Raw genomic sequence first — 66,247 nt, forward strand, 5'->3', positions numbered from 1 at the left:
TAATACATACAGTACCTAGGTCTCAGGGCCAACATAGCTAATACATACTGTACCTACTAGGTCACAGGGCAACATAGCTAATACATACTGTACCTAGTTACAAGGGCACACTAGCTATATACATTCAGTACCTAGGGTCACATGGCACTCCAGCTAATACATACAGTACCTAGGGTCACAGGGCACAAAGCTATACATACATGTACCTAGGGTCACAGGGCACACAGCTAATACATACAGTTTCTAGTTACCGGGCACACTAGCTAATACTACAGTACATAGGTCACAGGGTCACACAGCTACTACTATACAGTGACTAGGTTACTGGGCAAACAGGCATAATACATACAGTACATAGGTCACAGGGCAACACTAGCTAATACCTACAGTACCTAGGTCACAGGGGCACACTGTCTAATACATACAGTACCTAGGTCACAGGGGCACACCAGCTATATTACATACAGTACCTAGGTCACAGGGCACACAGCTAATACATACAGTACCTAGGTCACAGGGCACACAGCTAATACATACAGTACCTAGGTCACAGGGCACACAGCTAATACATACAGTACCTAGGTCACAGGGCACACAGCTAATACATACAGTACCTAGGTTACAGGGCACACAGCTAATACATACAGTACCTAGGTCACAGGGCACAATGTCTAATACATACAGTACCTAGGTCACAGGGCACACAGCTAATACATACAGTACCTAGGTCACAGGGCACACAGCTAATACATACAGTACCTAGGTCACAGGGCACATAGCTAATACATACAGTACCTAGGTCACAGGGCACATAGCTAATACATACAGTACCTAGGTCACAGGGCACAAGTCTAATACATACAGTACCTAGGTCACAGGGCACACAGCTAATACATACAGTACCTAGGTCACAGGGCACACAGCTAATACATACAGTACCTAGGTTACAGGGCACACAGCTAATACATACAGTACCTAGGTCACAGGGCACATAGCTAATACATACAGTACCTAGGTCACAGGGCACACAGCTAATACATACAGTACCTAGGTCACAGGGCACACAGTTAATACATACAGTACCTAGGTCACTGGGCAAATGTCTAATACATACAGTTACCTAGGTCACAGGGCACACAGTTAATACATACAGTACCTAGGTCACAGGGCACACAGCTAATACATACAGTACCTAGGTCACAGGGCACACAGCTAATACATACAGTACCTAGGTCACAGGGCACACAGCTAATACATACAGTACCTAGGTCACTGGGCAAATGTCTAATACATACAGTACCTAGGTCACAGGACACACAGCTAATACATACAGTACACAGGTTACAGGGCACCAGTGATGTGCGGTGACTTCAGAGGCTGGTGAGGCAGTGTCTAGGAATCGGATACGCCTTCATTCTTTAGATATCCTTTGTTGAAGAAATAGCAATTGCACATGGGCGAGCCAATATCTATATGCAGCCACCATTCAGTATCTACTGAGCATATTTAGATATGATTTTCAACAAAGGATATCTGGTTTTCTTCATTCTTTTGATATCCTTTGTTGAAAAGCATATCTAAATATGCTCAGTAGATACTGAGCATATTTAGATATGAATTTCAACAAAGGATATCTGATTTCCTTCATTCTTTTGATATCCTTTGTTGAAAAGCATATCTAAATATGCTCAGTAGCTATGAGCATATTTAGATATGATTTTCAACAAAGGATATCAAAAGAATGAAGGAAATCAGATATCCTTTGTTGAAAAGCATATATAAATATGCTTAGAAGCTACTGAGCATATTTAGATATGAATTTCAACAAAGGATATCAAAAGAATGAAGAAAACCAGATATCCTTTGTTGAAATTCATAACAATTAGATATACAAAGGGCATACGTTGGCACCACTACAAATATTACTATTTTGAATAAATGTAATTACCTTGTATCTAAGCCTCTGCAGACTGCCCCCTTATTTCAGTTCTTTTGACAGGCTTGCATGTTAGCCAATTAGAACTGTCTCCATGGTAAATTCACGTGCATGAGCTCAATGTTATCTATATGAAAAACGTGAACTAATGCCCTCTAGTGGTGAAAAACAATCAAAATGCATTTAGATTAGAGGCGGCCTTCAAGGTCTAAGAAATTAGCATATGAACCTACTAGGTTTAGCTTTCAACTAAGAATACCAAGAGAACAAAGCAAAATTGGTGATAAAAGTAAATTGGAAAGTTGTTTAAAATTACATGCCCTATTTGAAACATGCAAGTTTTTTTTGGACTTGACTGTCCCTTTAAATAGACAGATCCTGTGTTTTCTTCTATGTCCAATTTCTCTGCATTCATCATCACCACAGTTGCAAGTCAGTACTCATGAAAAAAAAATCCTGATTCAGATAGAGAATACAATTTTAAATAACTTTCCAATTGACTTATTTTAATGATCTAATTTGCTTCACTCTCTTTTCACCCTTTTTTAAAGGAGAAGCAATGCACTACTGGGAACTAGCTGAACACATTGGGTGAGCAAATAACATGAGGCAGATATGTGCAGCCACCAATCGGCAGCTCCTGAGCAAACAAAAGATACCAAGAGAACAAAACATATTAGATAATAGAAGTAAATTGGAAAGTTGTTTAAAATCAATTGCTCTATCTGAATCATGAACGAAAATATTTGGGTTTCATGTCCCTTTAACCCTGTTATTAAATGTGTTATCTTCACCTTTATTAATTCCATTAAACACAATGTAAACTACTGGAGATTTCCAAACAAAATTTAATATATATATATATAATATATATATATATATATATATATATATATATATATATATATATATATATATATATATATAATGCCACAACATACTTTTAATACACATATTTAAAGGAACAGTCTAGTCAAAAATAAAGGTTCATAATTCAGAAAATAAATATGATTTTGACTGTCCCTTTAAAAAGAAGTTTTTTTTAGACTTCAACAGAAGATATATAAGGGGATATATAGGGGGCGACTTATCAAGCTGAGGCGGACAGGGGTGCAATACGCACCCCTGTCCACCGCAGCTCGCCTCTGGCGGGCTGAATTCTCCTGAATTCAGCACTGATCACGAGCGTTATTTTGCGCTTGCGTGCAATCCTGCCCCTGCCTGCGCACAGCGGGCAGGAGCTGTTAATCTCCCCGGTCAGACTATACCGGGGAGATTGAAATTCGCCACTTTAGAGGTGGTGAAAGGTTAGGAAAACAGCGGTCTGATTACCACTGCTTGTTAAATACTGCGTGCAGGTTCTCTTCTGTAGTAGTGCACATTGATAAATAGTATAAGTAAATAAAAAAACACATCCAAGTATGCAGAGTCTGCGCAATAAGTGTGTCACTTCAGGGACATTCCTGAGTCAGGCCTCACTGTAATGCTCTACTGGTGAATGAGAGGTTTGGTGTCTAATGAAGCAGAACTGTTCAGACTTTTTCAGAAAACATTTAATAAACATACATCTTAGTCATCCTACTAAATTTTGACAGCTGAAGTATGGTTTATAAGGAATGCTTAGCCCAATGCCTGACAGATGGCTGTGTGATGCATCAATACACAATGTAGAATAAATTATTTTAAGCATGTATTATATAACTGACTCAAATGAGAGATATATTTTAGGATTTTATAATACCATTTTAAAAGGTAAAAATCTAGAATAAAAAAAAAATTCTCAATTACAGTTAATGGGCATAATTACATATTGTGCACCCCTAGGCACAGATTATTTAGGGGCCTCATACCACTTCAGGTGAATTATGCCACTAACATCCCCACTTATTTGTTTTTAAGTATATTTTTAACAGAAGGCCAAAAAGGCTCTAATGCAGCACAGAAATTGTCCAATTGGCTACAACTCAAATATCAGATAACAGATTACATAAATACATTACTACTAGACAGGCTAGACAGGTGGTCCTATCTGTCCAGATGCCCATATACAGTTGCCTACTGCGCCTAAGTAGTAGTACTCTATTCTGGATAATAGTAGTGTATTTTAAATTTCAGTACTATAAAAAATAGATTACATTCTGCTAGTAGTACAATTACTCATTAATTAGTTGAACAGTAAATGAACACCATCATGTCTTCAGGCAGTAATAAGCATAGGAAAAAAAATCTATGCCTGCATTTACAGCAGGTAACGGACAAATATTTGTAATATGTAATGAGGAGTTGGGCAAGTAAAGTCATGTCTTCTTTAGAGCAACTAGCCAAATTATTCCCACAAATCCAAAATTATTATTTTGTTGTTTTTCTGTCTACAAATAAAAAGATAAAATAAATATGATTCTGATGCAGACTATGAGGTAACAAAAGATCAGCTTTTAAATCACTGTCATACTTAAAATGGCGATTTCGCTATTAACTTGTTCCAACTTGCTGGTTACATTGAGGAAATTCATCCAAATTACAAGTTTGAGGTGTTTTGTTGCAGAAAGGCCACAAAAATTGTAATAAAAAGGATAGGAGACAATAACTGTTCGTTTTACAGTAACAAGTTCGTTTTACAGTTAACATTGCACCAGCTGCTATTATTACTAACCTATAAGGCACTGAGACTCCTGACAACAGAGACTGGGAGAACTGCAGCAGCACGTCCGGTCCGTCGTCTTCAATCTCTGCTCTGACGCCGGACTCGCGACTCGTGACACAACCTGACCACCAATGCGGCTGCGCAACAATTTCCCGCCCGGCAACTCAGCCTAGAGAGACTCAGACATACTGATGCCTGATTGGCTGAGCGGCCGGGCAGGCAGGACTCAGGGCTCCCGAGGCTAGCCTCCGGTGGGAGCAGTTATGGGCTGCATTAGAGACTGCTGCATTAGTATTATTCCCCACTGGGTGGCAGTCTCTAAAGCAGCCCATAACATAACAGACTAATACATTCATATTGCGCAATGGAAGGACAGCTGGCCTCTTACCTTCTTGTGCAATATGAATGGATTAGTCTGTTATGTTATGTTATTATGAATGCAATGTAGTAAAGTTAGGAAACAATAAAAATTGCAATAATAAGCATAATTTGGTGGAGGGGTGGGGGGGTAGAGGGGGTCACCTTTCATATGTTTAAAAAAAAAAAAAAAAAAAAAAAAAATTTTTTTTTTTTTTTTTTAATTAAAAATTAGATGTAATTCCCACATTGGCCAGGGGAGGCACTGCCTCACCTGCCTCTAATGAATGCACGTCCCTGCAGGGCACACAGCTAATACATACAGTACCTAGGTCACAGGGCACACAGCTAATACATACAGTACCTAGGTTACAGGGCACACAGCTAATACATACAGTACCTAGGTCACAGGGCAAATGTCTAATACATACAGTACCTAGGTCACAGGGCACACAGCTAATACATACAGTACCTAGGTCACAGGGCAAATGTCTAATACATACAGTACCTAGGTCACAGGGCACACAGTTAATTTATACAGTACCTAGGTTACAGGGCACACGGCTAATGCATACAGTACCTAGGTCACAGGGCAAATGTCTAATACATACAGTACCTAGGTCACAGGGCACACAGTTAATTTATACAGTACCTAGGTTACAGGGCACACAGCTAATACATACAGTACCTTGGTCACAGGGCACACAGCTAATACATACAGTACCTAGGTTACAGGGCACACAGCTAATACATACAGTACCTAGGTCACAGGGCACACAGTTAATTTATACAGTACCTAGGTTACAGGGCAAATGTCTAATACATACAGTACCTAGGTCACAGGGCAAATGTCTAATACATACAGTACCTAGGTCACAGGGCACACAGCTAATGCATACAGTACCTAGGTCACAGGGCAAATGTCTAATACATACAGTACCTAGGTCACAGGGCACACAGCTAATACATACAGTACCTAGGTCACAGGGCAAATGTCTAATACATACAGTACCTAGGTCACAGGGCACACAGTTAATTTATACAGTACCTAGGTTACAGGGCACACGGCTAATACATACAGTACCTAGGTCACAGGGCACACAGTTAATACATACAGTACCTAGGTCACAGGGCACACGGCTAATACATACAGTACCTAGGTCACAGGGCACACAGTTAATACATACACACATGGCTAATAAATACAGTACCTAAGCCTCCTGGCAAAGCCTTTACAAGGTTCTTGAGCTGAGCAATTTCCAGTGCCTCCCAGAGTCTGTCATCTGTACATTTGCATTCTGGATCCAAATTGAAACTAAACAGAAACATTGAGAATATTTTATTAGTATCTATGGGTGGTTCAATGTCTCTAAAGAAAACACTCTATGGATCTTTTGTATATACGTTAATGATTTTAAACCACTAAGTATGCAAACCCTTTTGTCAGTAGATAGGTATCACAGTTCCCAGATGTCCTGCATACTGCAGGATGGTTTGTAGTTGAGGGAACTGCATTGCCTCTGTCTCAGATCTCTCTGCCTTACAAATGTCCAGATTTCTGGTGAAAACAGATTCCACCTAGCTCTGAACTGTGTGATAATGCACAACATTTCCAATTATATCATGTCTTACCCTGCCTCTTAACTTTACCCCTTCCCATCATGACTCCTCCAATGGAAAACCTTTGACACCCCGACTTAGTCTAAGCCTCCTAGTTTCAGAAGGGATCCAAAAATGTTGATAGATAGATAATCCCCCCTCTAGCAAAACTCTGATTTCTGACTTTTCAATCCCTGTCGACAGCATCACTATTTCCCTATCACCTCAAGTCTGCTTCTTCAGAGTTACACTTGACTCCAATCTGTCTTTCATTCCCAACATCCAATTGCTCTCTTTATCCTGCCGCAACCACCCATGCAATATTTTAAAAGTTCATCCATTTTTAAGAACAAAGCAACTAATCCACTCCCTTGTAATTTGCTGACTTGACTACTGCAATAACCTACTCACTGGCCTCCCCCTTTCATTCCATCCCAAATGCCTCTGCCAGGCTAATCTACCTCTCCCGCTGCTCTGTATCTGCTGCAGCTCTGCAAGTGCCTTCACTGCCTCCCCATTCAGAGCAGAAGTAAATTAAAAATTCTCACCCTGGCCTATAAAGCCCTTACTAATGCCGCTCCCCCCTACCTATCCTCACTAATCAACAAATATACTCCAGCCCGCCCACTAAGATCCAATAATGACCAGCTCCTTGCACCTTTAATTATCACCTCTTCCCATGCTAGACTGCAGGACTTAGGGCAGCACCTACCCTGTGGAACGCTCTCCCTTGCACGGACAGACTTTCCCCTAATATTTCTTCTTTTAAACGCTCCCTAAGGGGAATGAAAGGTAGCAGAGTCTCCTGTAATGGAGTTAAGGGATGAGCTGACAGGCTAGTGGAAAATCCCAGTGTAGTGTAGTAGCAACAATGTTGCAAAGTGAGGGGAGGTCTTAGGCTCACCTAATATAAACGAAGTTCTGGAACAATCTGGCCTCTTCCACCTGGGATTTTGCAAGGAGAAAGTTTTGCCATTCTTCAAGCGAAAATGTCTAGATCTAAGAGAAGTGCTGCGGTGCCCATTCGCTTCAGGGAGTCCCCTGGGAGATCCTTGAGGAGTGCACCTGTAATTGAAGAGGAGGACGAGGATGTGGTGCCACCAACTCCGGAGAAAACAAGGCCAGTATCATCTGCTTTAACTCCTAATGTTGTGGTCACTAACCCCCCAGCCCCTGAACTTGCACCCGCCGGGCCCGGTACTGTGATGGTTGCGGGACAGGCGGGTGCAGTGAGCGCTGGCCCATCCGGCCTAGACACGGCTTTGGAGGCAGGCCTGGGGGCCCTTACGGCCTCCGGAATGTCTCCGGAGGCGGCGGCGGCCATAGTGGGCATGTTTAAGGCCCTCACGGCCGCCGTTCTGCCTCCGGTGGCAAGCCGGGTGGTACCGGGGCCTACCGCACCTCATTATCCCCCTCAAGTGGGCCAGGGGCCTAGCGACCCTCATCAGGCAGGGCCCAGTATGGTAAATCATCCGGCCGGGTCCCTAGGGCCCGGCCCGGATGCCTCATTGGTGGCTCAGTCGGTTACTGGAGCGGGGCCTGCGGGTCCTCGCCCACTCACCGGACCGCCGCTATCATTGGTGGCTCAGTCGGAGCCTGCAACTACCAGTGCAGGCTCCGGTTGCGGCCTTGCGTCCGCCGCGTCCATTTCCGGCCGGTCAGGTGACACGCGTGACGTCACTTCCGGCGCCGCGGTAGTCACACGGCCGGAACCTGGATCAGAGGGACACATCCAGCGAGCGCGCAAGAGGCCTAGCCGGGTACTCTCCACAGGTGAGGGGGGAGTATCCGGGCGGGCCTGCTCCGCTGCGCGACACTCTGCAATAGCTAGCAATGCAAACAGAGCAAGTCCCTTACAGAGGGGCCGCGGCGCGCAGAGAGGGAGGCTCAGGGGGTCCAGTATTAGCAAGCAGGCTTATGGGAGAGCTAGAAGCGCATTGCTGGAGCGCCAGTGGTATAACAGGGGGGGTGCCAGCAGCAACTATGTACCTCAAACAAGGGTGAATGCGCCCACTGATGGGGCACAGGGCGAGTCGCTAGGCACAATAACTGCAGGGAAAGGGGTCCCAGACAGGGCCGGGGGCAGTACTTCTACCCCGATTGGGGGCGGCAGTCAAGGGGGACACACGGCTGGCCTGGATACTCCCCTCTCGTTTGTTTCTCCCCCACAGGACATGGTGCCTACACCGCAGAGGACAGAGGGCCCGGATACAACGGGAGTAGGACTATCTGTACAGCCGGCAGGCGGATCAGTGGCAGCTGCACCAGGAACATCTACCCCTTCAACATCGGCAGTTGGTGAGAGAAATGTATTTAATTTGTCACGCATCACTGACACCGACTATAGCACTGATTCAGACTCAGATGGTGGGAAGAAATTAGGGCTTAACAGTAAGGGGCAGCGTCGCATGTTCAAAATGTTAAGGCTATTGGTGGCTGAGCGTAATCAGGCTAGAGGTTTAGGTAACATGGAGCAGGCTGCGCCGTTAGCGGGGCAAAGCACGGCGACAATATCCAAGGGCAGTGGCCAGGGAAGCGAGAGCGCTGCGCAGCTGCAGGACATGTCAGTCAGTACCAGGAGGGTGGCATTGCAGGGAGACTCTTATCCCTGCAAGATCCACTGCCTCCATGCACATCTCAAACCCAAGACGGTACAAAAAATCCGCGATCATAAATACGTCAATATGTTCGAGCTGTCCCTTGAGGCGCAGCGAGATAAAGAGCGTAGTGAGGATGGGACTGGGCCAAAGAAGATCCAGCGCCCAGATACATTTGAGGAGTGGAGGAAGTGCTTTAGGGTATTCTCCTCCTGCTACATCGAACAGAGGCCGGAGGCCGCGGTCGATGTAATTAAGTACGCGGAAATCATTGAATGTATCTATAATAGATATGGGGAAGGCATGTGGCGTGCTTATGATAGCGAATTTAGGCGGAAGATGGTCGATAACCCGGTCTTGAACTTTGGGGTAAAAGACTTGGACCTGTGGTCCCTGCTCATACCGGAAAAGGGGGGGGCAGGAGCTCCCTTGCTGCGGTCAGGGCCCCAGAGGCCAACGGGCCCCATCAAGCGGAGAGGCAGGGAGTGCTGGAAATACAATGAGAAGCAGTGTGACAAAGGAGCTTCCTGTTCCTTTCGGCACGCTTGCATGTACTGCAGCGGTCAACACCCAGGTGTTGAATGCCCGAAGCGGAGGGACGGAGGAGCTTTCCGTGGGGCAAAATCGGGGGGGGCTGGACAAAAGAGCTCCAACACCCCTGAAGCTGGACGCCATTAGACCTTGGCTGGCGGCCTACCCAGACAGGGTGTCGGCTGCCAACCTACTAGCGGGGATTGGCGAAGGTTTCAAGATACCAACATTGGGGTTGGTAATGGGGTCCTCGTCGCACAAGAATCTGAAGTCGGCTTACGAAATGCCGGGTGAAGTTAGGGCGAAACTGAGCAAAGAAATTGCTCTGGGAAGATTTGCTGGTCCATTTGACCAACCTCCCATCCCTGACCTAGTTATTTCCCCTTTAGGGGTGGTTCCCAAAAAGGAACCAGGGAAGTTCCGCCTGATTCAGCATTTGTCCTATCCGAAAGGGGGTTCTGTCAATGACGCAATAGACCCACTGATAAGCTCGGTGTCTTACCAATCGTTTGACCAGGCGTTGGAATTAGTGTTGGCGGCGGGTCCGGGCGCGCTGCTAGCCAAAATGGACATCGAATCTGCCTTTCGGTTACTCCCCATACACCCAGCGTCTTTCAGACTGATGGGGTGTAAATTCGAGGGGAATTATTTTGTAGACAAATGTTTGCCCATGGGTTGCTCGCTATCGTGTGCTTATTTTGAAGAGTTTAGCTCATTCTTGCACTGGGCCATCATCACGGAGGCCGGCGGGGGAATAGTCACTCATTATCTGGACGACTTCCTGCTGGTTGGCACCGCGGACACTCGCGAATGCGATCGATTGATCGCAGTGATGCGTAGGCTAATGTCGAAATTTGGAGTGCCACTGGCTGAGGAAAAAACACAGGGCCCCTGTACAAGACTCACGTACTTGGGGATCGAAATTGACACTGCTGCAAGGCTATGTCGTCTCCCAGCCGATAAGGTGGAAGCAATGCTCGCGGCGGTGCGCAAAGCCAGGGCAGCGAAGAGCATGCCCCTGAGGGAGCTTCAGTCCGTGCTAGGCTTACTCAATTTTGCGTGCAAAATTATACCCATGGGTCGCGTGTTTAACAGGAGGATGGAGGCTTTACTTTCCAATCCGCACGGCACACGTAAAGTGTCGGTTTCGGAAGACATGCGGGAAGATCTGAAGGTATGGGAACTCTTCCTGCAAGGCTTCAATGGAACACTGCTGTGGCGCGCTCCTAGGGTTTCCAGTCAGACAGTGCACCTGCTGACGGATGCAGCTGGAGCAGCAGGTTATGGCGCCTATTTGGATGGGCAATGGAGCGCCGAGCCATGGCCCTTGGCATGGGTCCGAGCCGGACTGACAAGGAACTTGACACTTCTGGAACTCTTTCCCATAGTTGTGGCTATGGAGCTCTGGGGGTCGGCGTTAAAGGATCGCTACATAGTGTTTTGGACGGACAACGCTAGCGTTGTTTTCGCCATAAATAGGTTGTCCGCGTCGTCACCGGTAGTTGTTAGGTACTTGCGACAGCTAGTGCTGAGGTGCTTGCAATACAATATTCAGTTTTCCGCGAGGCACGTTCCCGGGGTCAACAACACCCTGGCGGACGCACTCTCGAGGTTTCAATGGGAACAGTTTCGCAGACTGGCCCCTAACGCAGCAGCAGTTGGCTTACCTTGTCCCCACTCTATTTGGCAGTTGGCGGGGCAGGGAGGTCCATAGGGCACCTAGTGAGGGCATCCCTGGCGCAGAACACGTGGAGAGCTTATTCACAGCACTGGGGCGAGTGGGTAAGTTACTGTTACGCACAGGGCGCAGCGCCGGAAAGGGTCTCGAGGGATCTGTTCTTGGAGTGGCTGGCAGAGAAACATGGGCAAGGGACTTCGAAGGGCGCTATATCCAATAGAATAGCTGCAATCTCCTTCTTTTGCAATATGCTAGAGTGGCCCAATATCACGAAAGGTTTCCTGGTGAAGCAAGTGATTAAGGGCTGGGGAAGGCTCGAGGGTAGAGCGAAAGATGCGCGCGAACCTGTCACATTTTGTAGGCTAGCCAGGCTGGTGGACGCAATCGAGGGCATTTGCGTCGAACCCGGCGAAAGAGAACTGTTTCAGTGCGTATTCTCCTTGGCGTTCTTTGCGGCCCTCAGGCCGGGCGAGCTGGTCGCAACCTCAAAGGATGCAATTAACACGGGTATGCAGTTGGCTCATGTCAAACTGGCGGGCGATAATTTGTTATTGTTTATCCCGCACTCGAAGACTGACCAGGAGGGGAAAGGGGTGTGGATCACTCTGACTCCCTCGGCATCAGGCGCCTGCCCGGTTGTGAGTACAAGGGCCTACATGGCGCAGCGACCGCGGGGCCCCGCCCAGTTCTTAGTGCATTCCGACGGATCGAATCTCTCCCGGTACCAGTTCGCAGCGGTGCTCAGAAAGGTAGCGCTTGCAGCAGGTTTGGGGAAGTGTAGAATCACCCCCCATTCCTTCCAAATAGGGGCTGCCACCAGCGCGGCCGCGCTAGGTTGGAAAGGAGATCGCATACAGAAGTTGGGCCGATGGAGGTCCCAATGTTACAAGTCTTACGTGCGCCCTCCAGCTGAGGCCTAGGGGGTATTCGGTGTAGGAGGAAGGAAACTGGCGTTTTACATTTGTTTGGTTGTGTTGTTTAATTTTAGGCTAAGGTGATTGACTATGTAATCCGTTTTTCAGGTGTGGCTACAGGTCCTTCTCGTATCTGGATAATAGGGCACTCCTACGTGCACTGGGCGGCACTGAAGGCCCATTCTCTTCCTGAGGGGCAGCAGTTGGGGATTCCGACGTCTCAGGCATCAATACGGTGGTTGGGCCGTAGAGGCTTACAGTGGGATGGTTTGCCTGCCCTCCTCCAGAATGCCAGACATAGATGGGGACAGCCCCACATCATCCTCCTTCACATGGGGGGAAATGATATAGGGAGTGCACCTGCTCTGGATCTCATCAATGCGATGAGGTCGGATGTCAAGTGGATCTGTACCACGTTTCCGGGGGTTAGGCTGGCCTGGTCCAACATAATCCCCCGGCTGCGTTGGAGATATTTCCCCACACCGAGGATAGCATATAGGGTTAGAAAAAAAGTTAACAGGGAGCTGGGTAGAGCAGTAATAGAGGTAGGGGGTTTTGTGGTCCGCCATGAACTGATCTCAGCGGACAAAAAAGGGCTGTATCGCCCGGACGGGGTGCACCTGTCCGACGAAGGGCTGGCGATCTTCCTGGTGGACCTCAAAACGGCTCTGGTTAGTAATATTTAGCGGGTGGCGGCAAGAGCCCGGTTTATGTGGGAGTGTCTGTCTCTTGTGGCGGGAGGTCGTAGCCATCAATAATTGAGGGCGGAGTCTGTAGAGGTGACAGTCGGGCTAATGGGCGGGGGTGATGTCCTCAGGTCGTGACCTGGGGGGCCCCGCCCCGCGGGTCTGCTGGCTGAAGATCCTTTAGGACGTCCGCGCCTACTAGACGGAATGGGGTGGGGCCACATTTGTGCCCACCCTTGGCATTTGCTATTCCACAACATCTGGCTGCGACCTCTTGTCATATGGAGCTAATAGTTTACTAGGCCTCGAATGCCGCCACAAGTTAAATATTTGAATGACTTCCGTTGAAGTCAAGTTAATAAATGTGACCATCGTTATGGTCTTTAAATCCCAGCTACCTGTGTCGTGTCTTTATTTATAAGTTAAGTAGTTATGTTAAGTTGTTTTGTAAGGGGTTGGAACTACCAGATACAGCATCAGCCCTTAGGGGAATGAAAGGTAGCAGAGTCTCCTGTAATGGAGTTAAGGGATGAGCTGACAGGCTAGTGGAAAATCCCAGTGTAGTGTAGTAGCAACAATGTTGCAAAGTGAGGGGAGGTCTTAGGCTCACCTAATATAAACGAAGTTCTGGAACAATCTGGCCTCTTCCACCTGGGATTTTGCAAGGAGAAAGTTTCCCTACCTCCCAACCCTATTGTTAAATGGTTAATTAAGTAATTGCTATTGCAACAGTTTTTAGGCGTCATTCAGGCAGATGGCTTCCCGGACGGGTTGCTGGTCCTTTAGATGCGAAAGGCAGGGATGGGGTTAGTTGACCTAGTCTTGGTAAGACCTTAGCCGTAATTTATTTGCTTCCTGGATGAGCTTTGCTGCAGGGCTTGGCCATACCAGTGCCTTAGAGGCTGAAGCGCATTATAACATCCACGTATCTCCTAATGGCGGGAGGTCGTAGCCATCAATAATTGAGGGCGGAGTCTGTAGAGGTGACAGTCGGGCTAATGGGCGGGGGTGATGTCCTCAGGTCGTGACCTGGGGGGCCCCGCCCCGCGGGTCTGCTGGCTGAAGATCCTTTAGGACGTCCGCGCCTACTAGACGGAATGGGGTGGGGCCACATTTGTGCCCACCCTTGGCATTTGCTATTCCACAACATCTGGCTGCGACCTCTTGTCATATGGAGCTAATAGTTTACTAGGCCTCGAATGCCGCCACAAGTTAAATATTTGAATGACTTCCGTTGAAGTCAAGTTAATAAATGTGACCATCGTTATGGTCTTTAAATCCCAGCTACCTGTGTCGTGTCTTTATTTATAAGTTAAGTAGTTATGTTAAGTTGTTTTGTAAGGGGTTGGAACTACCAGATACAGCATCAGCCCTTAATACATTTTTGTTCAGGGAAGCTTATCACCCAACTCAGTAAATAATCAATTCCACTTACCTAACAATTGCCCTCATCTAACTCTGCATTAACATTATTCTCTCCCTTGCTGTCCTCACCACCTGTTTATCACCCTAGATAGATAGATAAAAGGTAGATAGATGACAGATAGATAGATGATAGATAGATGATAGATAGATAGATAGATAGATGATAGATAGATAATTGATAGATAGATAGATAGATAGATAGACAATGATAGATAGATAGATAGATAGATAGATAGATAGATAGATAGATAGATAGATAGATAGATAGATAGATAGATAGATGATAGATAGATGATAATGATAGATAGATAGATAGATGATAGATAGATAGATAGATAGATAGATAGATAGATAGATATGGGAGACCAGACTATAGAGGCAGAAGCTTATTTGTTACAATTACCTGAACTAATGAATGTTTCTTTAAACATGCTGGCAAAACATCATAATATATATTGTGTAAAACTAAATGTAAAATAAGAGTAAACTTGGTCTAAACATCAATGTTTGCCTTAACAGCAATAAACTTGTGAATCAAAATGATTTATCTGTGTTGAATGCACATAGCCCATCCATAGGGCTCCATTTATTAACCTGTGAGAGGACTAGAGAGGACAATGTTCCCAGCTAGGGAGCCCAAATTTGAGTAAGTGGAGTGCGCTGCCCGCATACAGCATTCCACAAGCAAACTCTTGTAAAGCCCCGCCCCATGTTATTATGACACAAATCACACAAAAGCAGGGCTTGCCAATCACAAATCAGTCCGAGATGATTTAACTCTGCAAGATAATTATAATCACAAAATAAAATCACCGAATAGATCCACTGAACAGCACGGGATCCTGTAGAATTATTGACAGTCTGGAACGCAGCGTCTGCAGCGGAAGTTTGGAAATGTCTATTCCATCAATAACAATTTTCCCTATAAAACAAAGTTAGTACAAATGACACTGATACAGTTTTAACATACATATACATAATATAAAAATATATATACAATTTATATATATATATATATATATATATATATACACACATACATACAAACATATACTGTATATGTGAATATATAAACACAGACACAAATATATATATAATGACATACACATACATATATACACACATATATATATATATATTTATATTTATTTATATGTATAAACACTTACAATTACAAACACACACATATATATATAAAGTGGAAGAAGATTGCACTCAAAGCTAACAATTCAAACCAATGCCCTGGGTGCAGCAAAAACAGCAAATAGACATAGAAAAAAAGCGCACTCCAGACTTTTTGGTCTGAGGACGGACGTTAGGCATCCAAAAACGTTCACTATTAAAAGTGCCTGAATAAGGATCCCTTGGAGTGCGCTTTTTTTCTATGTCTATATATATATATATATACCACATTTTCTAGAATTGTTTGACCCTTGAAAAAGGTGTCAGACGCATACTGAAACGTTTGGGACATAGTATTTTACATTTTTGTAATAAAGTTGACCTTTTATTCATTGAAAAAAACGGTAATTGCTGCTTTTATTCTGACTCTGCTTTGATATATATATTTCTCTTAAAGGTATGCACTCCTCATCCAAGAAAATGGCCACGGTGCTAACAGAGCAAATTTAAATACAGCATATATGTAGAGAGCTCTCAATGGACTTCATCCGTATGCAAACAGCTTTTATTCACAAGTTAAAAAGCCATAACGGCATTTGTTCAGCTCGCTCTGGATTTGAGTGAGTGGTGGGGATATAAATTACAGGGACTATTGGTTTCAAGTGTGACCGCTTTCGTGTCATTAATAACTGCAAGTACGCTCATAACAACTAGGAATTATCCTACATAGGATTTAGTCAGAGGTAAACTTCAGGAAGACTGAGCTTATTTGGCTGCATGTTATTGCCTACGCTACAATTATTCAATAGTACAGATTTACTCCTTATTTATTCAGTGGACGCACTGTATAACTGGACTCTTGAGCTCCCCTGTTTGTACGTTGGGTAATGAATGAATCGCATATGCTTAGGATTATTTTTGGATGACGAATAGTGTTATCCTTATTTACTTTTATGCACATTGTTTCATTTCATTTTTTGACAATTAAATTATTTTGTTGAATCTTACCTGACATCTGTGTTTGTGTGTGTGTGTTTGTGTGTGTGTTTGTGTGTGTGTTTGTGTGTGTGTTTGCTTTGAGACACTCGCAGCTACTACTTTATTATTATTATTTTAGGCTATATGTGGGAGTGCTGGATAGGGTACATTATTTTTCTCTTTACATCATTAATATATATATATATATATACCACATTTTCTAGAATTGTTTGACGCTTGAAAAAGGTGTCAGACGCATACTGAAACGTTTGGGACATGGAATTTTACATTTTTGTAATAAAGTTGACCTTTTTATTCATTTAAAAAAAAACGGTGATTGCTGCTTTTATTCTGACTCTGCTTTGATAAATATATTTCTTATGCATCCAAGAAAATGGCCACAGTGCTAACAGAGCAAATTTAAATCCAGCAGATATGTAGAGAGCTCTCAATTGACTTCATCCGTATGCAAACAGCTTTTACTCACAAGTTAAAAAGCCATAACGTTTCGAGTACCGGTCCGGTCCCTTTGTCAAATGATACACACGAGACAAAACATGTATAACATCCCCCACCCCACCCCACCTTATATACCCTAATAGTGCCACCAAATAACCAATAATACTTAGCCCAAAGAAAACTTCCTGCTAGCATTGTGTGCACTGCCACAAACACAAGTAACGTGATGACGTCATCACGGCGCTACGCACCCGATACATCAACACACGCAAGGAGGGGGCGGTGTTACCAGTGACAGCTGTCAGGAGCATGTAGTGACCAATAAGGCACAGCTAACATTAGCATCATATGTCAACATCATACGCAGGAGAATGCAAATATACATAATGGGGCTAAATAATATATGAGAAGACACCACTTGTCTATATTACATATATATTAAGGACATTGGCAAAACTTCATGCCTTTTAGATATGACACATACATACAAAGAACAGAGTGATGATCAGTATGCATATAGGTGGGTTACAGCTCCACATTTTCCAAAGGGACATATATTGTGTCATAACAAGATCCAGATGGTACCCTGTTGGGGATGCATATATTGATTATTTACTGAGTTGGGTGATAAGCTTCCCTGAACAAAAATGTCTTTAGGGAGAGTTTAAAAGAAGAAATATTAGGGGAAAGTCTGACCTGCGAGGGAGAGCGTTCCACAGGGTAGGTGCCGCACTAAGTCCTGCAGTCTGATGCTTCTATCATATCTAAAAGGCATGAAGTATTGCCAATGTCCTTAATATAATATATATGTATGTATTTTAAGATCGCTGCCTCTTAACTCCTGTTTCCGGTGAGCCTGAAGGCTCGCGCGGACTCTCGTGCGGAAACAGGGCGATTAGGCACAATACGGCTGATAATAAAGCGGTCCCTTTGTCTAATACATTTTTGGGAAGTTTTACACTGTTAAACTGCACTGAGTCCTTATCATTACACATATAGTTTGATGCCCCGTCAGGCTCGCCGGAAACAACAGTTATGATGCAGAGGTCTAAAGACTACTGCTCCATAACTGGTCCGCTGCCTCTGAGGCTGCAGTCTGCAATCTGCCCGATCCTATACAAATGGGCTGATTGACACACCCTGCTAGTGGCCGATTGGCCGCAAATCTGCAGGGGGCAGCAAAGCACAAGCAGTTCTGGTGAACTGCTTGTGCAATGTTAAATGCCGACAGCGTATCATGTCGGACAGACATTGATAAATCGGCCCCATAGTATTTAGGATTTGCTTTTTAGCGCTTCCCTTTATTTCCACTTTGTTCATGCCACATGCACACTACTGAGCATACCTCAGTATGCTCTTGTGGAAAGGAATTTAACAAAAGAGACAAAGATAATTTGATAACAGATGTAAATAAGATATATATATTTTTATATTGTGCATTAATGCCTTTCGCCACTAAACAAATGCCAAAGATGGCTGTCGCAAGCCACATTCAGCATTTTTTTTTGCCGGATTTCTTCTTGTGAAAGTGCAACACACTTAGAGCTGTGCAAATCCAGATCTGCATGTGTTGCACTTTCACAAGAGTAAATTTGACTGCGAAAATTGCCAAATGCAGCTTGTGCCAGCCATCTTGGCATTTGTTTAGTGCTGAAAAGTCACAAATGCGCCTTCCTACTCAGCACCTTCCATAGCTGTTAAGTTACCTGCTAAAGTAAATAAATTAAATGATTTCCTCTGAAATAAAAATGAAGAAATATATAGGTGGAGATACAAAAATATTTTTTATTGGTAGTTTTTTTTATAAATATATATTGTATTTTAAAATATTCATCATGTTGGCTGCAGGGTTATTTTAGTGATTTCTTGTGGCTTCTGCACTCATCAAAATGTATGTTTATTATAAAATAAAACAAGCCGTAAAAGAGAAGAGTTAAGTCATAAAATCTGCTGTATAATCCAACCACAAGTACTTAATCAGCCCTAACATTATTTGCTGGCAGTCAGCGTAATTATTATGACATTCCTCACAAAGTAAAACTGTTTCCTGCAAAGGAATTTTCCAGAAATAGAACGAAAGAGACTTGTGTTTCTAGCATAACATTTTTGTATTTATCGTTTTATAATATAAAAAGTAAATGTAAAAACGTTACGAGTGGAGCTCTAATTATCGCTCACGTTCGCAAGCTAAATGCGCTCAACTTTGGCTTTTTGCGTGCGGCAGATACAGTGCATATTACAAGTTTAAAGTAAAAAGTTTTCTATTGCATGCTAACCCAACACGCACAAAAATCCCGTTAACATATTATCCCATAGACTTTAATGAAGAGTGAAAAGTGGGAAAAAAACTAACACTCTACTCACGTGCAAACCCAATTGCGTTTTCTCAAGTGTGCTAATCCAACATGAAATATGAATATTTCACATTCCAATGTTCTTCACATAGCAGAATATGTTCTATTTATTCACAAATACAGTATATATTTCTAAATATAGCTGATTTTTTTGTTAAAATATTAAACTATACCTATATATTTATATATATACTGTGTATATATATATAATGACTCTCAATGTGAATCCGCCCTCCAAAAGTCAACCACCTGCCAGTTCTGTGTAAATATACAACCTTCTCAAATGACAGACAGGATTTCTTCAAAAAAGGTCAAATTTATTGACGTTTCGGGGAGTAAACCTCCCCTTCTTCAGACCATACAGTGTACACTAATACACCACCTTAAATAAGCAAACCATAACAAAGAAAACTTCTTATTTCCTATTCAAAAAAGGCGCCAACATTACATCACATACGGTTCCTCTATTCTCACCCGGAAGTGCACAGACCAATTACTTCCTGTCTGTGTTTACATACCAGTTAATACTAGATATTTTACTCATTGTTCTAAACTTACAAAACATCTTATCGTGCCCATATTGTGCTGAATCATTGTGTCTCAAGTATTCAAATAACTTCACCTTATTTACACAATACTCCAGTTAACACCAAGTTATCTAATTAACTGCTAATGCCATTCGACCGGATCCGGAAGTTAATCAATGTCTTCCGGTATGTGTTTACAACTCTCTGTGTGTATAACAAAAACAATCATTAAGCATCATATTGTCCTCAACTAATATATTACAATCTATAACAATCTTAAATACAAAATACTTTTAGTGCTCGGTAGTGCCCCCATAACCATCATGTGTTGCTAGCGTATATCCGGTTCAGGTAGTTACGTCACTTCCGGTTCCGGGTACATCGAGCCACATGTTTCTAATAACGGTCTTACTCACTATTGTTGGTGCACATTTTCTATTTTGAACAGGTAATCTATTTTAAACCACTCTGAGAATGAAATTTTGTGATAACCAAACAACCACAGTGAATCACAATGACAAACATTGTAAAGGATTAATGACAGATAAATAACAAATAGACAGGAAAGACTTATGGCAGTTCGTGCCTGATATACAGACAGTCTAACTTTCGCATTATCTTTATCTTATACATATCCATTTCTACAATACATGCCTGTTACCTAATTCAGCATTTACTGTGTTATACCGTCTTGCATAGTTGTACATCTTACTCCTGCACACATTAACTTGCTTTATTAGCAACTTCTCAATTCCATCTTGTCAGATACCATGCTGCTTATTAGTTGTGATAGTGAGAAAGCTTGTGGTTATCCCCAGTGACCTAGGTGTAATGACTAAACCAAATTGCAGGTCTCGGGCAGAGAGACAGGGTGATGTTATGAACCCACACCGATCCACTCCATCACCTGTATACTCCAATAACCACAAAAGTGCAGACCCCCACCCACCAGTAGGAGGATGCATTCTGTGGTCCCCTTCCACAACCTACTGGTGTCAATCACCACTGGTACACACAAAAGGACCACAATCTTCCCACCACTCAATAGCATCTTAAATTACATATATTATATAAGGGCACCACAGTTAGGTGGAGAGTTCAGTCCCTTTGGGTGTAAAGTCCCCAGTCTAAACATCCGCTGTGCTTCTCGTCTCAGTAACAGTTTGTTTCTGTCGCCTCCTCTTGTCTGTCTGGGAATATGATCAATCAAGATCAATTTGATTGCAGCTACAGAGTGTTTCACTGTCAACCAGTGGTGTGCCACCGGTTGATCCAATTCGCCATTCTTCAATGCTGCTCTGATGGCCATTCGATGGTTGGCCATCCTTTCTCGTATGGTACCCTGGGTCTTACCCACATAGTGAAGGCCACATGCACAGATGATTAGACATACCATAAACATTGTGGTGCATGTGAGTGGATGATTGATCGTATACACCTTGTTACCATGTGGATGATTTAATTTTTTGGTTGCTATGATGGAATTACATGTAGTGTGATTCGGGCATCGGTAACACCCTTTTCTTGTACTGATTCGATCCTTGTCTGTATAGCTCTGTGTTGGATCCAAGATGACTAGAAGATCCCTTAGGCTGGTGTTGCATCTGTAGCCAACCACAGGACGAGCATTCTGTACAAATTAGAGTTTTGGGTCTGAAAGCAGAATATGCCGGTGGTTTTTTAACATCTGTCCAACCTTCAAGGTGTTGGGAGCAAAAGTTGTTGTAAAAATTATCTTAGTGTCAGGGTCTTGTTGCCTCCTACTCTTCTGTAGTTGTAGAATTTTCAAAGATTTAAACGATCACATGACGTTTCGGTGCCCACCAGCACCTTTATCACATGGTTCAAGCAGTTCCTTCAGGCAGAGGACAAAGTCTGACATCCACAGAAAAAAAAAAACTTGTCATGGGATAGTTTTAATCTTTTGAAAATTCTACAATAAAAGCTAAGTTTTATTTTTTAACCCAGTGAGTGCTGTCTTACTAAGTGACTGTTTTGTATATCTTTGATATAGCACCCTGGTGGATGCACACTCAAATATTTGAGGAGTGGAGTGCAGGTCTTTATTTACCAAGTATATATATATATATATATATATATATATATATATATATATATATATATACATACATACATTTGATTCTATATAGGTACTTATATATATATATATATAAGTTTTGGAAAATCATAAATAACTTACAAACTCCCCCAATCCACTCCCAACCCTCCACTGTCAAAGTGAACAACCAAATCCTGAAACTTCTCTTAGAAGTGGCAAATGCCTTTAACAATTATTTTGTCGGTGGTTCCACCACCCTGATTGTCAATCAAATAAATGACACACATCCTGAAACTTCAAATGTCGATCAGGCCCCACTAAATTTGCAAAGTTCAATTTTAGACCTGTTCCTATCAATGTCATTAAGAAACACCTTAATAATCTAAACATGAAAAACCAGTCTAGACCTGATCAAATCCCACCAATGCTGTTGAAGCTTAGTGCGTTGGCAATTGTTAAACCTGTCACAACCCTAATTAATGAATTCTTGGTGTCTGGATACATACCCAAACTTTAGAAGACTGCAAGAGTAGTGCCTATCCATAAAAGTGGCGACATTAATTTGGTTTCTAACTATCGCCCAATATCACGGCTCCCAGTATTGTCAAAAATCTTAGAAAAATGCATCCATATGCAACTATGTGAGTATTTAACTATCTGACCCCTGATCAATCAGGTTTTTGCCTGAATCACTCCACTACAACTACCCTTCTAAAAGTTTGTAATAACATTCAAACTGGCATGGAACAAGGAGACCTAACTGGAGCTATTTCCTTGATTTTGCAAAAGCCTTTGACACAGTTGACCACAACTTCTATTGCACAAACTAAAAAACTCAGGTATTGGTGATCGTCCACTAACAATCGTTTCGATCATATGTATCGGATCGATCACAATATGTCTCCATTTCTGACAGTGACTCCCTCCCTCTCCCAGTCACGTGTGGTGTTCCCCAAGGTTCCATTCTCGGCCCCCTGCTATTAACATTATTAATAAATGATCTACCTAATGTCTGCAAATCCTCAACTGTACAAAATTCCTATCTACCGCAACTTGAGGCTGTGCTCCAAGACCAGTTCACAGAGGTAGAAAAGTAGATCACAAAAAACAAACTCTTCCTAAATACTGACAAAACTGTCACAATGATCTTTGGAACTGTTCCTAAATTACACAAATTACAAAATATCTATGCATTAAAACAAAATCATATAGCACACTGACCACAGTCCACTCTTTCAAATACTTGGGTATTTTGTTAGACCGCAATCTAGCTTTTTCCCTCCACACAGAAAAACTTGCATCTAAACGTTATCCAAAACTAGGTGCCCTGTACAGAAACAAATTGTGCCTCAGCCCTACAGTAAAGGAAAAGATTGTACAGCAAATGCTGATGCCAATCATGGATTATGGGGATGTAGTATATACACCTGCACCGGAAACTCACCTTAATAAACGTAATACATTGTATAACTCATTCTGCCGCTTTGTGCTACAATGTAACTACAAGACCCACCATTGTGACATGCTAAAAGAACTAAACTGGCTGACGCTGGAATCCAGACGCACCCTCCATCTTTCCAGCCTTGTGTTTAAGAGCCTTTCTGGGAAGCTCCCACCCTACCTGAGCAGAATGCTCTCCCTGGCTGTTCCCACCTCCTATAACCTCCAATCCAGTACCTTCACTTTATTTAGCTTGCCTCAATACAAAAAGAAAGCAGCTCGATCCTCCTTTTTCTACAGAGCACTGAAAATATGGAATGACCTCCCGCACACTTACAAATCTCCCCCTAGCCTAAAATTATTTAAGAGATCCCTCTCTACATATCTCAAAACAGAATGCACCTGTCATGGTTGAATTATATATTTCCTACCTGTTCTATGTTAAATTGTGTAATATTGTTTATTAATATTGTTTTTGTATTTTATTGTACCCTATTTTATCAATGCAATGTTTTGTTCATCCAGGACCTACTTGAAAACGAGAGACATCTCAATGTATCCTTCCTGGTAAAATATTTTATAAATAAATAAATAGGTATAGATATACATATATATATATATGAATATGTATTTCAAAATACTAAAAACATATTCCCCTAAGTGAAGAACATTGGAATGTGAAATATTTACAGTAAATGCACAGTATAACACTTTATTAAATATGAATATTGCATAAATATGATTTTACATATTTTCAGCTACTTAACTGAAAAGGGTTAAAATGCACTTATATATGTTTATGTATTTATGTGTTTATATGTGTTTTTCTGTATAGTTAATGTACATATTACATATGTTCTTCAATTACAGGATAATGTCCTATTTATTCTAAATTACATATTTCTCTATATATATGTGCATATACCTATACCTGCATATCTATTCCTATATATATATGTATTTTACATGAACAGTATAGAAATATATATTTAATAATAAAAAGTACATTATTTTCTATGTTAAGAACATAGGAATGGAAAATATGCATTTTGTGCATCACATTTCTCAATTTAGATCTTAATGCGGTCGGACTAACACACATGAAAACATACGCCTAGATTTAGAGTTTGGCGTTAGCCGTCAAAAGGGTTCCTAACGCTGCTTTTTACCGCCCGCTGGTATTTAGAGTCAGCCAGGAAAGGGTCTAACGCTCACTTTCAAGCCGCGACTTTTCCATACCGCAGATCCCCTTACGCCAATTGGGTATCCTATCTTTTCAATGGGAGCTTCCTAACGCTGATATTTAGAGTCCTGGCTGAAGTGAGCGGTAGAGCCTCTACCGACAAGACTCCATCCGCAGGAAAAAGTCAGTAGTTAAGAGCTTTCTGGGCAAGCGCCGGTTTATAAAGCTCTTAACTACTGTGCTCTAAAGTACACTTACACCCATAAACTACCTATGTACCCCTAAACCGAGGTCCCCCCACATCGCCGCAACTCTAATAATTTTTTTTAACCCCTAATCTGCCGACCGCACACCGCCGCCACCTACATTATACCTATAAACCCCTAATCTGCTGCCCCTAACATTGCCGACACCTACATAATATTTAATAACCCCTAATCTGCCCCCCCAACTTTGCCGCTACCTACCTACACTTATTAACCCCTAATCTGCCGACCGGAGCTCGCTGCTACTCTAATAAATGTATTAACCACTAAACCGCCTCACTCCCGCCTCAAAAACCCTATAATAAATAGTATTAACCCCTAATCTGCCCTCCCTAACATCGCCGACACCTAACTTCAAGTATTAACCCCTAATCTGCCGACCGGAGCTCGCCGCTACTCTAATAAATGTACTGACCCCTAAACCACCTCACTCCCGCCTCAAAAACCCTATAATAGAAACATAGAAACATAGATATTGACGGCAGATAAGAGCCATAGGCCCAGCAAGTCTGCCCCACCTTACCTAACAGTATAAACTTATCTAGTTCGTAGGATAGCCCTATGCTTGTCCCATGCATTTTTAAAGTCCCCCACAGTGTTTGTTGCTACTACCTCTTGAGGAAGTTTATTCCATAAATCAATCACTCTTTCTGTAAAGAAGTGCTTCCTCAAATTACTCCTGAATCTACTACCCTTTAGCTTGAGCTCATGACCCCTTGTTCTTGAATTTTCCATTTTATGTAAAATACCCACAGCCTCAGTTTTACTAAACCCTTTAATGTACTTGAAAGTTGCTATCATATCACCTCTTTCCCTTCTCTCCTCTAAGCTATACATATTTAGGTCATTGAGCCTATCCTGGTAAGTTTTATTTTTTAGACCATGTACCATTTTGGTAGCCCTCCTTTGCACAGATTCAAGTTTGTTAATATCCTTCTGAAGATATGGCCTCCAGAACTGCACACAATACTCAAGATGAGGCCTAACTAATGATCTATAAAGTGGCATAAGAACCTTACTATTTCTGCTGCAAATACCTCTACCAATACATCCAAGCATTCTGCTAGCCTTACTCTCTGCCTTACTACATTGTTTACTAAGTTTTAAATCATCTGAAATAATAATTCCCAAGTCCTGTTCCTCGTCTTTAACAGTCAGTAAAGTGTCATTGAGTCTGTAATTAACATTTGGATTTTTCTTCCCTAAATGCATTATTTTACACTTTGCTGTGTTAAACTTTAGATCCCAGTCGTTTGTCCAATCCTCCAATTATTGTATATCACTTCTCATTTTGTCTACCCCCCCTGGAACATCCACTCTGTTGCAAATTTTTGTATCATCTACAAAGAGACATACTTTCCCCTGAAGCCCTTTGCTGATATCGCAGATAAATATGTTAAACAAAACAGGCCCCAGAACTGACCCCTGAGGAACACCACTAGTAACAGCCCCCTCTGCTGAATGAACTCCATTTACTAAGACACTTTGTTTTCTGTCTTTAAGCCAGCATTCCACCCAGTTCACAATTTTTGAATCTAGACCAAGGAGATATAGTTTGTGAATAAGTTTATTGTGTGGGACGGTGTCAAATGCTTTGCTGAAATCTAGATATGCTACATCAACTGCTCCTCCCTTGTCTAATACTTTTGTTACATAATCAAAGAAGTCAATTAGATTAGTCTGACATGATCTCCCTGAAGTAAAACCATGCTGATTTTGGTCCTCTAAATTGTTTGTCTTTATGTAAGTCATAATTCTTTCCTTTAAGAGGCTTTCCATTAATTTCCCTACTACTGAAGTTAAACTAACTGGCCTGTAGTTGCCAGATTCTTCTCTACTGCCCTTTTTATGAAGAGGTATTACATTTGCTATTCTCCAATCATCTGGGACAGCTCCTGTTAATAGTGACTGATTAAACAGATCAGTTAATGGGACAGTTAGCACTGATCGAAGTTCTTTTAAAACCCTTGGATGAATATTATCAGGACCCACTGCCTTTGTAACATTTATTTTTGATAATGCTAACAAAACCTCATCCTCTGTAAAAAGATTACTGTTAAGCTTGTTTCTATTTTGCGTAGCATCCCTTAATGTAGACATTGTATCTTCACAATCTTTAGTGAAAACAGAACAGAAGTAATCATTGAGACAGTCTGCAATCTTCTTATCTCCTTCTATTATTCTACCATCAACTGATTTCAATTTTACTATTCCTACCTTATTTTTTCTTCTTTCACTGATATATCTAAAGAATGTTTTGTCCCCATGTTTTACTGACTGTGCTATCTTCTCTTCTGCATGAGCTTTAACCTTCCTAATTAACTGCTTAGTCTTTTTTTGTTGGAGTCTCCATATTTTCATATCATCATCTGCTTGTGTGTGTCTGTAATTTTTATAAGCTATCTTTTTTGTCTTTACAGCATGTGCTACTTCTTTGGAAAACCAAATTGGTTTCCGCTTTCTTTTACTTTCACAGACATGTCTAATACAGTGTGCGGTTGCATCTAAAATGACACCTTTCACAAATTCCCACTGTTCTTGAACCCCTGTAATAAGATTTTTCCCCTTTAAATAGTTTTTTAGGTATTCTCCCATTAATGAAAAATCTGCCGTCCTAAAGTCTAAAACTTTTGTTTTAGTCTGGGTGGACAGTTCCTGAACATGAATACTAAACCAAACAGATTGATGATCGCTGGATCCTAAGTTCTCACCTACAGACACATCTGAAACTGTATTACTGTTTGTAAGTATTAGATCTAATATAGCTTCCTTACGATTTGGTTCCTTGACTAATTGTTCAAGTGATTCCCCTAGCAGAGATTCAAGAATATACCTGCTTCTAGCCGATCTAGCAGAAGGAATCTTCCAGTCTATATCTGGCAAATTAAAGTCCCCCAGTACTATAACCTTACCCTTCATGGTCATTTTGGTTATTTCATCTAATAACAGATTGTCCTGTTTTTAAACCTGCAATGGAGGCCTATATACAACCCCTATTCTAAAAACATTTTTATCTCCAATTTCCAAAGTCACCCAAATACTTTCCACCTCATCATTTCAAATACTTTCCACCTCATCATTTGTTCCTACAATTTCAGTAACCTTTATATTTTCATTTACATACAGAGCAACTCCTCCACCTTTCTTTCCTACTCTGTTCTTTTTAAATAACCTGTATCCAGGTATGACTATGTCACAGTCATGCAAATCATTGTACCATGTTTCTGTTATAGCTACTAAATCCAAGTTGTCCCTAGTCATTATTGAAATGAGTTCAGGTAATTTATTTCCTAAGCTGCGAGCATTTGTGCTCATGGCACAAAGAATTTTTCTACTAGAATTTCTAGAATTGTTACTTGGACTAACAGTTTTGGCATGCTGTGGGGGGGCAGGTGGATATATTAATGCTACCCCCTTTTATTAGTTTAAATGATTTCTAATAAAGTATTTGAACTCCTCTCCCAGATACTCTGTTCCTTTAGCATCCAAATGCAAGCCATCTCTCCTAAATAACCTAGTATCTTTCCAAACAGAGCTATAATGGCCAATAAAACCAAATCCTCGTTCCCTGCACCACTTATCTAACCAAGAATTAAATAAATAGTATTAACCCCTATTCTGCCCTCCCTAACATCGCCAACACCAAGTATTAACCCCTAATCTGCCGACCGGACCTCGCCGCTGCTCTAATAAATGTATTAACCCCTAAAGCTAAGTCTAACCCTAACACCCCCCTAAGTTAAATATAATTTTATTCTAACGAAATAAATGAACTCTTATTAAATAAAGTCTTCCTATTTAAAACTAAATACTTACCTGTAAAATAAACCATAATATAGCTACAATATAACAAATAATTATATTGTAGCTATTTTAGAATTTATATTTATTTTACAGGCAACTTTGTATTTATTTTAACTAGGTACAGTAGCTATTAAATAGTTATTTACTATTCAATAGCTACCTAGTTAAAATAATTACAAAATTACCTGTAAAATAAATCCTAACCTAAGTTACAATTAAACCTAACACTACACTATCAATACATAAATTAAATCAATTAACTACAAGTACCTACAATTAAATAAACTAAACTAAATTACAAAAACAAACAAACACTAAATGGATGAAGATAGAATGATGCCTCTTGGATGAAGATGTCTACCAGTCCGGATGTCCTCTTCTGCCCGGATAGGATGAAGACTTCTGCCGCTCCGGATGTCTTCTTTTGGTCCATCGGTGCCCCGTTGGTTGAAGACGACTCAAGGTAGGGAGATCTTCAGGGGGGTAGTGTTAGGTTTATTTAAGGGGGATTTGGGTTAGAGTAGGGGTATGTGGGTGGTGGGTTGTAATGTTGGGGGGTGGTATTGTGTTAGCTGATTTCTTTGGGGCATGCCCCACAAAAAGCCCTTTTAAGGGCTGGTAAGGTAATAACTTTTTTAATTTAGATTAGGGTAGGGAATTTTTTTTATTTTGGGGGGCTTTGTTATTTTATTAGGGGGCTTAGAGTAGGTATAATTAGCTTAAAATTCTTGTAATCTTTTTTTATTTTTTGTAATTTAGTGTTTGTTTTTTTTGTAATTTAGTTTAGTTAAGGAGACCACATTGCCTATGATTCCTAATAAGTAATGACTAATTCCAAGAATAGGAAAAGACTGCAATGCCCTCCCAGAAGGCGGCCTCAATTGCTAAGGAGAATGGACGCAGTCTAGAGATCTCGACCCAAAGGAAAAGTCCAAAAAAGAAAAATCCAGAAGGATATTCTAATAGCCCTTGAAGGGCAAAACCACTCATTACGGCGCCAAATCCTCAACCCACACGGTGGGGAAGGAAAAACTCAAGTCCCGATATATATCGAAACCAACAGAGCGTGATGCACTTGAAACTCTACCGAGTCCCAGACGACCAGCTCAAAAGGATGATGAGGACTGAACCAGTCCCCCATGCCCCACGGACCCTCAGATCCTCTCTGAATACATAGCTGACACTCATAAAAAAACAAGATTAAAAAAACACAAATAATAATGCACTCACACAATGCCCAAGCCGGACTGGCCAGGCAGACAGGCGCCACGTGTTTGAAGTAGGCTGCAAGACAGCAGGAGCCGAACCTTTAGCCCTTAATTTCAAGGCCGTAATTTTCACCCCCAGGGAGGGAGAAATAAACAATAGATAAACATAGGACTAAACGCATCCCCAGAACAACTTCCATAGAAGTAACCAGTGCGATTAAGAAATCATGATTATCGATTCCAGAAGAAAATTCCCGAAGGAATATAAAACAAAAACATGAGCTCTTTAAAATCAAATAAAAGTCATCCTCACCAGATTAAAATAAAAGAAAAAGGCAACTCATATGTTTTCGCCCAAGCAGAACAGACACACCCGCAGGTCCAGCCCAAGGGAACCCTGCTCTTCCAAGCTTCGAAGTAGAAGACTGAGAACTCCTATATTCATTAAGGGTAGGATCCTCCAACTGTGCCGTAGTAGAACACGAAGGCATGCTAATCTATATCAAAAAGCACAACACACCTTGGCCGGAGCCTCAGGACCAGTCGCTCTCCCAGAGAGCTGAATGTCTGGGGACCCTCGGTTGATGGGACACGAACATAAAACAGCCTACGGAACATAACTGACTGTCATGTGTCATCAGGGCCGATTCGTATTCTGCACAATAAGTAGAATCTGAATCAGAGACTACTTCAATCTCAACATCAGAATCCTCCATAACTGGGAATGAATACAAAAAAATGGACCAATAAGAAAAAATCTAAACGGCACCTTATACCCACAATGGCTGGGGCACTCACCTCCTCCTATGCACCAGAAACCAGCGGACGAGAATCTTTCCGTCGCCACATGGTCAGGAATGCAGAACAGGAGAGTCAAAAACGTAACCACGCCCGGTCACAAGGCAAGCTATACAGTACAGAAAAAGCGCACCCGACCGCAAAGGCCACATCACTTTCAAGGCCATTATGTTCCACAAGCCATGAGCCTAAGTAAGTTTTTGAGTCCAAGATACAAAAGGAGCCTCACTGAGACCCTAAGTATAGTTAATCCCGCAAGGTGGTAGCCTCTCGGGAAAACACTTGTAATACAATACAATCATGAGGAAAGTAAAATGAGACAATCTTACCGGAATCTATGCCCTGGAATAGGAACACGGCCCTTCAAGTGTGACAGATAGTAGCATCGCCTCTGCCATGGACTTGAGAGAAGAAAGCAGGCAGCGAAACTCGTCAACGCAGATTGCTTATGGAGCAGTTAAAAATGAGTCTGGATGGTTTCGCAGAAAGACTCTTCCTGCATCTCCGGACTCTAACTTTCATCCAAGCTCTCACTGAGAGGCTAACAGGACTACTTAAAACTCCAGTCCCATGCCGAAGAGTACTACCCTCCATAAGAGACTAATCGAAAACTTCTGACACTTCTCTGCCAACCTCCTGGGATGAAAGGCAAAGAATGATTGGGGGATGAGGGGAGTGGGAGGAGTATTTAAGCCTTTGGCTGGGGTGTATTTGCCTCCTCCTGGTGGCCAGGTTCTGACTTCCCAAAAGTAATGAATGCGGCTGTGGACTCTTTCCATTTATGAAGCTGTGTTCAGCTGTGGATAACCACTTGCAAATCTGATCAGCTGGTTCCGTTCCCACCCACAAGCTTTATACTTCATTGCGCTGTTAGTTGAGCAACCGCATGGCTAATTTGCATATGTGGGAGTGATCTGCACCAGAGTAGTGTCCAATGATCTTGCAATGTTTTCAGGCGTCATCATACACGCCCACTTGTCTCTGCTGTGAGTGAAACTTCCCCAAACAAAGGGATATTGGCCTGTGACTTATGAACTGCTTCTGGCACACCTTTTGGGACATTTGAAAAAAGATGCCAGTTAGGCATCGAAACGTCATGTTTTTCCCAAGATTTTAACTTTTTGCATTATTAAAAGCTAAATTTTACTTACAAATGACCAGTGAGTGCTGCCTTTTGTGCATAGTATTTATATATATATATATATATATATATATATATATATATATATATATATGATACACAACAAGTTACAACTTATAAGTGATCAGAAAGAATCAGAAGAACAATTCATATATGTTATCACAAATGTGTGTCAAATCTGGATGCTGGAGTATGAGTCCCAGAATTTTAAGTTGCAGACTATGGGGCCAATTTATCATCGTTCTGTCCGAAATGATCTGCATCAGCCTTTTGCTCACTCATAACTTTTCATTTTTAACTTGTACACGTGCTAACTCTGCCACAATAAATTTTTGCTTTGAGCTCAGTTAGCGCACAAGTGAAAAAGTTATTTAGCGCGCCACTTGTAATGAATTAAACAGCATTCAATGAATTATAGAGCATTAGTTCTATAGGAACATATATTTATGTCAGAATGAATATCAAGGGGAATATTTGTTCTCCCATTTGAATTACAAATTACACACAAATGAGTGTTTATAGTTTTTGCTTCAGTTTTTGTAGTAGGTAAGAAATATTAGCAGCAGAATAAGTAAAACTAATTGCACTCACTGTATTTTCTCAGTCAAATGACCGCTAAATACAGCAGAATGAAATAACTGACAAATACACCATAAAAGACAATGTAATAGCACTTGCTTTTAATTTGAAATGAGTAGAATTATATTTTAGTGAATTTCAAAGTTAATCCAAGTTTCCCTCCCCTTTATCATGTGACAGCCATCAGCCAATCACAAAATGCATATACTGTGCATTTTTGCACATGCTCAGTAGGAGCTGGAGCCTCAGAAAGTGTGCATGTAACAATAATGTGCACAATATGGTAATGAAAGAGTATTGATGAGTTTTTTTAGTTGCTGCTTTATCTGAATCATGAAACTTTAATTTTGACTTAAAGGGACATGCCACCCACATTTTTTCTTTCATGACTTAGAAAGAGAATGCAATTTTAAACATCTTTCTAATTTACTTATATTATCTAATTTGTTTTATTCTCTTGATATTCTTTGATGAAAAGCATATCTAGATATGCTCACTAGCTGCTGATTGGTTGCTGCACATAGAAGCCTTGTGTGATTGGCTCACCATGTGCATTGCTTTTTCTTCAACTAAGGATATTTAAAAAATGAAGCAAAATAAATAATGGAAGTAAATTGTAATGTTGTTTAAATTTCTATTCTCTATCTGAATCATGAAAGAAAGATTTTGGGTTTAGTGACCCTTTAAGTGACCCTAAATATACATAAGTATTGATCCCAGCTATAGCCAGAGGCAATTTGGTAAACACAAAGTGATACGTTCGTATAAACCTACCATCAAATATATCCACCATTCGAAAAAACGCAAGAGATAGCGAAGATTTTCCGCTCCCTGTTCTTCCACAGATGCCAACCTGAAAAAATAAGATTATAAATTATTTAAAAAAAGTATCTGCAGTTTTTGTAGCAATTATCAGAAACAATTCATAATGCCTTATATTCCCTCAGAAAGGATTTCTGTGCATTAGGATTTAGTAAAAAAAAAACAATCAATAATATGTTATACAAACACAAATTGGTGCCAATAAGAAAAAAATAAAAATTACTTGTGATGTTAGAACAATAAAAGATTCCAGTCCAAAGAAATGATATATAGAACTGATACAGGCTGTGAATATTCAGGCAGCTCTCCTCAAGTGTCCGGCCTTCCACCATGAGAATCCTAAGAAATAAATCAGAGACGGCGCCTCATATTGTAATACAGCAAATCCTACACTTCAAATAAGGCAAAAAAAAATGTATATTTCATGATCCCGCGGCGGCTCCGCCCGGGCCCTCGTCCGAGGCTTCCGCGCCCACCGCAGCGGCCCTCTTTCCTCCGCTTAGTAATATGCTTAAATTCGGCGGGTCGCCTCGTCTGATCTGAGGTCAGAGGACCTCAATCAATATGAGGTAAGTAGTCACCATTCAAAGTTAATCTCCATACAGAGCTGCAAACTCCAGGTCCGCCAGAGATCAGTCAGTTAAACCAGAAGATGAATTAATTGTGCTGTAGACTGAGGCCGTAAATCAAATCCCCACAGTATAACTTGGTGTCTCGAAGTACTGGTGGCTGAGGTCCCTGGAAGTGTTTGGGGATAGGGGAGTTATGACCCCATAATCTTTGCATAATATTTCCACGGAAGAAAGGCGCAGACACACACTTTTCTGTATGTATTTATGAGTTTATATGTCTGTAAATACTTCAATACACATATAAATACATCTGTATCTCTATGCTCTGAGAACACAATAACCGGATGAGCGCTAACTTGAATTGTGCTCAAACGATTGCGTTTACTTTCAACTTGTAATACCAGTAGAATTTAACCTGCACGCAAACGATTGCGGAAACCTGTTATCGCTTGCACACAAGCATTTGCGCTCCACTTGTAGTCTGGCCCAATGTAAGGTAGTGGGTACAAATTTCAGTATGTTATATCAAAGCCTACGCAAACAGACAAATAAAATAAATGAAGACAGCCACATTTTTTACTGTAAATACACGAAAAAAACAGTAACTAAAATGTTTGGAAACAATGTAACTGGGGACTTATAGAAAAAAGTCAGAGACATATGAGACAACCTTGGACAATAAGTATTAAAGGACCACTAAACACAGTACAATAGCATAAGCAATACATGCATAATAAAGAGACAATGCAAACATACTCAGTTTGAATTTTCGTACAAATTTCAGTTTTATTTTCCATCCCACTATATCATGTGACAGCCATAAGACAATCACAAAATGCATATAAGTATATTATGTGAATCTTGCACATGCTCAGTAGGAGCTGGTGCCTCAGTAAGTGTGCATATAATGATTGCGGATATTTAGATAATGGATGTGAATCTGAAAGTTGTGCAAAATTGTGTTTAGCTTTGACTTTAGTGGTTCTTTAAATCCTGATTGTGTAATAATAGCAAATAATGTAGCCCAGCATAATACTAAATAATATCTGACCCTTCAGTAATAAGACATTTACAAAATGGCAGCTAGACTCAACAACAAAGGAGCAGTTGAGGAATTAAATGGGATCTTTCTAACTCCGGTATTTACAGGGAGTGCAGAATTATTAGGCAAGTTGTATTTTTGAGGATTAATTTTATTATTGAACAACAACCATGTTCTCAATGAACCCAAAAAACTCATTAATATCAAAGCTGAATATTTTTGGAAGTAGTTTTTAGTTTGTTTTTAGTTTTAGCTATTTTAGGGGGATATCTGTGTGTGCAGGTGACTATTACTGTGCATAATTATTAGGCAACTTAACAAATAACAAATATATACCCATTTCAATTATTTATTTTTACCAGTGAAACCAATATAACATCTCAACATTCACAAATATACATTTCTGACATTCAAAAACAAAACAAAAACAAATCAGTGACCAATATAGCCACCTTTCTTTGCAAGGACACTAAAAAGCCTGCCATCCATGGATTCTGTCAGTGTTTTGATCTGTTCACCATCAACATTGCGTGCAGCAGCAACCACAGCCTCCTAGACACTGTTCAGAGAGGTGTACTGTTTTCCCTCCTTGTAAATCTCACATTTGATGATGGACCACAGGTTCTCAATGGGGTTCAGATCAGGTGAACAAGGAGGCCATGTCATTAGATTTTCTTCTTTTATACCCTTTCTTGCCAGCCACGCTGTGGAGTACTTGGACGCGTGTGATGGAGCATTGTCCTGCATGAAAATCATGTTTTTCTTGAAGGATGCAGACTTCTTCCTGTACCACTGCTTGAAGAAGGTGTCTTCCAGAAACTGGCAGTAGGACTGGGAGTTGAGCTTGACTCCATCCTCAACCCGAAAAGGCCCCACAAGCTCATCTTTGATGATACTAGCCCAAACCAGTACTCCACCTCCACCTTGCTGGCGTCTGAGTCGGACTGGAGCTCTCTGCCCTTTACCAATCCAGCCACGGGCCCATCCATCTGGCCCATCAAGACTCACTCTCATTTCATCAGTCCATAAAACCTTAGAAAAATCAGTCTTGAGATATTTCTTGGCCCAGTCTTGACGTTTCAGCTTGTGTGTCTTGTTCAGTGGTGGTCGTCTTTCAGCCTTTCTTACCTTGGCCATGTCTCTGAGTATTGCACACCTTGTGCTTTTGGGCACTCCAGTGATGTTGCAGCTCTGAAATATGGCCAAACTGGTGGCAAGTGGCATCTTGGCAGCTGCACGCTTGATTTTTCTCAGTTCATGGGCAGTTATTTTGCTCCTTGGTTTTTCCACACGCTTCTTGCGACCCTGTTGACTATTTTGAATGAAACGCTTGATTGTTCGATGATCACGCTTCAGAAGCTTTGCAATTTTAAGAGTGCTGCATCCCTCTGCAAGATATCTCACTATTTTTTAGTTTTCTGAGCCTGTCAAGTCCTTCTTTTGACCCATTTTGCCAAAGGAAAGGAAGTTGCCTAATAATTATGCACACCTGATATAGGGTGTTGATGTCATTAGACCACACCCCTTCTCATTACAGAGATGCACATCACCTAATATGCTTAATTGGTAGTAGGCTTTCGAGCCTATACAGCTTGGAGTAAGACAACATGCATAAAGAGGATGATGTGGTCAAAATACTCATTTGCCTAATAATTCTGCACTCCCTGTAGAGTCGTGGCTGAAGTGAGCGTTAGAAATCTAACGACAAAACTCCAGCCGCAGAAAAAAGTCAGTAGTTAAGAGCTTTCTGGGCTAACGTCGGTTTATAAAGCTCTTAACTACTGTGCTCTAAAGTACACTAACACCCATAAACTACCTATGTACCCCTAAACCGAGGTCCCCCCACATCGCCGCCACTCTATTAACATTTTTTAACCCCTAATCTTCCGTTCCGTACACTGCCGCCAACTACGTTATCCCTATGTACCCCTAATCTGCTGTCCCTAACACAGCCGACCCCTATATTATATTTATTAACCCCTAATCTGGCCTCCACAACGTCGCCGCCAGCTACCTACACTTATTAACCCCTAATCTGCCGTCCGCACGCCGCCGCCAGCTACATTATAGCTATGTACCCCTAATCTGCTGCCCCTAACACCGCCGACCCCTATATTATATTTATTAACCCCTAATCTGCCCCCCACAACGTCGCCTCCACCTGCCTACACTTATTAACCCCTAATCTGCCGAGCGGACCGCAACGCTATTATAATAGTTATTAACCCCTAATCCGCCTCACTCCCGCCTCAATAACCCTATAATAAATAGTATTAACTCCTAATCTGCCCTCCCTAACATCGCCGACACCTAACTTCAAGTATTAACCCCTAATCTGCCGATCGGAGCTCACCGCTACTCTAATAAATTTTTTAACCCCTAAAGCTAATTTTAACCCTAACCCTAACACCCCCCTAAATTAAATATAATTTTATTCTAACTAAATAAATTAACTCTTATTAAATAAATTATTCCTATTTAAATCGAAATACTTACCTGTAAAATAAACCCTAATATAGCTACAATATAAAAAATAATTATATTATAGCTATTTTAGGATTAATATTTATTTTACAGGCAACTTTGTATTTATTTTAACCAGGTACAATAGCTATTAAATAGTTAAGAACTATTTAATAGCTAAAATAGTTAAAATAATTACAAAATTACCTGTAAAATAAATCCTAACCTAAGTTACAATTAAACCTAACACTACACTATCAATAAATTAATTAAATACAATATCTACAATTATCTACAATTAAACCTAACACTACACTATCAATAAATTAATTAAATACAATACCTACAATTATCTACAATTAAACCTAACACTACACTATCAATACATTAATTAAATACAATATCTACAAATAAATACAATGAAATAAACTAACTAAAGTACAAAAAATAAAAAAGAACTAAGTTACAAAAAATAAAAAAATATTTACAAACATTAGAAAAATATTACAACAATTTTAAACTAATTACACCTACTCTAAGCCCCCTAATAAAATAACAAAGCCCCCCAAAATAAAAAAAATGCCCTACCCTATTCTAAATTAAAAAAGTTCAAAGCTCTTTTACCTTACCAGCCCTGAGCAGGGCCCTTTGCGGGGCATGCCCCAAAGAATTCAGCTCTTTTGCCTGTAAAAAAAACACATACAATACCCCCCCAACATTACAACCCACCACCCACATACTCCTAATCTAACCCAAACCCCCCTTAAATAAACCTAACACTAAGCCCCTGAAGATCTTCCTACCTTATCTTCACCATACCAGGTTCACCGATCGGTCCTCGGAAGTGTTGATCCAAGCCCAAGCGGGGGGCTGAAGAGTGACGTCCATCCTCGGGCTGAAGTCTGGATCCAAGCGGCGACTGAAGAAATCCATCATCGGGCTGAAGTCGGAAGTCCATCATCGGGATGAAGTCTTCTATCAAGCGGCATCTTCAGTCTTCTTTCTTCTGGAGCGGAGCGGAGCCATCTTCTTCCAAGCCGACACGGAACATCCTCTTCAACCGACGCCTACTCGCCGAATGACGGCTCCTTTAAATGACGTCATCCAAGATGGCGTCCCTTGAATTCCAATTGGCTGATAGGATTCTATCAGCCAATCGGAATTAAGGTAGGAGTATTCTGATTGGCTGATGGAATCAGCCAATCAGAATCAAGTTCAATCCGATTGGCTGATCCAATCAGCCAATCAGATTGAGCTTGCATTCTATTGGCTGATCGGAACAGCCAATAGAATGCAAGCTCAATCTGATTGGCTGATTGGATCAGCCAATCGGATTGAACTTGATTCTGATTGGCTGATTCCATCAGCCAATCAGAATACTCCTACCTTAATTCCGATTGGCTGATAGAATCCTATCAGCCAATCGGAATTCGAGGGACGCCATCTTGGATGACGTCATTTAAAGGAACCGTCATTCGGCGAGTAGGCGTCGGTTGAAGAGGATGTTCCGTGTCGGCTTGGAAGAAGATGGCTCCGCTCCGCTCCAGAAGAAAGAAGATTGAAGATGCCGCTTGATAGAAGACTTCATCCCGATGATGGACTTCCGACTTCAGCCAGATGATGGATTTCTTCAGCCACCCCTTGGATCCAGACTTCAGCCCGAGGATGGACGTCACTCTTCAGCCCCCCGCTTGGGCTTGGATCAACACTTCCGAGGAGCGATTGGTGAACCTGGTATGGTGAAGATAAGGTAGGAAGATCTTCAGGGGCTTAGTGTTAGGTTTATTTAAGGGGGGTTTGGGTTAGATTAGGGGTATGTGGGTGGTGGGTTGTAATGTTGGGGGGGGTATTGTATGTGTTTTTTTTACAGGCAAAAGAGCTGAATTCTTTGGGGCATGCCCCGCAAAGGGCCCTGTTCAGGGCTGGTAAGGTAAAACAGCTTTGAACTTTTTTAATTTAGAATAGGGTAGGGCATTTTTTTTATTTTGGGGGGCTTTGTTATTTTATTAGGGGGCTTAGAGTAGGTGTAATTAGTTTAAAATTGTAATATTTTTGTAATGTTTGTAAATATTTTTTTATTTTTTGTAACTTAGTTCTTTTTTATTTTTTGTACTTTAGTTAGTTTATTTCATTGTATTTATTTGTAGATATTGTATTTAATTAATTAATGTATTGATAGTGTAGTGTTAGGTTTAATTGTAGATAATTGTAGGTATTGTATTTAATTAATTTATTGATAGTGTAGTGTTAGGTTTATTTGTAACTTAGGTTAAGATTTATTTTACAGGTAATTTTTTAATTATTTTAACTATTTTAGCTATTAAATAGTTCTTAACTATTTAATAGCTATTGTACCTGGTTAAAATAAATACAAAGTTACCTGTAAAATAAATATAAATCCTAAAATAGCTATAATATAATTATAATTTATATTGTAGCTATATTAGGATTTATTTTACAGGTAAGTATTTAACTTTAAATAGGAATAATTTATTTAATAAGAGTTAATTTATTTCGTTAGAATTAAATTATATTTAACTTAGGGGGGTGTTAGTGTTAGACTTAGCTTTAGGGGTTAATACATTTATTAGAATAGCGGTGAGCTCCAGTCGGTAGATTAGGGGTTAATGTTTGAAGTTAGGTGTCGGCGATGTTAGGGAGGGCAGATTAGGGGTTAATACTATTTATTATAGGGTTATTGAGGCGGGAGTGAGGCGGATTAGGGGTTAATAACTTTATTATAAAAGCGGTGCGGTCCGCTCGGCAGATTAGGGGTTAATAAGTGTAGGTAGGTGGAGGCGACGTTGTGGGGGGCAGATTAGGGGTTAATAAATATAATATAGGGGTCGGCAGTGTTAGGGGCAGCAGATTAGGGGTACATAGGGATAATGTAAGTAGCGGCGGTTTACGGAGCAGCAGATTAGGGGTCAGCGATAGCGGGGGCGGCAGAATAGGGCTTAATAAGTGTAAGGTTAGGGGTGTTTAGACTCGGGGTACATGTTAGAGTGTTAGGCTTTTTTGCAGGTGTTAGGTTTTTTTCAGCTCAAACAGCCCCATTGTTTTCTATGGGGGAATCGTGCACGAGCACGTTTTTTAAGCTGGCCGCGTCCGTAAACACCGCTGGTATCGAGAGTTGAAGTTGCGTTAAATATGCTATACGCTCCTTTTTTGGAGCCTAACGCAGCCATTCTGTGAACTCTAAATACCAGCGGTATTTAAAAGGTGCGGCCAGAAAAAAGCCAGCATAGCTAACGCACCCCTTTGGCCGCAGAACTCTAAATCTAGGCGTATGTTATAAAGGTGGAATTAGTCTGTTACATGTCTATGCCCCTGGCTTAGATTCACCTCAAAATGAGTGTACCCACTAATAGCATGCGGGCTATGTGAGTGCAAGAAATGGCAGAACCTCAGATGTTCCCACTCTACTGTGCACACTGGCTGCAGAAAACACTGATGACATTTAGAGAATGTTTTTTTTGGCACATTTATCTTTGGTAAAATCTTATATTTCATGTTTTTTTTGGCACATTTATCTTTGGTAAAATCTTATATTTCATGTTTTTTTTATTAACTGAAAATTACTATAGTTTGATAAAAATGTTATAATGTTTTTCACAAACTATAGCTTTTGTTGCATCACAATGTTTATAAAAAATATTTTTATGCATGTATCCATATGTATTTATTTATAACCTGTATTAGTGTATCCATATGTATTTATTTATAACCTGTATTAGTGTATCCATATGTATTTATTTATGACCTGTATTAGTGTATCCATATGTATTTATTTATAACCTGTGTTAGTGTATCCATATGTATTTATTTATAACCTGTATTAGTGTATCCATATGAATTTATTTATAACCTGTATTAGTGTATCCATATGTATTTATGTATAACCTGTATTAGTGTATCAATATAGATTTATTTATAACCTGTATTAGTGTATCCATATGTATTTATGTATAACCTGTATTAGTGTATCCATATGTATTTATTTATAACCTGTATTAGTGTATCCATATGTATTTATTGATAACCTGTATTAGTGTATCCATATGTATTTATTGATAACCTGTATTAGTGTATCCAAAAGAATTTATTGATAACCTGTATATGTGCATCCATATGTATTTATTTATAACCTGTATTAGTGTATCCATATGTATTTATTTATAACCTGTATTAGTGTATCCATGTGTATTTATTTTTAACCTGTATTAGTGTATCCATATGTATTTATTTATAACCTATTTAAGTGTAACCATATGTATTTATTTATAACATGTATTAGTGTATCCATATGTATTTATTTATAACCTGTATTAGCGTATCCATATGTATTTATTTATAACCTGTATTAGTGTATACATATTTATTTATGTATAACCTCAATTAGTGTATCCATATGTATTTATTTATAACCTGTATTAGTGTAGCCATATGTATTTATTTATAACCTGTATTAGTGTATCCAAATGTATTTATTTATAACCTGTATTAGTGTATCCATATGTATTTATTTAGAACCTGTATTAGTGTATTCATATATATTTATTTATAATCTGTATTAGTGTATCCATATGTATTTATGCATAACATGTATTAGTGTATCCATATGTATTTATTTATAACCTGTATTAGTGTATCCATATATATTTATTTATGACCTGTATTAGTGTATCCACATGTATTTATGTATAACCTGTATTAGTGTATCCATATGTATTTATGTATAACCTGTATTAGTGTATCCATATGTATTTATGTATAACCTGTATTAGTGTATCCATATGTATTTATAAATTATATTAGTGTGACCATATGTATTTATTTATAACCTGCATTAGTATATCCATATGTATTTATGTATAACCTGTATTAGTGTATCCATATGTATTTATGTATAACCTGTATTAGTGTATCCATATGTATTTATGTATAACCTGTATTATTGTATGCATACGTATTTATTTATAACCTGCATTAGTGTATCCATATGTATTTATTTATAACCTGTATAAGTGTATTCATATGTATTTATTTATAAACTGTATTAGTGTATCCATATGTATTTATTTATAACCTGTATTAGTGTATCCATATGTATTTATTCATAACCTGTATTGGTGTATCCATATGTATTTATTTATAACCTGTATTAGTGTATCCATATGTATCTATGTATAACTTGTATTAGTGTATCCATATGTATTTATGTATAACCTGTATTAGTGTATGCATACGTATTTATTTATAACCTGTATTAGTGTATCCATACGTATTTATTTATAACCTGCATTAGTGTATCCATATGTATTTATTTATAACCTGTATTAGTGTATTCATATGTATTTATTTATAAACTGTATTAGTGTATCCATATGTATTTATTTATAACCTGTATTAGTGTATCCATATGTATTTATTTATAACCTGTATTAGTGTATCCATATGTATTTATAACCTGTATTAGTGTATCCATATGTATTTATTTATAACCTGTGTTAGTGTATCCATATATATTTATTTATAACCTGTATGAGTGTATCCATATGTATTTATTTATAACTTGTATTAGTGTATCCATATGTATTTATTTATAACCGGTATTAGTGTATCCATATGTATTTATTTATAACCTGTATTAGTGTATCCATATATATTTATTTATAACCTGTATTAGTGTAGCCATATGTATTTATTTATAACCTGTATTAGTGTATCCAAATGTATTTATTTATAACCTGTATTAGTGTATCCATATGTATTTATTTATAACCTGTATTAGTGTATTCATATGTATTTATTTATAACCTGTATTAATGTATCCATATGTATTTATTTATAACCTGTATTAGTGTATCGATATGTATTTATGTATAACCTGTATTAGTGTATCCATACGTATTTATTAATAACCTGTATTAGTGTATCCATACGTCTTTATTTATAACCTGTATTAGTGTATCCAAATGTATTTATTTATAACCTGTATTAGTGTATTCATATGTTTTTATTTATAACCTATATTAGTGTATCCATATGTATTTATTTATAACCTGTTTTAGTGTATCCATATGTATTTATTTATAACCTGTATTAGTGTATCCATATGTATTTATTTATAATCTGTATTAGTGTATCCATATGTATTTATTTATAACCTGTATTAGTGTAGCCATATGTATTTTTGTATAACCTGTATTAGTGTATCCAAATGTATTTATTTATAACCTGTATTAGTGTATCCATATGTATTTATTTATAACATGTATTAGTGTATCCATATGTATTTATTTATAACCTGTATTAGTGTATCCATATGTATTTATGTATAACATGTATTAGTGTACCCATATGTATTTATTTATTACCTGTATTAGTGTATCCATATGTATTTATTTATAACCTGAATTAGTGTATCCATATATATTTATTTATAACCTGTATTAGTGTATCCATATGTATTTATTTATAACCTGTATTAGTGTATCCATATGCATTATATGTATTTATTTATAACCTGTATTAGTGTATCCATATGTATTTATGTATAACATGTATTAGTGTATCCATATGTATCTATGTATAACCTGTATTAGTGTATCCATATGTATTTATTTATAACCTGTATTAGTGTATCCAATTGTATTTATTTATAACCTGTATTAGTGTATCTATATGTATTTATGTATAACCTGTATTAGTGTATCCATATATATTTATTTATAACCTGTATTAGTGTATCCATATGTATTTATGTATAACATGTATTAGTGTATCCATATGTATTTATTTATAACCTGTATTAGTGTATCCAAATGTATTTATTGATAACATGTATTAGTGTATCCATATGTATTTATTTATAACCTGTATTAGTGTTTCCATATGTATTTATGTATGACCTGCATTAGTGTATCCATATGTATTTATTTATAACCTGTATTAGTGTATCCATATGTATTTATTTATAACCTGTATTAGTGTATCCATATGTATTTATTTATAACCGGTATTAGTGTATCCATATGTATTTATTTATAACCTGTATTAGTGTATCCATATATATTTATTTATAACCTGTATTAGTGTATCCATATGTATTTATTTATAACCTGTATTAGTGTATCCAAATGTATTTATTTATAACATGTATTAGTGTATCCATATGTATTTATTTATAACCTGTATTAGTGTTTCCATATGTATTTATGTATGACCTGCATTAGTGTATCCATATGTATTTATTTATAACCTGTATTAGTGTATCCATATGTATTTATTTATAACCTGTATTAGTGTATCCATATGTATTTATTTATAACCGGTATTAGTGTATCCATATGTATTTATTTATAACCTGTATTAGTGTAGCCATATGAATTTATTTTTAACCTGTATTAGTGTATTCATATGTATTTATGTATAACCTGTATTAGTGTATCCATATGTATTTATGTATAACCTGTATTAGTGTATCCATATGTATTTATTTATAAACTGTATTAGTGTATCCATATGTATTTATTTATAATCTATATTAGTGTATCCATATGTATTAATTTATAACCTGTATTAGTGTATCCATATGTATTTATTTATAACCTGTATTAGTGTATCCATATGTATTTATTTATACCCCATATTAGTGTACCCATATGTATTTATTTACAACCTGTATTAGTGTATCCATATGTATTTATTTATAACCTGTATTAGTGTATCCATACATATTTATTTATAACCTGTATTAGTGTATCCATATGTATTTATTCATAAACTGTATTAGTGTATCCATATGTATTTATTTATAACCTGTATTAGTGTATCCATATGTATCTATGTATAACCTGTATTAGTGTATCCATATGTATTTATTTATAACCTGTATTAGTATATCCATATGTATTTATTTAAAACCTCTATTAGTGTATCCATATGTATTTATGTATAACATGTTTTAGTGTATCCATATGTATTTATTTATAACCTGTATTAGTGTAGCCATATGAATTTATTTATAACCTGTATTAGTGTATCGCTATGTATTTATTTATAACCTATATTAGTGTATCCATATGTATTTATGTACAACCTGTATTAGTTTATCCACATGTATTTATGTATAACCTGTATTAGTGTATCCATGTGTATTTATGTATAACCTGTATTAGTGTATCCATATGTATTTATGTATAACCTGTATTAGTGTATCCATATGTATTTATAAATTATATTAGTGTATCCATATGTATTTATTTATAACCTCTATTAGTATATCCATATGTATTTATGTATAACCTGTATTAGTGTATCCATATGTATTTATGTATAACCTGTATTAGTTTATCCATATGTATTTATTTATAACCTGTATTAGTGTATCTATATGTATTTATTTATAACATGTATTAGTGTATACATATGTATTTATTCATAACCTGTATTGGTGTATCCATATGTATTTATTTATAACATGTATTAGTGTATCCATAACCTGTATTAGTGTATCCATATGTATTTATTTATAACCTGTATTAGTGTATCCATATGTATTTATGTTTAACATGTATTAGTCTATCCATATGTATTTATTTATAACTTGTATTAGTGTAGCCATATGTATTTATTGATGATCTGTATTAGTGTATCCATATGTATTTATTTATAAACTGTATTAGTGTATCCATATGTATTTATGTATAACCTGTATTACTGTATCCATACATATTTATTTATAACCTGTATTAGTGTATCCATACGTATTTATTTATAACCTGTATTAGTGTATCCATATGTATTTATGTATAACCTGTATTAGTGTATCCATATGTATTTAATTATAACCTGTATTAGTGTATCCATATGTATTTAATTATAACCTGTATTAGTATATCCATATGTATTTATGTATAACCTGTATTAGTGTATCCATATGTATTTATGTATAACCTGTATTAGTGTATCAATATGTATTTATTTATAACCTGTATTAGTGTATCCATATGTATTTATTTATAACCTGTATTAGTGTATCCAATTGTATTTATTTATAACCTGTATTAGTGTATCTATATGTATTTATGTATAACCTGTATTAGTGTATCCATATATATTTATTTATAACCTGTATTAGTGTAGCCATATGTATTTATTTATAACATGTATTAGTGTGTCCATATGTATTTATTTATAACCTGTATTAGTGTATCCATATGTATTTATTTATAACCTGTATTAGTGTATCCATATGTATTTATTTATAACCTGTATTAGTGTATCCATATGTATTTCTTTATAACCTGTATTAGTGTATCCATATATATTTATTTATAACCTGTATTAGTGTAGCCATATGTATTTATTTATAACCTGTATTAGTGTATCCATATGTATTTATGTATAACCTGTATTAGTGTATCCATATGTATTTATGTATAACCTGTATTAGTGTATCCATATGTATTTATTTATAACCTGTATTAGTGTATCCATATGTATTTATTTATAACCTGTATTAGTGTATCCATATGTATTTATTTATAACCTGTATTAGTGTATCCATATGTATTTATTTATAACCTGTATTAGTGTATCCATATATATTTATTTATAACCTGTATTAGTGTAGCCATATGTATTTATTTATAACCTGTATTAGTGTATCCATATGTATTTATTTATAAACTGTATTAGTGTATCCATATGTATTTATGTATAACCTGTATTACTGTATCCATACATATTTATTTATAACCTGTATTAGTGTATCCATACGTATTTATTTATAACCTGTATTAGTGTATCCATATGTATTTATGTATAACCTGTATTAGTGTATCCATATGTATTTAATTATAACCTGTATTAGTGTATCCATATGTATTTATTTATAACCTGTATTAGTGTATCCATATGTAATTATGTATAACCTGTATTAGTGTATCAATATTTATTTATTTATAACCTGTATTAGTGTATCCATATGTATTTATTTATAACCTGTATTAGTGTATCCATAAATATTTATTTATATCCTGTATTAGTGTATCCATATGTATTTATTTATAACCTGTATTAGTGTATCCATATGTATTTATGTATAACCGGTATTAGTGTATCCATATGTATTTGTTTTTAACCTATATTAGTGTATCCATATATATTTATTTATAACCTGTATTAGTGTAGCCATATGTATTTATTTATAACATGTATTAGTGTGTCCATATGTATTTATTTATAACCTGTATTAGTGTATTCATATGTATTTATTTATAAACTGTATTAGTGTATCCATATGTATTTATTTATAACCTGTATTAGTGTATTCATATGTATTTATTTATAACCTGTATTAGTGTATCCATATGTATTTATTTATAACCTGTATTAGTGTATCCATATATATGTATTTATAACCTGTATTAGTGTATCCATATGTATTTCTTTATAACCTGCATTAGTGTATCCATATATATTTATTTATAACCTGTATTAGTGTATCCATACGTATTTATTTATAACCTGTATTAGTGTATCCATATGTATTTATTTATAACCTGTATTAGTGTATCCATATGTATTTATTTATAACCTGTATTAGTGTATCCATATATATTTATTTATAACCTGTATTAGTGTAGCCATATGTATTTATTTATAACCTGTATTAGTGTATCCAAATGTATTTATTTATAACCTGTATTAGTGTATCCATATGTATTTATGTATAACCTTTATTAGTGTATCCATATGTATTTATTTATAATCTGTATTAGTGTATCCATATGTATTTATTTATACCTGGATTAGTGTATCCATATATATTTATTTATAACCTGTATTAGTGTAGCCATATGTATTTATTTATAACATGTATTAGTGTATCCATACGTATTTATTTATAACCTGTATTAGTGTATCCATATGTATTTATGTAAAACCTGTATTAGTGTATCCATATGTATTTAATTATAACCTGTATTACTGTATCCATATGTATTTAATTATAACCTGTATTAGTATATCCATATGTATTTATGTATAACCTGTATTAGTGTATCCATATGTATTTATGTATAACCTGTATTAGTGTATCAATATGTATTTATTTATAACCTGTATTAGTGTATCCATATGTATTTATTTATAACCTGTATTAGTGTATCCAATTGTATTTATTTATAACCTGTATTAGTGTATCCATATGTATTTATTTATAACCTGTATTAGTGTATCCATATGTATTTATTTATAACCTGTATTAGTGTATCCATATATATTTATTTATAACCTGTATTAGTGTAGCCATATGTATTTATTTATAACCTGTATTAGTGTATCCATATATATTTATTTATAACCTGTATTAGTGTAGCCATATGTATTTATTTATAACCTGTATTAGTGTATCCAAATGTATTTATTTATAACCTGTATTAGTGTATCCATATGTATTTATGTATAACCTGTATTAGTGTATCCATATGTATTTATGTATAACCTGTATTAGTGTATCCATATGTATTTATAAATTATATTAGTCTATCCATATGTATTTATTTATAACCTGTATTAGTGTAGCCATATGTATTTATTGATGATCTGTATTAGTGTATCCATATGTATTTATTTATAAACTGTATTAGTGTATCCATATGTATTTATGTATAACCTGTATTACTGTATCCATACATATTTATTTATAACCTGTATTAGTGTATCCATACGTATTTATTTATAACCTGTATTAGTGTTTCCATATGTATTTATGTATAACCTGTATTAGTGTGTCCATATGTATTTAATTATAACCTGTATTAGTGTATCCATATGTGTTTATTTATAACCTGTATTAGTGTATCCATATGTATTTATGTATAACTGGAATTAGTGTATCAATATTTATTTATTTATAACCTGTATTAGTGTATCCATATGTATTTATTTATAACCTGTACTAGTGTATCCATATATATTTATTTATAACCTGTATTAGTGTATCCATATGTATTTATTTATAACCTGTATTAGTGTATCCATATGTATTTATGTATAACCTGTATTAGTTTATCCATATGTATTTGTTTTTAACCTATATTAGTGTATCCATATATATTTATTTATAACCTGTATTAGTGTAGCCATATGTATTTATTTATAACATGTATTAGTGTGTCCATATGTATTTATTTATAACCTGTATTAGTGTATTCATATGTATTTATTTATAAACTGTATTAGTGTATCCATATGTATTTATTTATAACCTGTATTAGTGTATTCATATGTATTTATTTATAACCTGTATTAGTGTATCCATATGTATTTAAACCTGTATTAGTGTATCCATATATATGTATTTATAACCTGTATTAGTGTATCCATATGTATTTCTTTATAACCTGCATTAGTGTATCCATATATATTTATTTATAACCTGTATTAGTGTATCCATACGTATTTATTTATAACCTGTATTAGTGTATCCATATGTATTTATTTATAACCGGTATTAGTGTATCCATATGTATTTATTTATAACCTGTATTAGTGTATCCATATATATTTATTTATAACCTGTATTAGTGTAGCCATATGTATTTATTTATAACCTGTATTAGTGTATCCAAATGTATTTATTTATAACCTGTATTAGTGTATCCATATGTATTTATGTATAACCTTTATTAGTGTATCCATATGTATTTATTTATAATCTGTATTAGTGTATCCATATGTATTTATTTATACCTGGATTAGTGTATCCATATATATTTATTTATAACCTGTATTAGTGTAGCCATATGTATTTATTTATAACATGTATTAGTGTGTCCATATGTATTTATTTATTTATAACCTGTATTAGTGTATTCATATGTATTTATTTATAAACTGTATTAGTGTATCCATATGTATTTATTTATAACCTGTATTAGTGTATTCATATGTATTTATTTATAACCTGTATTAGTGTATCCATATGTATTTATTTATAACCTGTATTAGTGTATCCATATGTATTTATTTATAACCTGTATTAGTGTATCCATATGTATTTCTTTATAACCTGTATTAGTGTATCCATATATATTTATTTATAACCTGTATTAGTGTAGCCATATGTATTTATTTATAACCTGTATTAGTGTATCCATATGTATTTATGTATAACCTGTATTAGTGTATCCATATGTATTTATGTATAACCTGTATTAGTGTATCCATATGTATTTATTTATAACCTGTATTAGTGTATCCATATGTATTTATTTATAACCTGTATTAGTGTATCCATATGTATTTATTTATAACCTGTATTAGTGTATCCATATGTATTTATTTATAACCTGTATTAGTGTATCCATATATATTTATTTATAACCTGTATTAGTGTAGCCATATGTATTTATTTATAACCTGTATTAGTGTATCCATATGTATTTATTTATAAACTGTATTAGTGTATCCATATGTATTTATGTATAACCTGTATTACTGTATCCATACATATTTATTTATAACCTGTATTAGTGTATCCATACGTATTTATTTATAACCTGTATTAGTGTATCCATATGTATTTATGTATAACCTGTATTAGTGTATCCATATGTATTTAATTATAACCTGTATTAGTGTATCCATATGTATTTATGTATAACATGTATTAGTGTATCCATATGTATTTATTTATAACCTGTATTAGTGTATCCAAATGTATTTATTGATAACATGTATTAGTGTATCCATATGTATTTATTTATAACCTGTATTAGTGTTTCCATATGTATTTATGTATGACCTGCATTAGTGTATCCATATGTATTTATTTATAACCTGTATTAGTGTATCCATATGTATTTATTTATAACCTGTATTAGTGTATCCATATGTATTTATTTATAACCGGTATTAGTGTATCCATATGTATTTATTTATAACCTGTATTAGTGTATCCATATATATTTATTTATAACCTGTATTAGTGTATCCATATGTATTTATTTATAACCTGTATTAGTGTATCCAAATGTATTTATTTATAACATGTTTTAGTGTATCCATATGTATTTATTTATAACCTGTATTAGTGTAGCCATATGAATTTATTTTTAACCTGTATTAGTGTATTCATATGTATTTATGTATAACCTGTATTAGTGTATCCATATGTATTTATGTATAACCTGTATTAGTGTATCCATATGTATTTATTTATAAACTGTATTAGTGTATCCATATGTATTTATTTATAATCTATATTAGTGTATCCATATGTATTAATTTATAACCTGTATTAGTGTATCCATATGTATTTATTTATAACCTGTATTAGTGTATCCATATGTATTTATTTATACCCCATATTAGTGTACCCATATGTATTTATTTACAACCTGTATTAGTGTATCCATATGTATTTATTTATAACCTGTATTAGTGTATCCATACATATTTATTTATAACCTGTATTAGTGTATCCATATGTATTTATTCATAAACTGTATTAGTGTATCCATATGTATTTATTTATAACCTGTATTAGTGTATCCATATGTATCTATGTATAACCTGTATTAGTGTATCCATATGTATTTATTTATAACCTGTATTAGTATATCCATATGTATTTATTTAAAACCTCTATTAGTGTATCCATATGTATTTATGTATAACATGTTTTAGTGTATCCATATGTATTTATTTATAACCTGTATTAGTGTAGCCATATGAATTTATTTATAACCTGTATTAGTGTATCGCTATGTATTTATTTATAACCTATATTAGTGTATCCATATGTATTTATGTACAACCTGTATTAGTTTATCCACATGTATTTATGTATAACCTGTATTAGTGTATCCATGTGTATTTATGTATAACCTGTATTAGTGTATCCATATGTATTTATGTATAACCTGTATTAGTGTATCCATATGTATTTATAAATTATATTAGTGTATCCATATGTATTTATTTATAACCTCTATTAGTATATCCATATGTATTTATGTATAACCTGTATTAGTGTATCCATATGTATTTATGTATAACCTGTATTAGTTTATCCATATGTATTTATTTATAACCTGTATTAGTGTATCTATATGTATTTATTTATAACATGTATTAGTGTATACATATGTATTTATTCATAACCTGTATTGGTGTATCCATATGTATTTATTTATAACATGTATTAGTGTATCCATAACCTGTATTAGTGTATCCATATGTATTTATTTATAACCTGTATTAGTGTATCCATATGTATTTATGTTTAACATGTATTAGTCTATCCATATGTATTTATTTATAACTTGTATTAGTGTAGCCATATGTATTTATTGATGATCTGTATTAGTGTATCCATATGTATTTATTTATAAACTGTATTAGTGTATCCATATGTATTTATGTATAACCTGTATTACTGTATCCATACATATTTATTTATAACCTGTATTAGTGTATCCATACGTATTTATTTATAACCTGTATTAGTGTATCCATATGTATTTATGTATAACCTGTATTAGTGTATCCATATGTATTTAATTATAACCTGTATTAGTGTATCCATATGTATTTAATTATAACCTGTATTAGTATATCCATATGTATTTATGTATAACCTGTATTAGTGTATCCATATGTATTTATGTATAACCTGTATTAGTGTATCAATATGTATTTATTTATAACCTGTATTAGTGTATCCATATGTATTTATTTATAACCTGTATTAGTGTATCCAATTGTATTTATTTATAACCTGTATTAGTGTATCTATATGTATTTATGTATAACCTGTATTAGTGTATCCATATATATTTATTTATAACCTGTATTAGTGTAGCCATATGTATTTATTTATAACATGTATTAGTGTGTCCATATGTATTTATTTATAACCTGTATTAGTGTATTCATATGTATTTATTTATAAACTGTATTAGTGTATCCATATGTATTTATTTATAACCTGTATTAGTGTATTCATATGTATTTATTTATAACCTGTATTAGTGTATCCATATGTATTTATTTATAACCTGTATTAGTGTATCCATATGTATTTATTTATAACCTGTATTAGTGTATCCATATGTATTTCTTTATAACCTGTATTAGTGTATCCATATATATTTATTTATAACCTGTATTAGTGTAGCCATATGTATTTATTTATAACCTGTATTAGTGTATCCATATGTATTTATGTATAACCTGTATTAGTGTATCCATATGTATTTATGTATAACCTGTATTAGTGTATCCATATGTATTTATTTATAACCTGTATTAGTGTATCCATATGTATTTATTTATAACCTGTATTAGTGTATCCATATGTATTTATTTATAACCTGTATTAGTGTATCCATATGTATTTATTTATAACCTGTATTAGTGTATCCATATATATTTATTTATAACCTGTATTAGTGTAGCCATATGTATTTATTTATAACCTGTATTAGTGTATCCATATGTATTTATTTATAAACTGTATTAGTGTATCCATATGTATTTATGTATAACCTGTATTACTGTATCCATACATATTTATTTATAACCTGTATTAGTGTATCCATACGTATTTATTTATAACCTGTATTAGTGTATCCATATGTATTTATGTATAACCTGTATTAGTGTATCCATATGTATTTAATTATAACCTGTATTAGTGTATCCATATGTATTTATTTATAACCTGTATTAGTGTATCCATATGTATTTATGTATAACCTGTATTAGTGTATCAATATTTATTTATTTATAACCTGTATTAGTGTATCCATATGTATTTATTTATAACCTGTATTAGTGTATCCATAAATATTTATTTATAACCTGTATTAGTGTATCCATATGTATTTATTTATAACCTGTATTAGTGTATCCATATGTATTTATGTATAACCGGTATTAGTGTATCCATATGTATTTGTTTTTAACCTATATTAGTGTATCCATATATATTTATTTATAACCTGTATTAGTGTAGCCATATGTATTTATTTATAACATGTATTAGTGTGTCCATATGTATTTATTTATAACCTGTATTAGTGTATTCATATGTATTTATTTATAAACTGTATTAGTGTATCCATATGTATTTATTTATAACCTGTATTAGTGTATTCATATGTATTTATTTATAACCTGTATTAGTGTATCCATATGTATTTATTTATAACCTGTATTAGTGTATCCATATATATGTATTTATAACCTGTATTAGTGTATCCATATGTATTTCTTTATAACCTGCATTAGTGTATCCATATATATTTATTTATAACCTGTATTAGTGTATCCATACGTATTTATTTATAACCTGTATTAGTGTATCCATATGTATTTATTTATAACCGGTATTAGTGTATCCATATGTATTTATTTATAACCTGTATTAGTGTATCCATATATATTTATTTATAACCTGTATTAGTGTAGCCATATGTATTTATTTATAACCTGTATTAGTGTATCCAAATGTATTTATTTATAACCTGTATTAGTGTATCCATATGTATTTATGTATAACCTTTATTAGTGTATCCATATGTATTTATTTATAATCTGTATTAGTGTATCCATATGTATTTATTTATACCTGGATTAGTGTATCCATATATATTTATTTATAACCTGTATTAGTGTAGCCATATGTATTTATTTATAACATGTATTAGTGTATCCATACGTATTTATTTATAACCTGTATTAGTGTATCCATATGTATTTATGTAAAACCTGTATTAGTGTATCCATATGTATTTAATTATAACCTGTATTACTGTATCCATATGTATTTAATTATAACCTGTATTAGTATATCCATATGTATTTATGTATAACCTGTATTAGTGTATCCATATGTATTTATGTATAACCTGTATTAGTGTATCAATATGTATTTATTTATAACCTGTATTAGTGTATCCATATGTATTTATTTATAACCTGTATTAGTGTATCCAATTGTATTTATTTATAACCTGTATTAGTGTATCCATATGTATTTATTTATAACCTGTATTAGTGTATCCATATGTATTTATTTATAACCTGTATTAGTGTATCCATATATATTTATTTATAACCTGTATTAGTGTAGCCATATGTATTTATTTATAACCTGTATTAGTGTATCCATATATATTTATTTATAACCTGTATTAGTGTAGCCATATGTATTTATTTATAACCTGTATTAGTGTATCCAAATGTATTTATTTATAACCTGTATTAGTGTATCCATATGTATTTATGTATAACCTGTATTAGTGTATCCATATGTATTTATGTATAACCTGTATTAGTGTATCCATATGTATTTATAAATTATATTAGTCTATCCATATGTATTTATTTATAACCTGTATTAGTGTAGCCATATGTATTTATTGATGATCTGTATTAGTGTATCCATATGTATTTATTTATAAACTGTATTAGTGTATCCATATGTATTTATGTATAACCTGTATTACTGTATCCATACATATTTATTTATAACCTGTATTAGTGTATCCATACGTATTTATTTATAACCTGTATTAGTGTTTCCATATGTATTTATGTATAACCTGTATTAGTGTGTCCATATGTATTTAATTATAACCTGTATTAGTGTATCCATATGTGTTTATTTATAACCTGTATTAGTGTATCCATATGTATTTATGTATAACTGGAATTAGTGTATCAATATTTATTTATTTATAACCTGTATTAGTGTATCCATATGTATTTATTTATAACCTGTATTAGTGTATCCATATATATTTATTTATAACCTGTATTAGTGTATCCATATGTATTTATTTATAACCTGTATTAGTGTATCCATATGTATTTATGTATAACCTGTATTAGTTTATCCATATGTATTTGTTTTTAACCTATATTAGTGTATCCATATATATTTATTTATAACCTGTATTAGTGTAGCCATATGTATTTATTTATAACATGTATTAGTGTGTCCATATGTATTTATTTATAACCTGTATTAGTGTATTCATATGTATTTATTTATAAACTGTATTAGTGTATCCATATGTATTTATTTATAACCTGTATTAGTGTATTCATATGTATTTATTTATAACCTGTATTAGTGTATCCATATGTATTTATTTATAACCTATATTAGTGTATCCATATATATGTATTTATAACCTGTATTAGTGTATCCATATGTATTTCTTTATAACCTGCATTAGTGTATCCATATATATTTATTTATAACCTGTATTAGTGTATCCATACGTATTTATTTATAACCTGTATTAGTGTATCCATATGTATTTATTTATAACCTGTATTAGTGTATCCATATGTATTTATTTATAACCTGTATTAGTGTATTCATATGTATTTATTTATAACCTGTATTAGTGTATCCATATGTAATTTATTTATAACCTGTATTTGTGCTATCCAGATGATATTTATTATAACCTGTATTAGTGTATCCTATGTATTTCTTTTATAACCTGTATTAGTGTATCCTTCTATTTATTTATACCTGTATTAGTGTAGCCATATGTATTTATTTATAAACCTGTAATTGTGTATCCATATGTATTTGTATACCTATGATTTTTAGTGTATCCATATGTATTTATGATATACCTGTATTAGTGGATACCATATGTATTTATTATAACCTGTTTAGTGTATTCCATAATTGTTATTTATTTATAAAACCTGTATTAGTTGTATCCATATGTATTTATTTTTAACCTGTATTAGTGTATCCATATGTATTTATTTATAACCTGTATTAGTGTATTCCATATATATTTATTTATAACCTGTTTTAGTGTTGCCTTATGTATTTATTGTATAACCTGTATTAGGTATCCATATGTATTTATTTATACAAAACTGTTATTAGTGTATCCATTTTGTATTTATGTTTAAACCTGTATTACTGTTATCCATACATATTTATTTATAACCTGTATTAGTGTATCCATATGTATTTATTTATAACCTGTATTAGTGTATCCATATGTATTTATGTATAACCTGTATTAGTGTATCAATATTTATTTATTTATAACCTGTATTAGTGTATCCATATGTATTTATTTATAACCTGTATTAGTGTATCCATATATATTTATTTATAACCTGTATTAGTGTATCCATATGTATTTATTTATAACCTGTATTAGTGTATCCATATGTATTTATGTATAACCGGTATTAGTGTATCCATATGTATTTGTTTTTAACCTATATTAGTGTATCCATATATATTTATTTATAACCTGTATTAGTGTAGCCATATGTATTTATTTATAACATGTATTAGTGTGTCCATATGTATTTATTTATAACCTGTATTAGTGTATTCATATGTATTTATTTATAAACTGTATTAGTGTATCCATATGTATTTATTTATAACCTGTATTAGTGTATTCATATGTATTTATTTATAACCTGTATTAGTGTATCCATATGTATTTATTTATAACCTGTATTAGTGTATCCATATATATGTATTTATAACCTGTATTAGTGTATCCATATGTATTTCTTTATAACCTGCATTAGTGTATCCATATATATTTATTTATAACCTGTATTAGTGTATCCATACGTATTTATTTATAACCTGTATTAGTGTATCCATATGTATTTATTTATAACCGGTATTAGTGTATCCATATGTATTTATTTATAACCTGTATTAGTGTATCCATATATATTTATTTATAACCTGTATTAGTGTAGCCATATGTATTTATTTATAACCTGTATTAGTGTATCCAAATGTATTTATTTATAACCTGTATTAGTGTATCCATATGTATTTATGTATAACCTTTATTAGTGTATCCATATGTATTTATTTATAATCTGTATTAGTGTATCCATATGTATTTATACCTGGATTAGTGTATCCATATATATTTATTTATAACCTGTATTAGTGTAGCCATATGTATTTATTTATAACATGTATTAGTGTATCCATACGTATTTATTTATAACCTGTATTAGTGTATCCATATGTATTTATGTAAAACCTGTATTAGTGTATCCATATGTATTTAATTATAACCTGTATTACTGTATCCATATGTATTTAATTATAACCTGTATTAGTATATCCATATGTATTTATGTATAACCTGTATTAGTGTATCCATATGTATTTATGTATAACCTGTATTAGTGTATCAATATGTATTTATTTATAACCTGTATTAGTGTATCCATATGTATTTATTTATAACCTGTATTAGTGTATCCAATTGTATTTATTTATAACCTGTATTAGTGTATCCATATGTATTTATTTATAACCTGTATTAGTGTATCCATATGTATTTATTTATAACCTGTATTAGTGTATCCATATATATTTATTTATAACCTGTATTAGTGTATCCATATGTATTTATTTATAACCTGTATTAGTGTATCCATATATATTTATTTATAACCTGTATTAGTGTAGCCATATGTATTTATTTATAACCTGTATTAGTGTATCCAAATGTATTTATTTATAACCTGTATTAGTGTATCCATATGTATTTATGTATAACCTGTATTAGTGTATCCATATGTATTTATGTATAACCTGTATTAGTGTATCCATATGTATTTATAAATTATATTAGTCTATCCATATGTATTTATTTATAACCTGTATTAGTGTAGCCATATGTATTTATTGATGATCTGTATTAGTGTATCCATATGTATTTATTTATAAACTGTATTAGTGTATCCATATGTATTTATGTATAACCTGTATTACTGTATCCATACATATTTATTTATAACCTGTATTAGTGTATCCATACGTATTTATTTATAACCTGTATTAGTGTTTCCATATGTATTTATGTATAACCTGTATTAGTGTGTCCATATGTATTTAATTATAACCTGTATTAGTGTATCCATATGTGTTTATTTATAACCTGTATTAGTGTATCCATATGTATTTATGTATAACTGGTATTAGTGTATCAATATTTATTTATTTATAACCTGTATTAGTGTATCCATATGTATTTATTTATAACCTGTATTAGTGTATCCATATATATTTATTTATAACCTGTATTAGTGTATCCATATGTATTTATTTATAACCTGTATTAGTGTATCCATATGTATTTATGTATAACCTGTATTAGTTTATCCATATGTATTTGTTTTTAACCTATATTAGTGTATCCATATATATTTATTTATAACCTGTATTAGTGTAGCCATATGTATTTATTTATAACATGTATTAGTGTGTCCATATGTATTTATTTATAACCTGTATTAGTGTATCCATATGTATTTATTTATAACCTGTATTAGTGTATCCATATGTATTTATTTATAACCTGTATTAGTGTATCCATATGTATTTATTTATAACCTGTATTAGTGTATCCATATGTATTTATTTATAACCTGTATTAGTGTATCCATATATATTTATTTATAACCTGTATTAGTGTATCCATATGTATTTCTTTATAACCTGCATTAGTGTATCCATATATATTTATTTATAACCTGTATTAGTGTATCCATACGTATTTATTTATAACCTGTATTAGTGTATCCATATGTATTTATTTATAACCGGTATTAGTGTATCCATATGTATTTATTTATAACCTGTATTAGTGTATCCATATATATTTATTTATAACCTGTATTAGTGTAGCCATATGTATTTATTTATAACCTGTATTAGTGTATCCAAATGTATTTATTTATAACCTGTATTAGTGTATCCATATGTATTTATGTATAACCTTTATTAGTGTATCCATATGTATTTATTTATAATCTGTATTAGTGTATCCATATGTATTTATTTATACCTGGATTAGTGTATCCATATATATTTATTTATAACCTGTATTAGTGTAGCCATATGTATTTATTTATAACATGTATTAGTGTGTCCATATGTATTTATTTATTTATAACCTGTATTAGTGTATTCATATGTATTTATTTATAAACTGTATTAGTGTATCCATATGTATTTATTTATAACCTGTATTAGTGTATTCATATGTATTTATTTATAACCTGTATTAGTGTATCCATATGTATTTATTTATAACCTATATTAGTGTATCCATATGTATTTATTTATAACCTGTATTAGTGTATCCATATGTATTTCTTTATAACCTGTATTAGTGTATCCATATATATTTATTTATAACCTGTATTAGTGTAGCCATATGTATTTATTTATAACCTGTATTAGTGTATCCAAATGTATTTATTATAACCTGTATTAGTGTATCCATATGTATTTATGTATAACCTGTATTAGTGTATCCATATGTATTTATGTATAACCTGTATTAGTGTATCCATATGTATTTATTTATAACCTGTAATAGTGTATCCATATGTATTTATTTATAACCTGTATTAGTGTATCCATATGTATTTATTTATAACCTGTATTAGTGTATCCATATGTATTTATTTATAACCTGTATTAGTGTATCCATATGTATTTATTTATAACCTGTATTAGTGTATCCATATGTATTTATTTATAAACTGTATTAGTGTATCCATATGTATTTATGTATAACCTGTATTAGTGTATCCATATGTATTTATTTATAACCTGTATTAGTGTATCCATATGTATTTATTTATAACCTGTATTAGTGTATCCATATGTATTTATTATAACCTGTATTAGTGTATCCATATGTATTTATTTATAACCTGTATTAGTGTATCCATATGTATTTATTTATAACCTGTATTAGTGTATCCATATGTATTTATGTATAACCTGTATTAGTGTATCCATATGTATTTATTTATAACCTGTATTAGTGTATCCATATGTATTTATTTATAACCTGTATTAGTGTATCCATATGTATTTATTTATAACCTGTATTAGTGTATCCATATGTATTTATTTATAACCTGTATTAGTGTATCCATATGTATTTATGTATAACCTGTATTAGTGTATCCATATGTATTTGTTTTTAACCTATATTAGTGTATCCATATATATTTATTTATAACCTGTATTAGTGTAGCCATATGTATTTATTTATAACATGTATTAGTGTGTCCATATGTATTTATTTATAACCTGTATTAGTGTATTCATATGTATTTATTTATAAACTGTATTAGTGTATCCATATGTATTTATTTATAACCTGTATTAGTGTATTCATATGTATTTATTTATAACCTGTATTAGTGTATCCATATGTATTTATTTATAACCTGTATTAGTGTATCCATATATATTTATTTATAACCTGTATTAGTGTATCCATATGTATTTCTTTATAACCTGCATTAGTGTATCCATATATATTTATTTATAACCTGTATTAGTGTATCCATACGTATTTATTTATAACCGGTATTAGTGTATCCATATGTATTTATTTATAACCGGTATTAGTGTATCCATATGTATTTATTTATAACCTGTATTAGTGTATCCATATATATTTATTTATAACCTGTATTAGTGTAGCCATATGTATTTATTTATAACCTGTATTAGTGTATCCAAATGTATTTATTTATAACCTGTATTAGTGTATCCATATGTATTTATGTATAACCTTTATTAGTGTATCCATATGTATTTATTTATAATCTGTATTAGTGTATCCATATGTATTTATTTATACCTGGATTAGTGTATCCATATATATTTATTTATAACCTGTATTAGTGTAGCCATATGTATTTATTTATAACATGTATTAGTGTATCCATACGTATTTATTTATAACCTGTATTAGTGTATCCATATGTATTTATGTATAACCTGTATTAGTGTATCCATATGTATTTAATTATAACCTGTATTAGTGTATCCATATGTATTTAATTATAACCTGTATTAGTATATCCATATGTATTTATGTATAACCTGTATTAGTGTATCCATATGTATTTATGTATAACCTGTATTAGTGTATCCATATGTATTTATTTATAACCTGTATTAGTGTATTAGTGTATCCATATGTATTTATTTATAACCTGTATTAGTGTATCCATATGTATTTATTTATAACCTGTATTAGTGTATCCATATGTATTTATTTATAACCTGTATTAGTGTATCCATATGTATTTATTTATAACCTGTATTAGTGTATCCATATATATTTATTTATAACCTGTATTAGTGTAGCCATATGTATTTATTTATAACCTGTATTAGTGTATCCATATATATTTATTTATAACCTGTATTAGTGTAGCCATATGTATTTATTTATAACCTGTATTAGTGTATCCAAATGTATTTATTTATAACCTGTATTAGTGTATCCATATGTATTTATGTATAACCTGTATTAGTGTATCCATATGTATTTATGTATAACCTGTATTAGTGTATCCATATGTATTTATAAATTATATTAGTCTATCCATATGTATTTATTTATAACCTGTATTAGTGTAGCCATATGTATTTATTGATGATCTGTATTAGTGTATCCATATGTATTTATTTATAAACTGTATTAGTGTATCCATATGTATTTATGTATAACCTGTATTACTGTATCCATACATATTTATTTATAACCTGTATTAGTGTATCCATACGTATTTATTTATAACCTGTATTAGTGTTTCCATATGTATTTATGTATAACCTGTATTAGTGTATCCATATGTATTTAATTATAACCTGTATTAGTGTATCCATATGTGTTTATTTAACCTGTATTAGTGTATCCATATGTATTTATGTATAACTGAATTAGTGTATCAATATTTATTTATTTATAACCTGTATTAGTGTATCCATATGTATTTATTTATAACCTGTATTAGTGTATCCATATATATTTATTTATAACCTGTATTAGTGTATCCATATGTATTTATTTATAACCTGTATTAGTGTATCCATATGTATTTATGTATAACCTGTATTAGTGTATCCATATGTATTTGTTTTTAACCTATATTAGTGTATCCATATATATTTATTTATAACCTGTATTAGTGTAGCCATATGTATTTATTTATAACATGTATTAGTGTGTCCATATGTATTTATTTATAACCTGTATTAGTGTATTCATATGTACACTGCTCAAAAAAATAAAGGGAACACTTAAACAACACAATGTATCTCCAAGTCAATCACACTTCTGTGAAATCAAACTGTCCACTTAGGAAGCAACACTGAGTGACAATCAATTTCACATGCTGTTGTGCAAATGGGATAGACAACAGGTGGAATTTATAGGCCAATTAGCAAGACACCCCCAATAATGGAGTGGTTTTTGCAGGTGGTGACCACAGACCACTTCTCAGTTCCTATGCTTTCTGGCTGATGTTATGGTCACTTTTGAATGCTGGTGGTGCTTGCAACTCTAGTGGTAGCATGAGACGGAGTCTACAACCCACACAAGTGGCTCAGGTAGTGCAGCTCATCCAGGATTGGCACATCAGTGCGAGCTGTGGCAAGAAGGATTGCTGTGTCTGTCAGCGTAGTGTCCAGAGCATGGAGGCGCTACCAGGAGACAGGCCAATACATCAGGAGACGTGGAGGGAGGCCGTAGGAGGGGCAACAACCCAGCAGCAGGACCGCTACCTCCGCCTTTGTGCAAGGAGGAACAGGCGGAGCACTGCTAGAGCCCTGCAAAATGACCTCCAGCAGGCCACAAATGTGCATGTGTCTGCTCAAACGGTCAGAAACAGACTCCATGAGGGTGGTATGAGGACCCAACGTCAACAGGTGGGGGTTTTGCTTACAGTCCAACACCGTGCAGTGGACGTTTGACATTTGCCAGAGAACACCAAGATTGGCAAATTCGCCACTGGTGCCCTGTGCTCTTCACAGATGAAAGCAGGGGCACACTGAGCACATTTGACAGACGTGACAGTCTGGAGACGCCGTGGAGAACGTTCTGCTGCCTGCAACATCCTCCAGCATGGCCAGTTTGGCAGTGGGTCAGTAATGGTGTGGGGTGGCATTTCTTTGAGGGGGCCGAACAGCCCTCCATGTGCTCGCCAGAGGTAGCCTGTGACTGCCATTAGGTATCAAGATGAGATCCTCAGACCCCTTGTGAGACCATATGCTGGTGCGGTTGGCCTGGGTTCCTCCTAATGCCAAGACAATGCTAGACCTCATGTGCTGGAGTGTGTCAGCAGTTCCTGCAAGACGAAGGCATTGATGCTATGGACTGGCCCTCCGTTCCCCAGACCTGAATCCAATTGAGCACATCTGGGACAATCATGTCTCGCTCCATCACCAACTTCACTTTGCACCACAGACTGTCCAGGAGTTGGGTGGATGCTTTAGTCCAGGTCTGGGAGGAGATCCCTCAGGAGAACCATCTGCCACCTCATCAGGAGCATGCACAGGCGTTGTAGGGAGGTCATACAGGCACGTGGAGGCCACACACACTACTGAGCCTCATTTTGACTTGTTTTAAGGACATTACATCAAAGTTGGATCTGCCTGTAGTGTGCTTTTCCACTTTAATTTTGAGTGTGACTCCAAATCCAGACCTCCATGGGTTGAAAATTTTGATTTCCATTTTTTAATTTTTGTGTGATTTTGTTGTCAGCACATTCAACTATGTAAAGAACAAAGTATTTAATTAGAATATTTTATTCATTCAGATCTAGGATGTGTTATTTTAGTGTTCCCTTTATTTTTTTGAGCAGTGTATTTATTTATAAACTGTATTAGTGTATCCATATGTATTTATTTATAACCTGTATTAGTGTATTCATATGTATTTATTTATAACCTGTATTAGTGTATCCATATGTATTTATTTATAACCTGTATTAGTGTATCCATATATATGTATTTATAACCTGTATTAGTGTATCCATATGTATTTCTTTATAACCTGCATTAGTGTATCCATATATATTTATTTATAACCTGTATTAGTGTATCCATTACGTATTTATTTATAACATGTATTAGTGTATCCATATGTATTTATTTATAACCGGTATTAGTGTATCCATATGTATTTATTTATAACCTGTATTTATTTATAACCTGTATTAGTGTATCCATATGTATTTATTTATAACCTATATTAGTGTATCCATATATATGTATTTATAACCTGTATTAGTGTATCCATATGTATTTATGTATAATCCTGTATTAGTGTATCCATATGTATTTATTTATAACCTGTATTAGTGTATCCATATGTATTTATTTATAACCTGTATTAGTGTATCCATATGTATTTATTTATAACCTGTATTAGTGTATCCATATGTATTTATTTATAACCTGTATTAGTGTGTCCATATGTATTTATTTATAACCTGTATTAGTGTATCCATATGTATTTATTTATAACCTGTATTAGTGTATCCATATGTATTTATTTATAACCTGTATTAGTGTATTCATATGTATTTATTTATAACCTGTATTAGTGTATCCATATGTATTTATTTATAACCTGTATTAGTGTATCCATATGTATTTATTTATAACCTGTATTTGTGTATCCAATATGTATTTATTATAAACCTGTATTAGGTGTATCCATATGTATTATTGTATAACCGTCTAGTATTCAATATGTATGTAGGCCATAGTAGTGCTATCATATTATTTAATAACCTGTAATTAGTGTATCCAAATGTATTTATTTATAACATGTATTAGTGTGTCCATATGTATTTATTTATAACCTGTATTAGTGTATTTCCATATGATTTATTTATAACCTGTATAGTGTAATCCCATATGTATTTATAAACCTGTATATTTGTCTATCCATATGTATTTATATTAAAACCTGTATAAGTGTAACCATATGTATTTATTTATAACTCCGGTATTAGTGTATCCATATTGTATTTATTTATAACCGGTATTAGTGTATCCCATAATGTATTTCTTTATAACCTGCTATTTCTGTATACAATCATATTTATTCTATACCTGTATTTGTGTATCACATACAGTATTTATTTATAACCTGTATTAGTGTATCCATATGTATTTATGTATA

The 66,247-nt window shown here is 34.9% G+C and overlaps 1 protein-coding gene across 1 annotated transcript; it reads right to left on the reverse strand.

Annotated features, from left to right (window-relative positions):
* Positions 1 to 6,148: 6,148 nt before the first annotated feature.
* Positions 6,149 to 33,138, reverse strand: LOC128644020 (ATP-binding cassette sub-family C member 9-like; the record flags this gene model as incomplete). Its single annotated transcript, XM_053696783.1, has 3 exons — positions 6,149 to 6,252; positions 15,181 to 15,289; positions 33,060 to 33,138. Coding segments are annotated over 3 exons (292 nt in total), but the record flags the coding sequence as incomplete, so codon positions are not given.
* Positions 33,139 to 66,247: the final 33,109 nt, after the last annotated feature.

The sequence above is a fragment of the Bombina bombina genome, unplaced genomic scaffold (genome assembly GCF_027579735.1).
Source record: "Bombina bombina isolate aBomBom1 unplaced genomic scaffold, aBomBom1.pri scaffold_1382, whole genome shotgun sequence".
Classification (NCBI taxonomy): domain Eukaryota; kingdom Metazoa; phylum Chordata; class Amphibia; order Anura; family Bombinatoridae; genus Bombina; species Bombina bombina.